This window comes from Salvelinus alpinus, chromosome 1, assembly GCF_045679555.1.
Source record: "Salvelinus alpinus chromosome 1, SLU_Salpinus.1, whole genome shotgun sequence".
Lineage (NCBI taxonomy): Eukaryota > Metazoa > Chordata > Actinopteri > Salmoniformes > Salmonidae > Salvelinus > Salvelinus alpinus.
The window spans coordinates 116,421,225-116,483,724 of record NC_092086.1 but is presented as its reverse complement, the minus strand read 5'-3'; the positions used below and the strand labels follow the sequence as shown (position 1 = coordinate 116,483,724).

Below are 62,500 nucleotides of genomic sequence, written 5' to 3'. Positions count from 1 at the left end.
AGTACTGGAGACGTGGCCCGAGGCATCGACTACCTGGCTCAGAAACAGGTCAGTACTGGAGACGTGGCCCGAGGCATCGACTACCTGGCTCAGAAACAGGTCAGTACTGGAGACGTAGCCCGAGGCATCGACTACCTGGCTCAGAAACAGGTCAGTACTGGAGACGTGGCCCGAGGCACTGACTACCTGGTTTAGAAACAGGTCAGTACTGAAGACGTGGCCCGAGGTATAGACCAAACTGATCTGGGACCAGACTAGGTACATCTCAAACTGATCTGGGACCAGACTAGGTACAGCCCAAACTGATCTGGGACCAGACTAGGTACAGCCCAAACTAATCTGGGCCCAGACTAGGTACAGACCAAACTAATCTGGGACCAGACTAGGTACAGCCCAAACTGATCTGGGACCAGACTAGGTACAGCCCAAACTGATCTGGGACCAGACTAGGTACAGCCCAAACTGATCTGGGACCAGACTAGGTACAGCCCAAACTAATCTGGGCCCAGACTAGGTACAGCCCAAACTAATCTGGGCCCAGACTAGGTACAGCCCAAACTAATCTGGGCCCAGACTAGGTACAGACCAAACTAATCTGGGACCAGACTAGGTACAGCCCAAACTGATCTGGGACCAGACTAGGTACAGCCCAAACTGATCTGGGACCAGACTAGGTACAGCCCAAACTAATCTGGGACCAGGCTAAATCAGTGCCTTTTTTATGTTTCAGATCCCAGAGACAAGAGAGTGTGCTTTTAGTCATAACATCCCATAAACGTAGCACATACTGTAGGATTTATTCTTGTGAGTTGTATATGCTGACCAGATCTCTTGTGATTTCTAGTTTATCCACAGAGACCTGGCAGCCAGAAACATCCTGGTAGGAGAGAACTTTGTGGCCAAGATAGCCGACTTCGGTCTGTCCAGAGGTCAGGAGGTCTATGTGAAGAAGACGATGGTAAGAGTCTCTGAAGCTGAAAAAACTTAATGTCGACATAAATCACAAGGGTTTTATACTATGAAATCATATGATCCTCTCAGGCCGCTGTGTGAACAAACAGAAGCCTACCTTCCAGTTGGGGAGAGGCACACGCCAGGGCTGCCCACTATTACCACTCTTATTAGCTTTAGTTAAGTTTAGTTTATTAATTCGACCATTTAAAAAAAACAAGCACACAAAACTTAAAAGCCGTACATGCACATTAATAAAATCATGGAGGCTAACACACAATACAGTCTGGGTCTTATTTCCATCGTGGTCCTCTTGAGACAAGATGGCTGGATAAGATCCAACACAGTTAAACACGGTGTGGCAGTGAAATACTAAAACAAAAACAGAGAAGAAGAACATCTCTCTCATCATTCCAGTTACATCAAAGGGGTTATTCATATGGGCACAGAGGACATCAAACATATTTTTACTTTATTAAAATTATTATTAATTATTATATTATTATTATTATTACTTTATTGGTGCTAAATCTTTATTGACAAAGACATCTTTACTGTGTGTGACTCACAGGGACGATTACCTGTCAGGTGGATGGCCATAGAATCACTGAACTACAGTGTCTACACCACCAACAGTGACGTGTAAGTACTGCATCTTTCAAACGACAAGTTTTTTTTATTTTTTTTATGGAAGTGGAATGTTCTAGAAGGGTCCAGACACCTTTTTTGTGATTTCACTAGTTTTTGTGAAACTTACCCTAAACAGCAAATCACTTCCTCATCCTTGTTGTGTAGTATGGGGGCCCCTGAAAAATCATCAACGAAGGCTCCCAAAAACACCCAAAAAACATCCTTTTAGAAACGGCAAAGCTCTCAGAACAGTGATGCAGGTCTTCGTTAATTAAGCTGTTTCATACCGAATACGTTAAAACTGTTTCATACCGAATACGTTAAGCTGTTTCATACCGAATACGTTAAAACTGTTTCATACCGAATACGTTAAAACTGTTTCATACCGAATACGTTAAAACTGTTTCATACCGAATACGTTAAAACTGTTTCATACCGAATACGTTAAAACTGTTTCATACCGAATACGTTAAAACTGTTTCATACCGAATACGTTAAAACTGTTTCATACCGAATACGTTAAAACTGTTTCATACCGAATACGTTAAAACTGTTTCATACCGAATACGTTAAAACTGTTTCATACCGAATACGTTAAAACTGTTTCATACCGAATACGTTAAGCTGTTTCATACCGAATACGTTAAAACTGTTTCATACAGAACTTTATATTCCAGTTCCAAAATAATGAAACTATCATCTAAACACTGGTAGTGACAGCTGCACAATGAACTTTAAAATACAGTTACACTATATGGACTGACTGTGTACACTGATTTCATCTCTATCACCTCTCTCTCTCCTCTCTCTCTCTCTCTCTCTCTCTCTCTCTCTCTCTCTCTCTCTCTCTCGCTCTCTCGCTCTCTCGCTCTCTCGCTCTCTCGCTCTCTCTCTCTCTCTCTCTCTCTCTCTCTCTCTCTCTCTCTCTCTCTCTCTCTCTCTCTCTCTCTCTCTCTCTCTCTCTCTCTCTCTCTCGCTCTCTCTCTCTCTCTCTCTCTCTCGCTCTCTCTCTCTCTCGCTCTCTCTCTCTCTCGCTCTCTCTCTCTCTCTCTCTCTCTCTCTCTCTCTCTCTCTCTCTCTCTCTCTCTCTCTCTCTCTCTTCCCCTTCTCTCTCTCTCTCTCTCTCTCTCTCTCTCTCTCTCTCTCTCTCCTCTCTCTCTCTCTCTCTCTCTCTCTCCTCTCTCTCTCTCTTCCCCTTCTCTCTCTCTCCTCTCTCTCTCTCTTCCCCTTCTCTCTCTCTCCTCTCTCTCTCTCTTCCCCTTCTCTCTCTCTCTCTCCTCTCTCTCTCTTCCCCTTCTCTCTCCAGATGGTCTTATGGTGTACTTCTCTGGGAGATCGTCAGTTTAGGTTTGTATTCAGGATAATTAGGTTTGTATCCAGGATGATTAGGTTTGTTTTCAGAGTAATTAGGTTTGTATTCAGGATAATTAGGTTTGTATCCAGGATAATTAGTTTTAAATCCAGGATAATTAGGTTTGTATCCAGGATAATTAAGTTTGTATCCAGGATAATTAAGTTTGTATCCAGGATAATTAGGTTTGTATCCAGGATAATTAGGTTTGTATCCAGGATAATTAAGTTTGTATCCAGGATAATTAGGTTTGTATTCAGGATAATTAGGTTTGTATCCAGGATAATTAGTTTTAAATCCAGGATAATTAGGTTTGTATCCAGGATAATTAAGTTTGTATCCAGGATAATTAGGTTTTTATTCAGGATAATTAGGTTTGTATCCAGGATAATTAGGTTTAAATCCAGGATAATTAGGTTTAAATCCAGGATAATTAGGTTTGTATCCAGGATAATTAGGTTTGTATCCAGGATAATTAGGTTTGTTTTCAGGGTAATTAGGTTTGTTTTCAGGGTAATTAGATTTGTTTTCAGGATAATTAGGTTTGTATCCAGGATAATTAGGTTTGTATCCAGGATAATTAGGTTTGTATCCAGGATGATTAGGTTTGTATCCAGGATAATTAGGTTTGTTTTCAGAGTAATTAGGTTTGTATCCAGGATGATTAGGTTTGTATCCAGGATAATTAGGTTTGTTTTCAGGGTAACTAGGTTTGTTTTCAGGGTAACTAGGTTTGTTTTCAGGGTAACTAGGTTTGTTTTCAGGGTAACTAGGTTTGTTTTCAGGATAACTAGGTTTGTATCCAGGATAATTAGGTTTGTTTTCAGGATAATTAGGTTTGTTTTCAGGATAACTAGGTTTTTATTCAGGATAATTAGGTTTGTATCCAGGATAATTAGGTTTGTTTTCAGGATAATTAGGTTTGTTTTCAGGATAATTAGGTTTGTTTTCAGGGTAACTAGGTTTGTTTTCGGGTAACTAGGTTTGTATTCAGGGTAACTAGGTTTGTATTCAGGGTAACTAGGTTTGTTTTCAGGGTAACTAGGTTTGTTTTCAGGATAACTAGGTTTGTTTTCAGGGTAACTAGGTTTGTATCCAGGATAATTAGGTTTGTTTTCAGAATAATTAGGTTTGTTTTCAGGATAATTAGGTTTGTTTTCAGGGTAACTAGGTTTGTATTCAGGGTAACTAGGTTTGTTTTCAAGGTAACTAGGTTTGTATCCAGGATAATTAGGTTTTTATTCAGGATAATTAGGTTTGTATCCAGGATAATTAGGTTTGTATCCAGGATAATTAGGTTTAAATCCATGGTAACTAGGTTTGTATCCAGGATAATTAGGTTTGTATCCAGGATAATTAGGTTTAAATCCATGGTAACTAGGTTTGTATCCAGGATAATTAGGTTTAAATCCATGGTAACTAGGTTTGTATCCAGGATAATTAGGTTTAAATCCATGGTAACTAGGTTTGTATCCAGGATAAAAATCTACAATATTGACAATGGATTAGAAGTGCAGCCTGATACGTCCAGTGTGTGTACATGACTGTGTGTGCGTCTTATCATGTAGAGTGTATTTTGTGTTGACCTGTGTAATCAGGAGGTACTCCGTACTGTGGGATGACGTGTGCAGAGCTGTATGAAAAACTCCCTCAGAGCTACCGGCTGGAGAAACCACTCAACTGTGACGATGAGGTGTAAGTAGTCTGGAGATGGCAGTCTAATCAGGGCTCTGCTGAAGACTCTGACGGTGAACATCAGAGAATATAGAGACACACAGGATACAGAGACACACAGGATACAGAGACACACAGGATACAGAGACACACAGGATACAGAGACACACAGGATACAGAGATATACAGGATACAGAGATATACAGGAACAGAGATACACAGAATACAGAGACACACAGAGTAGAGACACACAGAATATAGAGACACACAGGATACAGAGATACACAGGAGATACCTAGGATAGGATAAAGTAATCCTTCTAACCCCGCCCCCCCCCCCTTAAAAGAGTTAGATGCACTATTGTAAAGTGGTTGTTCCACTGGATATCATAAGGTGAATGCACCAATTTGTAAGTCGCTCTGGATAAGAGCGTCTGCTAAATGACTTAAATGTAAATGTAATACAGGAACAGAGACACACAGAATATAGAGACACACAGGATACAGAGACACACAGGATACAGAGACACACAGAGTAGAGAGACACACAGAGTAGAGAGACACGCAGAATATAGAGACACACAGGATACAGAGACACACAGGATACAGAGACACACAGGATACAGAGACACACAGAGTAGAGACACGCAGAATACAGAGACACGCAGGATACAGAGACACGCATGAAGGAAACAGAATGATAAGGATACAGTTTTAAAAACATTTAAAAAATACGTTCAAATCAGATTCAAGTTTATTTGCGGTATGTATTAAAACCGTATACCACCCCTCTCCTGTGTTGTGTCCAGGTATGACCTTATGCGTCAGTGCTGGAGAGAAAAGCCCTACGAAAGACCATCGTTCCAACAGATACTGGTCTCTCTCAACAGGATGCTGGAGGAGAGGAAGGTAAAACACACTTTATTTTTTACTCATTCATCTACTCCGTCATTGGTTAAAAAAATAAAAAAAACACATAGGACATTCAGCAGAGGATTTGAAGTTACAGTAGGAAGTAGTAGCCACAACGTAGGTAACAAGGGATGACAGTAGCCCATTTCTCTATCAGTTAATTAAGTACATAACACTATTTCTCTTCCTGTTCCTGTTTCCTGTTGTTTCTAGACATATGTCAACACCACCCTGTATGAGAAGTTCACCTATGCTGGTATCGATTGCTCTGCAGAAGAAGCTGGATAACCTTGTGCTCAGCCAAAAACTACAGTACAAGTATTCCACTATCACCGAGTTGTACGGAGAATTATAAAGTTACATGGTTTAAGAAATCCTCTTACAAGGGATTCACAGACTAGTATTTTGCGCATATTGTGTATTCCAAGTTATGTGCTAACTTTGTCCAATCATAAAACTGACTTTCAAAACGGTAATCATTGTTGTTAAGATGTTTTGTTGTTGTTGTTGATTCTTCTGTTCTGATGAACCGTCCACCCTATTCCCCATACCGTATAGTGCACTACCTAGGGGCCCTGGTCAAAAGTAGTGCACTGGAAAGGGAATAGTGCCATTTGGGACCCAGACTATGATAGTCGCCGGCTGACCGATAACAACAGTGTAACTGTTGACCTTACAGATGTAGGATCTTAATTTGAGCGAGTTTGCTACGGCTGGAAAATAATCCTGCAGCAACAGGAAATGTGAATTATTACGTGGGTTATAATACATTTTTCATGAGGGCAAATCAAGTCTCACATTTTAAAGTGGAAATTAAAAAATGTAGAAGCCTTTTTAAACCTTGAATATACACTACAAGGTTGCATTTCCAGCTGTGGAGGAAAATTCCCAACAACAAAAAAGTGATCAAATGAAGATCCTTCATCTGTATAGTGTAACATACACGGCAGCCTGCTGTAATATCAGATGTAAATGTCTTTAAGAAACCATTACTTAGAAAGAAAATGGTATCCTTAAAATTAAAACGTTTTGTGATTAAAATCTTATCTGTGATGTATGACTTGTGTGATACTTTTTTAAAAACAAATTACAAAAGAGATGAGTGCAACAAAGCATACCACCGAATAATAAAGCAGTACACTATTATTTCATGGCACAAGTCAGTAATACTGGAGTTAGTCTGTCCTTCTTTCTATCCATTTTATATCCAGATAGTTCAGGATAGGTCAGTGTTCCTGGGTTGAGTGTCCAGTAGAAATCCAGTCTGTATCTGTCTGTTACCCCCACGGTCTCCTCGCAGGGTTTTCTGTCTGCTACAGGACTGTCCCTAGTCTCTGGGTCACTCTGTGGTCTGATTCCACAGGGCTGTTCCTAGTCTCTGGGTCACTGTGGTCTGAGTCCACAGGGCTGTCTCTGGTCCACAGGGCTGTCCCTAGTCTCTGGGTCACTCTGTGGTCTGAGTCCACAGGACTGTCCCTAGTCTCTGGGTCACTCTGTGGTCTGAGTCCACAGGGCTGTCCCTTGTCTCTGGTCCACAGGGCTGTCCCTTGTCTCTGGTCCACAGGGCTGTCACTAGTCTCTGGTCCACAGGGCTGTCACTAGTCTCTGGTCCACAGGGCTGTCACTAGTCTCTGGACCACAGGGCTGTCTCTGGTCCACAGGGCTGTTCCTAGTCTCTGGTCCACAGGGCTGTCACTAGTCTCTGGACCACAGGGCTGTCTCTGGTCCACAGGGCTGTCACTAGTCTCTGGACCACAGGGCTGTCTCTGGTCCACAGGGCTGTCACTAGTCTCTGGTCCACAGGGCTGTCACTAGTCTCTGGTCCACAGGGCTGTCTCTAGTCTCTGGTCCACAGGGCTGTCACTAGTCTCTGGTCCACAGGGCTGTCACTAGTCTCTGGTCCACAGGGCTGTCACTAGTCTCTGGTCCACAGGGCTGTTCCTAGTCTCTGGTCCACAAGGCTGTCACTAGTCTCTGGACCACAGGGCTGTCACTAGTCTCTGGATCACTCTAAGGTCCGGGTCCACAGGACTGTCTCAGGTCCACAGGGCTGTCTCTGGTCCACAGGGCTGTCTCTGGTCCACAGGGCTGTCCCTCACAGATCTCCCTCTGGGCAGAGACAATACACACCTCATATACCCTGAATGATGCGAAAGCTGCCGCCACGATACACGATCCTCCCAGGATATACCACCAGTTGAAGAAGCCGAAGGACACGCCCTTCACGATGCAATACAGGCCGAAACACACCAGGAAGATCATCGACAAAATCTGAACACACACCGGCGGGCTGCTGGCCTCCTCACCCATGGAGGAAACGTCTAGGCTGTACCACCGACTGGTAGGCTGTACCACCGACTGGTAGGCTGTACAACCGACTGGTAGGCTGAGCTGCAAGAGATGGGTCTCTCATGGGACAAGGGGCGCAAGCTGTGGCCCAAAGACAAGACTCCCGGTGGCAGAAGATTGTCGCAGCGTTAGCTACGAGGAATAAGTCAATTATGTACCAACTGACACGCCAGCATTAAACCTCCTCTTCGGTTAGACAGACTCAGACAGAGACACACAATCACGTAGCTCCACTGAGGTGAGAGGTACTGTAGAGGTGGGCTGTGAGTGCCTGGTCAGCTTTATATATTAGCCTACTGTTGTACATGGATCTGATTGATTAGACAAACACCTCTTTTTAATTAGCTGTGGTGAGGATCAACCTTGACTTTAATCCATGTTGAGAACCTCTGAGGTGAATTAAAAAAACACACTGGTGGATTTAAAGCACTGTGAGTGGCTGTCCATGGAGAGAACATTGAGGTGTTAGCATGTTAGCCTCTGTGCTATTTATCACCCATCTAATCACAGTGAGGTGTTAGCATGTTAGCCTCTGTGCTATTTATCACCCGTCTAATCACAGTGAGGGTGTTAGTATGTTAGCCTCTGTGCTATTTATCACCCATCTAACCACAGTGAGGGTTAGCATGTTAGCCTCTGTGCTATCTATTATCAATCTAATCACAGTGAGGGTTAGCACAGAGGCTAACATGCTATCTATTATCCATCTAATCACGGTGAGGGTTAGCATGTTAGCCTCTGTGCTTTTTAACACCCATCTGATCACAGTGAGGTATTAGCATGTTAGCCTCTGTGCTATTTATCACCCATCTAACCACAGTGAGGGTTAGCATGTTAGCCTCTGTGCTTTCTATCACCCATCTAATCACAGTGAGGGTTAGCATGTTAGCCTCTGTGCTTTCTATCACCCATTAGCATGTTAGCCTCTGTGCTATCTATTATCAATCTAATCACAGTGAGGGTTAGCACAGAGGCTAACATGCTATCTATTATCCATCTAATCACGGTGGGGGTTAGCATGTTAGCCTCTGTGCTATCTATAATCCATTTAATCACAGATAGTGTATAAGTAAACTAAGCTAAACTAATGAGCTCAGAATAAGAGATTGAACTGCTGTGTTTCTCTCAACAACAGATGAGTCCATTCTGTATCGCAAACAACACCAGTAAGCATGTACTGTATAAAATCGCCTTGTGAAAAGATAATAAACTTTTTTTCTGGAAGGAATCAAAATACACTTTATTGTTTCTGGTGTAGTAATGTTTACATGGAATCATAAACAGTCAAACTAAATGTTAAAAATAATTGTAAATAAGTGTCAGTGTCTAGTTGATGATATATTATCATCACTTTGTAGGTCAGACGCTTTGTGTTGGTTATTATTGTAAACTGAACAGGCAAGTTACAGACTGATGATTGAATAACAAACTTGATTGTAGTTTTGCTAAAGTATCATAAATACATATTCACTAGGCTAAGGATGCCAGCATAACAAGTTAATTTACATAGAAAGAAGTCCTCATGGTGAAGTAATGAAAAACAAGATCATGATGGATGAACACCTGAAAGGACCAATAAAACTACACCAGGATCATGACGGACACCTGAAAGGACCAATGAAACTACACCAGGATCATGACGGACACCTGAAAGGACCAATGAAACTACACCAGGATCATGACGGACACCTGAAAGGACCAATGAAACTACAAAAAGAAACGGCAATATCACATTTACATAAGTATTCAGACCCTTTACTTAGTACTTCGTTGAAGCACCTTTGGCTGTAATGACATCATCGAGTCTTCTTGGGTTTGACGCTACAAACTTGGCACACCTGTATTTGGGGAGTTTCTCCCATTCTTCTCTGCAGATTCTCTCAAACTCTGTCAGGTTATATGGGGAGCTATTTTCAGGTCTTTCCAGAGATGTTCGATCGGGCTCAAGTCCGGGCCCTGGCTGGGCCACTTAAGCACATTCAGAGACTTGTCCCGAAGCCACTCCTGCGTTGTCTTGGTTGTGTGCTTAGGGTCGTTGTTCTGTTGGAAGGTGAACCTTCGTCCCAGTCTGAGGTCCTGAGAGCTCTGGAGCAGGTTTACATCAAGGATCTCTATACTCTGCTCTATTCATCTTTCCCTCGATCCTGACTAGTCTCCCTGTCCCTGCCACTGAAAAACATCCCCACAGCATGATGCTGCCACCACCATGCTTCACCGTAGGGATGGTGCCAGGTTTCCTCCAGATAATCTTGTTTCTCATGGTCTGAGAGTCTTTAGGTGCCTTTGGGAAAACTTCAAGCAGGCTTGGAGGAACTCTGAAGCGCTGTCTGAGTGACCATCGGGTTCTTGGTCACCTCCCTAACCAAGGCCCTTCTCCCCCGATTGCCCAGCTTGGCCGGGCGGCCAGTTCTAGGAAGAGTCTTGGTGGATCCAAAACTTCTTCCATTTTAGAATGATGGAGGCCACTGTTTTCTTGGGGATCTTCAAAGCTACAGAAAATGTTTGGTACCCTTCCCCAGATCTGTGCCTCGACACAATCCGTTATTGGAGCTCTAAAGACAATTCCTTCGACCTCATGGCTTGGTTTTTGCTCTGACATCTACTGTCAACTGTGGGACCTTATATAGACAGGTGTGTGCCTTTCCAAATCATGTCCAATCAATTGAATTTACCACAGCTGGACTCCAATCACATTGTAGAAACATCTCAAGGATGACAAATGTAAACAGGATGCACCTGAGCTCAATTTCAAGTCTTATAGCAAAGGGTCTGAATACATATGTAAATAAGGTATTTCTGTTTTTCTAAAAACCTGTTTTTGCTTTGTCATTATGGGGTATTGTGTGTAGATTGGGAAAAAATGTATGTAATCAATTTTAGAATAAGGCTGTAACATAACAAAATGTAGAAAAAGTCAAGGGGTCTGAATACTTTCCGAATGCACTGTATAGTGCACTGCCTTTGCCCATAGCCCATAGGGCCCTGGTCAACAGTAGTGCACTATATAAGGAATAGGATGCCATTCCTACGTTTTGATTTGACAGTCAGCCAGCCAGCTTGCCAGTTAATCAGTCAGTCATCCAGCTGGCCAGTGAAACAGTCAGCCAGCCAGCTGGCCAGTGAAACAGTCATCCAGCTGGCCAGTGAAACAGTCAGTCATCCAGCTGGCCATTGAAACAGTCAGCCAGCCAGCTGGCCAGTTAATCAGTCAGTCATCCAGCTGGCCAGTGAAACAGTCAGCCAGCCAGCTGGCCAGTGAAACAGTCAGCTAGCCAGCTGGCCAGTTAATCAGTCAGTCATCCAGCTGGCCAGTGAAACAGTCAGCCAGCCAGCTGGCCAGTGAAACATTCAGACAGCCAGCTGGCCAGTTAATCAGTCAGTCATCCAGCTGGCCAGTGAAACAGTCAGCCAGCTGGCCAGTGAAACAGTCAGCCAGCCAGCTGGCCAGTTAATCAGTCAGTCATCCAGCTGGCCAGTGAAACAGTCAGCCAGCCAGCTGGCCAGTGAAACATTCAGACAGCCAGCTGGCCAGTTAATCAGTCAGTCATCCAGCTGGCCAGTGAAACAGTCAGCCAGCTGGCCAGTGAAACAGTCAGCCAGCCAGCTGGCCAGTTAATCAGTCAGTCATCCAGCTGGCCAGTGAAACATTCAGACAGCCAGCTGGCCAGTTAATCAGTCAGCCAGCCAGTTAATTAGTTAGTCATCCAACTGGCCAGTGAAACAGTCAGTCAGTAAGTGGTCCTAGTAGTCATACTCTCATATAGAACATAATCAACTCATGCAAACATGAGTTAATCAGCTCCTCCTCTGTGATCTGGTGTTATAGAGAGAGTTGTTTAACATGACAGACTACAGCAGAGTCTAGTAGTCTCTGCTACAGTGTTGATCGTACAAATAGTAGTAGTCTGTCTTCGCTACAGTGCGCATCCAGCCAGGCAGGCGTATCTGCAGGTAACAGGTTCTTCTCCGGGCTACCAGACGCACAGTGATGATGTCATAAAGCTTCAGAGGCATCTCTGCTGCTCACGGGACCCCTCCCACAGCGTAGCCATGGTAACCTCCTGCCAGACCATCTGCAGCATCGGTGGTTCTGCTACAACACCTCAGTGACACATCCCAGACGTCATATCTTTCTGGAAGAGATAAATAAGTTACTAGAGACTGATTCAACATTCAATTCATTTGTTTTCAACAACACCGTTCGATAGCATTTCATGACAACTGTCCGGGTGAGTCCCTGTATCGGCGGAGAGAAGGAGTTTGGCCCAGTGACAGGCTGGCAAACTGACCTTGGTGAGAGAGCCATCACTACTCTCAAGGTCAACGTGCTAACACACCTAGCCTGATGGCCTGCTAATACACACTGGCTGTCAGCCTATTAGGCACAAGGTCAATCTGATAGCACACCCATAGGACTCACAGCTAGGCAACAGCCTTCCTTCCATCGACCAGGGCCAGTAGAAGGGTAACACCAATACCTCCAGTCGTCTTGGTCCTTATTTCTGCTTCATGTGTGCTGCTGTATTTGTTTATTTTCTGTTGCCTATGAGATCTATACTACACTATACTCCCCCATCACTCCTCTTGTCCTAATCTCTCTCCTGAGCCACCATAAGGCCAAATGAGAAGGACTCACAGGAGCTGGCAGAAGACATCTGTCTGTCCCTGCCGTGTACTGCCGACCAGAACCAGACTGATCCCATCTCCCTGTTCCACTGTATGGAGTCTGATAGAGGCCTGATTACATCTCCCTGTTCCACTGTATGGAGGCTGATAGAGGCCTGATCCCATCTCCCTGTTCCACTGTATGGAGGCTGATAGAGGCCTGATTACATCTCCCTGTTCCACTGTATGGAGGCTGATAGAGGCCTGATCCCATCTCCCTGTTCCACTGTATGGAGGCTGATAGAGGCCTGATTACATCTCCCTGTTCCACTGTATGGAGGCTGATAGAGGCCTGATCCCATCTCCCTGTTCCACTGTATGGAGGCTGATAGAGGCCTGATCCCATCTCCCTGTTCCACTGTATGGAGGGTGATAGATGCCTGATTACATCTCCCTGTTCCACTGTATGGAGGCTGATAGAGGCCTGATTACATCTCCCTGTTCCACTGTATGGAGGGTGACAGAGGCCTGATTACATCTCCCTGTTCCACTGTATGGAGGCTGATTACATCTCCCTGTTCCACTGTATGGAGTCTGATAGAGGCCTGATTACATCTCCCTGTTCCACTGTATGGAGGCTGATAGAGGCCTGATTACATCTCCCTGTTCCACTGTATGGAGGCTGATAGAGGCCTGATTACATCTCCCTGTTCCACTGTATGGAGGCTGATAGAGGCCTGATTACATCTCTCTGTTCCACTGTATGGAGGCTGATAGAGGCCTGATTACATCTCTCTGTTCCACTGTATGGAGGCTGATAGAGGCCTGATTATATCTCCCTGTTCCACTGTATAGAGGCTGATTATATCTCCCTGTTCCACTGTATGGAGGCTGATAGAGGCCTGATCCCATCTCCCTGTTCCACTGTATGGAGGCTGATAGAGGCTGATTACATCTCCCTGTTCCACTGTATGGAGGCTGCACATGTTGAAGAAAACATAGAACATCTATTATAATGCTGCTTTACACCAGTCCAGTCAGCCTCTAGTTGACACCAGTCCAGTCAGCCTCTAGTTGACACCAGTCCAGTCAGCCTCTAGGTGACACCAGTCCAGTCAGCCTCTAGGTGACACCAGTCAGTCAGCCTCTAGTTGACACCAGTCCAGTCAGCCTCTAGGTGACACCAGTCCAGTCAGCCTCTAGGTGACACCAGTCCAGTCAGCCTCTAGGTGACACCAGTCCAGTCAGCCTCTAGTTGACACCAGTCAGTCAGCCTCTAGGTGACACCAGTCCAGTCAGCCTCTAGTTGACACCAGTCCAGTCAGCCTTTAGGTGACACCAGTCCAGTCAGCCTCTAGGTGACACCAGTCCAGTCAGCCTCTAGTTGACACCAGTCAGTCAGCCTCTAGGTGACACCAGTCCAGTCAGCCTCTAGGTGACACCAGTCCAGTCAGCCTCTAGTTGACACCAGTCAGTCAGCCTCTAGGTGACACCAGTCCAGTCAGTCTCTAGTTGACACCAGTCCAGTCAGCCTTTAGGTGACACCAGTCCAGTCAGCCTTTAGGTGACACCAGTCCAGTCAGCCTCTAGGTGACACCAGTCCAGTCAGCCTCTAGGTGACACCAGTCCAGTCAGCCTCTAGGTGACACCAGTCCAGTCAGCCTCTAGGTGACACCAGTCCAGTCAGCCTCTAGGTGACACCAGTCAGTCAGCCTCTAGTTGACACCAGTCCAGTCAGCCTCTAGGTGACACCAGTCCAGTCAGCCTCTAGGTGACACCAGTCCATTCAGCCTCTAGGGGACACCAGTCCAGTCAGCCTCTAGGTGACACCAGTCCCGCCAGCCTCTATAATAACCATAGGTGACACCAGTCCAGTCAGCCTCTAGGTGACACCAGTCCCGTCAGCCTCTAGGGGACACCAGTCCAGTCAGCCTCTATAATAGAGACCTACCGGGTGACCAGACTCTTTTAACAAACCCCTAGTCTCGTGTGTATATCTGAGAGGATTATTACTCACCAGCCCTGGTCTAAAGTAGTACACTATATAAGGAATAGGGTTCTATAGGGCTCTGGTCTAAAGTAGTGCACTATATAGGGAATAGGGTTCCATAGGGCTCTGGTCTAAAGTAGTGCACTATGTAGGGAATAGGGTTCCATAGGGCTCTGGTCTAAAGTAGTGCACTATATAGGGAATAGGGTTCCATATGGCTCTGGTCTAAAGTAGTACACTATATAGGGAATAGGAGGCCATTTGAGACACTTCTGTCTTGACTCACCAGTGGCTCCAGCTCCTTGCGGTCTATGAGGTTGAGCTCTGTGCTGAAGTAGTAGAAGTGCTTGTAGCAGGTGTTAACATGGGCCTCAGCTCCCATCTGGATCATACGGTCAAAATGGTGGATGTAGACGTGGACAAACACCCGGAACAGACGGCAGATGATCTTCTTACAGATCTGGGTAAAATTCTTGGGGAAGGGGATACCTGTGGGGAAAGAGAAAGAGAGCGAGAAGGGGCGAGAGGGAGGGAGAGAGAGAGGGAGAGAGAGAGGGATGGAGAGAGGGATGGAGAGAGGGAGAGAGAGGAAGAGGGAAAGGGAGGGAGAGAGAGAGGAAGAGAGAGAGAGAGAGAGAGAGAGAGAGAGAGAGAGAGAGAGAGAGAGAGAGGGAAAGAGAGGGAGAGAGAGGAAGAGAGAGGGAAAGAGAGGGAGAGAGAGAGAGGGAGGGTGAGAGAGAGGGAGAGAGAGGAAGAGAGAGGGAAAGAGAGGGAGAGAGAGAGAGAGAGAGAGAGAGGGAGGGTGAGAGAGAGGGAGAGAGAGGGACAGAGAGAGGGAGAGAGAGGGAGAGAGAGAGAGAGAGAGAGAGAGAGAGAGAGAGAGAGAGAGAGAGAGAGAGAGAGAGAGAGAGAGAGAGAGAGAGAGAGAGAGAGAGAGAGAGAGAGAGAGAGAGAGAGAGAGAGAGAGAGAGAGAGAGAAAAAAGAGCCGTTAAATTCTACAACCACCTAAAAGGAAGCGATTCCCAAACCTTCCATAACAAAGCCATCACCTACAGAGAGATGAAACTGGAGAAGAGTCCCCTAAGCAAGCTGGTCCTGGGGCTCTGTTCACAAACACAAACACACCCCACAGAGCCCCAGGACAACAGCACAATTAGACCCAACCAAATCATGAGAAAACAGAAAGATAATTACTTGACACATTGGAAAGAATTAACAAAAAAACAGAGCAAACTAGAATGCTATTTGGCCCTAAACAGAGAGTACACAGTGGCAGAATACCTGACCACTGTGACTGACCCAAACTTAAGGAAAGCTTTGACTATGTACAGACTCAGTGAGCATAGCCTTGCTATTGAGAAAGGCCGCCGTAGGCAGACATGGCTCTCAAGAGAAGACAGGCTATGTGCTCACTGCCCACAAAATGAGGTGGAAACTGAGCTGCACTTCCTAACCTCCTGCCCAATGTATGACCATATTAGAGAGACATATTTCCCTCAGATTACACAGATCCACAAAGAATTCGAAAACAAATCCAATTTTGATAAACTCCCATATCTACTGGGTGAAATTCCACAGTGTGCCATCACAGCAGCAAGATTTGTGACCTGTTGCCACAAGAAAAGGGCAACCAGTGAAGAACAAACACCATTGTAAATACAACCCATATTTATGCTTATTTATTTTAACTTGTGTGCTTTAACCATTTGTACATTGTTACAACACTGTATATATATAATATGACATTTGTAATGTCTTTTTTTGTTTTGAAACTTCTGTATGTGTAATGTTTACTGTTAATTTGTATTGTTTATTTCACTTTTGTATATTATCTACCTCACTTGCTTTGGCAATGTTAACACATGTTTCCCATGTCAATAAAGCCCCTTGAATTGAATTGAATTGAGAGAGAGAGAGAGAGAGAGAGAGAGAGAGAGAGGGTGAGAGAGAGAGAGGGAGAGAGAGGGAGGGGGAGAGAGAGGGAGAGGGAGAGAGAGGGAGAGAGGGACGGAGAGAGGGAGAGAGAGGGAGAGAGAGGGAGAGGGAGGGAGAGAGAGAGAGAGAGAGAGAGACCACTATTATGTATTGATTTTTACCTTTGCCTTTTTTTTCTTTACAAAAAAAAACTCTTTATGCGATGCGCAATGCAGAGAACACCAATAGAAGAAATATAATTTAATTCACAGTGAATTATTGTAATGTTTGTTTATGTGTCAATTATGGGTTGACAACCGGCAAGTTGACACAAACATTAAAGAAATGTAATTCATTTGACAGGCAGGCAGGTGGCAGCAGAGAGCCAACAGAGACCAACCCTGCAGTATGAACACAAACAAAGTCTGTTTACCCTGCAGTATGGACACAAACAAAGTCTGTTTACCCTGCAGTATGAACATAAATAGAGTCTGTTTACCCTGCAGTATGAACACAGAGTCTGTTACCCTGCAGTATGGACACGAACAGAGTCTGTTTACCCTGCAGTATGAACACAAACAAAGTCTGTTTACCCTGCAGTATGGACACAAACAGAGTCTGTTTACCCTGCAGTATGAACACAAACAGAGTCTGTTTACCCTGCAGTATGGACACAAACAGAGTCTGTTTACCCTGCAGTATGGACACAAACAGAGTCTGTTTACCCTGCAGTATGGACACAAATAGTCTGTTTACCCTGCAGTATGAACATAAATAGAGTCTGTTTACCCTGCAGTATGAACACAGAGTCTGTTACCCTGCAGTATGGACACGAACAGAGTCTGTTTACCCTGCAGTATGAACACAAACAAAGTCTGTTTACCCTGCAGTATGGACACAAACAGAGTCTGTTTACCCTGCAGTATGAACACAAACAGAGTCTGTTTACCCTGCAGTATGGACACAAACAGAGTCTGTTTACCCTGCAGTATGGACACAAACAGAGTCTGTTTACCCTGCAGTATGAACACAGACAGAGTCTGTTTACCCTGCAGTATGGACACGAACAGAGTCTGTTTACCCTGCAGTATGGACACAAACAGAGTCTGTTAGTGGCAACATGGATAATATTTCCTCACTGACATGCCACACAACCCGTATCCCACTCTGGTAATACAGGGAGGAGGTGAGGGCCCTCGGAGTGTGGTGTCAGGAAAATAACCTCACACTCAACGTCAACAAAACAAAGGAGATGATCGTGGACTTCAGGAAACAGCAGAGGGAGCACCCCCCTATCCACATAGACGGGACAGTAGTGGAGAGGGTAGTAAGTTTTAAGTTCCTCGGCGTACACATCACGGAGAAACTATCAGACTACAGGACAGACCAAGACAGAGCAAGAAAATACAACCAGACTATCAGACTACAGGACAGACCAGGACAATACAACCAGACTATCAGACTACAGGACAGACCAGGACAATACAACCAGACTATCAGACTACAGGACAGACCAGGACAGACCAGGACAATACAACCAGACTATCACACTACAGGACATACCAGGACAGACCAGGACAATACAGCCAGACTATCAGACTACAGGACAGACCAGGACAATACAACCAGACTATCAGACTACAGGACAGACCAGGACAGACCAGGACAATACAACCAGACTATCAGACTACAGGACAGACCAGGACAATACAACCAGACTATCAGACTACAGGACAGACCAGGACAGACCAGGACAATGCAACCAGACTATCACACTACAGGACAGACACTACGGGTTACTACCATCGGTCTCTCTCTGTTTGTCTGTCTGCATTTCTCTGTCTGTCTGTCTGTCTGTCTGCATTTCTCTGTCTGTCTGTCTGTCTGTCTGTCTGTCTGTCTGTCTGTCTGTCTGTCTGTCTGTCTGTCTGTCTGTCTGTCTGTCTGTCTGTCTGTCTGTCTGTCTGTCCCCAAATACAGGTGCCAAGCTTGTAGCATCATACCCAAGAAGACTTGAGGCTGTAATCGCTGCCAAAGTGCTTCAACAAAGTACTTAGTAAAGGGTCTGAATACATATGTTTGTATATATATTTTTATGCTGAAACAGGAAAGGGCCTTCCCAAACTGTTGCCACAAAGTTGGAAGCACAGAATCATCTAGAATGTCATTGTATGTTGTAGCGTTAAGATTTCCCTTCACTGGAACTAAGGGGCCCGAACCATGAAAAACAGCCCCAGACCATTACTCCTCCTCCACCAAACTTTACAGTTGGTACTATGCATCCGGGCAGGTAGTGTTCTCCTGCATCCACCAAACCCAGATTTGTCCATTGGACTGCCAAATGGTGAAGCGTGATTAATCACTCCAGAGAACACGTTTCCACGGCTCCAGAGTCCAATGGCGGCGAGCTTTACACCACTACGGCCGACGCTTGGCATTGCGCATGGTGATCTTAAGCTTGTGTGCAGCTGCTCGGCCATGGAAACCCATTTCATTATGCTCCAGACGAACAGCTCTTGTGATGACGTTACTTCCAGGGGCAGTTTGGAACTCGGTAGTTAGTGTTGCAACATGTCTTTAGAGAGAGAATGTCCTCTTATTCTCTAGTAACAGAGGAAGTCCTTAACACGTCTTTAGAGAGAGAATGGCTCTTGTTCAGAACGTACGCCCACTACATGAACCCAGCTAGCACCCTGTGTGTTTGTGTTGCAGTAGTCTGTTAGCCAGGTCAGATCTGATTAAGAGAGGATTGATCAAGGGGGTTTGTATTAATAATTAATTCATATAATTAATTATGGGCAGTAAACACACGTGTTTGTTTCAGTAAAGTTCAATCCTACTTCAGTAAAGTACAATCCTCTTTACGGACACCAGTAACAAGCAAAAAGGTTTCAGTTCCAGTTGGAGACTGTTCCTGACGGGGAACACTCTTATTACTTTTAAACAGGGACCACAATGGAATAAAGTCCTCAACTTGATTGTCAAATGCCTGTCATTTTAACATCTATGTACTGTGTATATATACAGTTTATGTATTTTTTTTTCTCTTATCTGACACACATAGATGTTTTAAAGTCCATCAAACGCAATCAGTCATACAGACCCACAGAGAACCACAGCAGTGACTTTTCCATCAACATTTCCTGCCTATAGGGACCATCAATCATTTGAATGTGTGCCTCGTGCATGACAGGAGATGCTATCATTCAGAGCCTGAATGATCTGAGTTTTAGACTGATGGAGCTCAGTCCTCACTATGTGCCACTCTCATGTCAAAGTCATATAGGATCTCTGGTCTAAAGTAGTGCACTATATAGGGAATAGGGTTTGGGACCCATCCTCAGTCTCCCTAACCCAGTCACTCCGCTCCCCCGGGTCTGGTGAAACAGGATTATACGGGAATCTCACAATCCAGGAAAAGATTACTCCATTATTGCACAAAAGTATTATGTTAAAGTTGAACCAGTAAGAATTCAACCATTCACGTCTACAACAGAGAAGCTGAATATATAACAGAGAAGCTGAATATACAACAGAGAAGCTGAATATATAACAGAGAAGCTGAATATATACATACAGTGGGGAGAACAAGTATTTGATACACTGCCGATTTTGCAGGTTTTCCTACTTACAAAGCATGTAGAGGTCTGTCATTTTTATCATAGGTACACTTCAACTGTGAGAGACGGAATCTAAAACAAAAATCCAGAAAATCACATTGTATGATTTTTAAGTAATTAATTTGCATTTTATTGCATGACATAAGTATTTGATCACCTACCAACCAGTAAGAATTCCGGCTCTCACAGACCTGTTAGTTTTTCTTTAAGAAGCCCTCCTGTTCTCCACTCATTACCTGTATTAACTGCACCTGTTTGAACTCGTTACCTGTATAAAAGACACCTGTCCACACACTCAATCAAACAGACTCCAACCTCTCCACAATGGCCAAGACCAGAGAGCTGTGTAAGGACATCAGGGATAAATTGTAGACCTGTACAAGGCTGGGATGGGCTACAGGACAATAGCCAAGCAGCTTGGTGAGAAGGCAACAACTGTTGGCACAATTATTAGAAAATGGAAGAAGTTCAAGATGACGGTCAATCACCCTCGGTCTGGGGCTCCATGCAAGATCTCACCTCGTGGGGCATCAATGATCATGAGGAATGTGAGGGATCAGCCCAGAACTACACGGCAGGACCTGGTCAATGACCTGAAGAGAGCTGGGACCACAGTCTCAAAGAAAACCATTAGTAACACACTACGCCGTCATGGATTAAAATCCTGCAGCGCACGCAAGGTCCCCCTGCTCAAGCCAGCGCATGTCCAGGCCCGTCTGAAGTTTACCAATGACCATCTGGATGATCCAGAGGAGGAATGGGAGAAGGTCATGTGGTCTGATGAGACAAAAATAGAGCTTTTTGCTCTAAACTCCACTCGCCGTGTTTGGAGGAATAGAAGGATGAGTACAACCCCAAGAACACCATCCCAACCGTGAAGCATGGAGGTGGAAACATCATTCTTTGGGGATGCTTTTCTGCAAAGGGGACAGGACGACTGCACCGTATTGAAGGGAGGATGGATGGGGCCATGTATCGCGAGATCTTGACCAACAACCTCCTTCCCTCAGTAAGAGCATTGAAGATGGGTCGTGGCTGGGTCTTCCAGCATGACAACGACCCGAAACACACAGCCAGGGCAACTAAGGAGTGGCTCCGTAAGAAGCATCTCAAGGTCCTGGAGTGGCCTAGCCAGTCTCCAGACCTGAACCCAATAGAAAATCTTTGGAGGGAGCCGAAAGTCCGTATTGCCCAGCGACAGCCCCGAAACCTGAAGGATCTGGAGAAGGTCTGTATGGAGGAGTGGGCCAAAATCCCTGCTGCAGTGTGTGCAAACCTGGTCAAGAACTACAGGAAACGTATGATCTCTGTAATTGCAAACTAAGGTTTCTGTACCAAATATTCAGTTCTGCTTTTCTGATGTATCAAATACTTATGTCATGCAATAAAATGCAAATTAATTAATTAAAAATCATACAATGTGATTTTCAGGATTTTTGTTTTAGATTCCTTCTCTCACAGTTGAAGTGTACCTATGATAAAAATTACAGACCTCTACATGCTTTGTAAGTAGGAAAACCTGCAAAATTGTCAGTGTATCAAATACTTGTTCTCCCCACTGTATATGCAAACAGTAAAGCCAACTTTAATCAGGGTAAATGTGAAGCCAGTCTATGTTGCTTATTTATATATTAAATCTGTTCAAAATCTCTTGACTGAAATCAAACAACATGAATCACCATGAGTTTGATTCAAACAGTAAACTCCCTGAACATAGAGTACAGTTTACAACAGACATCCACCATTAGATACATAGAACACTGTCATCATCAATCTATCACATCAAAGACAGTCACAGAGACAGCATGACGCTGGGTAACCTTTAACCCTAACCTGAAAGTGACACCACAGAGATGACAGAGCGAGTCAGAGAGACACTGTCTCTGAAAACATAACATCACCTTAAAGGTGAAAGGTCAGCTACCTGCACCATGACCCTGGGTAATCCTAACCCTAACCTGACACTGACCCCACAGCCATGACAGAGACAAATAACAGTGGCCTGGCACACTGCAGCTGCTGCTGCTGGGTTAGTAACAGACAACAGGGCCATACATACCATGACTACCCTAACCCTAACCCTGACTACCCTAACCCTGACTACCCTAACCCTAACCCTAACTATCCTAACCCTAACTACCCTAACCCTAACCCTGACTACCCTAACCCTGACTACCCTAACCCTAACTACCCTAACCCTAACTACCCTAACCCTAACCCTGACTACCCTAACCCTGACAACCCTAACCCTGACTACCCTAACCCTAACCCTGACTACCCTAACCCTGACTACCCTAACCCTAACCCTGACTACCCTAACCCTGACTACCCTAACCCTGACTACCCTAACCCTAACCCTAACTATCCTAACCCTAACTACCCTAACCCTAACCCTGACTACCCTAACCCTGACTACCCTAACCCTAACTACCCTAACCCTGACTACCCTAACCCTAACCCTAACCCTAACTATCCTAACCCTAACTACCCTAACCCTAACCCTGACTACCCTAACCCTGACTACCCTAACCCTAACTACCCTAACCCTGACTACCCTAACCCTAACTACCCTAACCCTAACTACCCTAACCCTGACTACCCTAACCCTAACTACCCTAACCCTGACTACCCTAACCCTAACCCTGACTACCCTAACCCTAACTACCCTAACCCTGACTACCCTAACCCTGACTACCCTAACCCTGACTACCCTAACCCTAACCTATAACTATCCTAACCCTAACTACCCTAACCCTAACCCTAACCCTGACTACCCTAACCCTGACTACCCTAACCCTGACTACCCTAACCCTAACCCTGACTACCCTAACCCTGACTACCCTAACCCTAACTACCCTAACCCTGACTACCCTAACCCTAACCCTAACTATCCTAACCCTAACTACCCTAACCCTAACCCTGACTACCCTAACCCTGACTACCCTAACCCTAACTACCCTAACCCTGACTACCCTAACCCTAACTGCCCTAACCCTAACTACCCTAACCCTGACTACCCTAACCCTAACTACCCTAACCCTGACTACCCTAACCCTAACCCTGACTACCCTAACCCTAACTACCCTAACCCTGACTACCCTAACCCTGACTACCCTAACCCTGACTACCCTAACCCTAACCTATAACTATCCTAACCCTAACTACCCTAACCCTAACCCTAACCCTGACTACCCTAACCCTGACTACCCTAACCCTGACTACCCTAACCCTAACCCTGACTACCCTAACCCTGACTACACTAACCCTGACTACCCTAACCCTGACTACCCTAACCCTGACTACCCTAACCCTGACTACCCTAACCCTGACTACCCTAACCCTAACCCTGACTACCCTAACCCTGACTACCCTAACCCTAACTACACTAACCCTAACCCTGACTACCCTAACCCTAACCCTGACTACCCTAACCCTGACTACACTAACCCTGACTACCCCAACCCTGACTACCCTAACCCTAACTACCCTAACCCTGACTACCCTAACCCTGACTACCCTAACCCTGACTACCCTAACCCTGACTACCCTAACCCTAACCCTGACTACCCTAACCCTAACTACCCTAACCCTGACTACAACACCTGGCTCAAAACAAGGCTCCTACACCTGGCTCAAAACAAGGCTACTACACCTGGCTCAAAACAAGGCTACAACACCTGGCTCAAAACAAGGCTACAACACCTGGCTCAAAACAAGGCTCCTACACCTGGCTCAAAACAAGGCTACTACACCTGGCTCAAAACAAGGCTACAACACCTGGCTCAAAACAAGGCTACAACATCTGTCTCACTCTCGCCATGGTGATACAGTACAGTAAAAACATCCTGTTAAAACAAACACGGTTTGTTAAGTCCTTGGAGTGTTGGTTGGAAAGTACTGGGTGGATACAGTGCTCCCCTCTTCCCCTGGTTCATTAGTGTTTAATAAAGCATGGGACTGCTCCACAACACACCCCATGGACACACACACACACACACACACACACACACACACACACACACACACACACACACACACACACACACACACACACACACACACACACACACACACACACACACACACACACACACACACACACACACACACACACACACACACGTGTGTGGTGACAGGTTTGAACATGCTCCAGGGTGAATTATTGATGTCTAGCTGAGGGCACAGTGGAACCTAAAAAGAGACGGATGAAAAAGAGAGAGGGAGGAGAGAGAGAGAGAGAGAGAGGGAGGAGATAGGGAGGATACAGAGAGAGAGAGGGAGGAGAGAGAGAGAGGGAGGAGATAGGGAGGATACAGAGAGAGAGAGGGAGGAGAGAGAGGAGAGAGAGAGAGGGAGGAGATAGGGAGGATACAGAGAGAGAGACAGAGGGGAGAGAGGGAGGATACAGAGAGAGAGAGGGAGGAGAGAGAGGAGAGAGAGAGAGGGAGGAGATAGGGAGGATACAGAGAGAGAGAGGGAGGAGAGAGAGGAGAGAGAGAGAGGGAGGAGATAGGGAGAGAGACAAAGGGGAGAGAGGGAGGATACAGAGAGAGAGAGGGAGGAGAGAGAGGAGAGAGAGAGAGGGAGGAGATAGGGAGGATACAGAGAGAGAGAGGGAGGAGAGAGAGGAGAGAGAGAGAGGGAGGAGATAGGGAGGATACAGAGAGAGAGACAGAGGGGAGAGAGGGAGGATACAGAGAGAGAGAGGGAGGAGAGAGAGGAGAGAGAGAGGGAGGAGATAGGGAGGATACAGAGAGAGAGAGGGAGGAGAGAGAGGAGAGAGAGAGAGGGAGGAGATAGGGAGGATACAGAGAGAGAGACAGAGGGGAGAGAGGGAGGATACAGAGAGAGAGAGGGAGGAGAGAGAGGAGAGAGAGAGAGGGAGGAGATAGGGAGGATACAGAGAGAGAGACAGAGGGGAGAGAGGGAGGATACAGAGAGAGAGACAGAGGAGAGAGAGGAGAGAGAGAGAGGGAGGAGAGAGAGAGGGAGGATACAGAGAGAGAGAGGGAGGAGAGAGAGGAGAGAGAGAGAGGGAGGATACAGAGAGAGAGAGGGAGGAGAGAGAGAGAGAGAGAGGGAGGATACAGAGAGAGAGAGAGAGGAGAGAGAGAGAGAGAGAGAGAGAGAGAGAGAGAGAGAGAGAGAGAGAGAGAGAGAGAGAGGATAGAGAGACAGGGAGGGAAGATAGAGGGAGAGGGAGGGAAGATAGAGAGAGAGGGAGGAAGGATAGAGAGAGAGAGAGAGAGAGAGAGAGAGAGAGAGAGAGAGAGAGAGAGAGAGAGAGAGAGAGAGAGAGAGGATAGATAGAGAGAGAGAGGAGAAAGATATGGAGACAAGATAGAGAAGGAGGATAGATAGAGATACAAGAAAAAGAAAGGAGAGAACTCTCACAGTCGCTATGCGGTGACTCGTGTGCCTACAGGCTGCCGGCCATGGAACGAAGGTAATCATTCTAGATATCATGGTGGCACCGTGGTGGGAACAGGCTAGGGACTCGTTCCAAATGGCACCCTATTCCCTATTTAGTGCACTTCTTCTGACCAGAGCCCTATGGGCCCCCTACGGGCCCTGGTTAAAAGTAGTGCACTACAAATGGAATAAGGTGCCAATTGGGCGGCTCAGAGCTTAGGCAGATCAGATGTATCTGCATTATTCAAAGGCTGAACTGAGGACGATACTGCTGTACTCTGACACCCATCACCTGTTACCAAACTGAAACCCATCACCTGTTACTATACTGACACCCATCATCTGTTACCAGACTGACACCCATCACCTGTTACTATACTGACACCCATCACCTGTTACCAGACTGACACCCATCACCTGTTACTATACTGACACCCATCACCTGTTACCAGACTGACACCCATCACCTGTTACCAGACTGACACCCATCACCTGTTACTATACTGACACCCATCACCTGTTACCAGACTGACACCCATCACCTGTTACTATACTGACACCCATCATCTGTTACCAGACTGACACCCATCACCTGTTACTATACTGACACCCATCACCTGTTACCAGACTGACACCCATCACCTGTTACTATACTGACACCCATCACCTGTTACCAGACTGACACCCATCACCTGTTACCAGACTGACACCCATCACCTGTTACTATACTGACACCCATCACCTGTTACCAGACTGACACCCATCACCTGTTACTATACTGACACCCATCATCTGTTACTATACTGACACCCATCACCTGTTACTATACTGACACCCATCACCTGTTACCAGACTGACACCCATCACCTGTTACTATACTGACACCCATCACCTGTTACTATACTGACACCCATCACCTGTTACTATACTGACACCCATCACCTGTTACTATACTGACACCCATCACCTGTTACTATACTGACACCCATCACCTGTTACTATACTGACACCCATCACCTGTTACTATACTGACACCCATCACCTGTTACTATACTGACACCCATCACCTGTTACCAGACTGACACCCATCACCTGTTACTATACTGACACCCATCACCTGTTACTATACTGACACCCATCACCTGTTACCAGACTGACACCCATCACCTGTTACTATACTGACACCCATCACCTGCTACTATACTGACACCCATCATCTGTTACCAGACTGACACCCATCATCAGTTACCAGACTGACACCCATCACCTGTTACCAGACTGACACCCATCACCTGTTACTATACTGACACCCATCACCTGTTACCAGACTGACACCCATCATCAGTTACCAGACTGACACCCATCACCTGTTACTATACTGACACCCATCACCTGTTACTATACTGACATCCATCACCTGTTACTATACTGACACCCATCACCTGTTACTATACTGACACCCATCACCTGTTACTATACTGACACCCATCACCTGTTACTATACTGACACCCATCACCTGTTACTATACTGACACCCATCACCTGTTACTATACTGACACCCATCACCTGTTACTATACTGACACCCATCACCTGTTACTATACTGACACCCATCACCTGTTACTATACTGACACCCATCACCTGTTACTACAGGGAAACAGCACCTCTCTGTCTCAGTATGTGTAGACATTTACATTTACATTTTTAGTCATTTAGCAGACGCTCTTATCCAGAGCGACTTACAGTAGAGGGCATACATTTTATTACATTTTTACATACTGAGACAAGGATATCCCTACCGGCCAAACCCTCCCTACCGGCCAAACCCTTCCTAACCCGGACGACACTATGCCAATTGTGCGTCGCCCCACGGATCTCCCGGTTGCGGCCGGCTGCGACAGAGCCTGGGCGCGAACCCAGCCCAGCCTGGGCGCGAACCCAGAGACTCTGGTGGCGCAGCTAGCATTGCGATGCAGTGCCCTAGACCACTGCACCACCCGGACCATGTATCTGATGCTGTCTGGACAGTGAAACAGCACCTCTCTGTCTCAGTATGTGTAGACCATGTATCTGATGCTGTCTGGACCAAAAGAGTATGGCATGTTGCGACCGTAGCGTTTGATTGATTGATGCCAGAAAGCATTTGGCTTCATTTGATGAAAAAAAGTATAAAATAATTAGCCAATGAGTGTTGAGCATGTTGCATGTAGCATGTTACAGTACACGCAATATTTGCTTTGTGGACAATCACCTGAACAGATGTTGTTCTCCGGTTTTGGGATAAAACAAAGGTGTGGTTGAATTTATTCTGCCACTGTGTGACTGTTGTCTTTTTGTTGTCACGGGGCCTTATTGTATTGACTTGATGAGGACATTTTATCATAAATAGATGCTCAAAATTGGTAGTTGCTTGTAGGACCTTAACATAACACTTATCAAAGCCTTGCTGGGTATGTTGAAGTATAGTGCTCCTTTTCATCACAGAGGTGTATGTACCAACGGGTTATAGAGCAAACAACACAAATATCACAACATTGGTTATTATATGTATTTTTTTTTACTGGCTTTGTTTGCTCAGTGATATTACCGACACACTGCTACCAGTTCCTAAACAAAGACTGTCTGGGTCTGTTGAGTGTGGCTGATGTACATATAGTTACAGCAGACCCAGAGTACTCACCGATGCTGGTGGGGAAGATATCCTCATTGTTGATCTGTACCTCGATCCAGTCCATCAGTAGGTTCATGTACTTGGGAGCAGGTAGAGCCGTTGGTTTCTTATACTTGTGATCGTCCTGCCATCGGTACTCATACCTAGGACCACCGGACATGACCGGACAACTCTTCTCCGTGCAGAACTCGCACACCGTCCCGTAGATGAGGTTAATCCGGTTGAAGAAGTCCACTACGTGCATGGCCACCCAGTCGTTCAGATCCTCCCCGTGAGGCAGTGCAACCGCCGCCCTCAGGTCAACCCCGGAGCTCAGCGACACCTGGGCCTTCTTATGCAGCTCGAAGCGCTGCGTCCCCGGCTCAAACTTACGCTTGGGCCGGAAGGTCTTGTCCTTGTTGAAGACCTGCTTCAGGGCGATGGACATGTTGCCAGGGACGGGGACCAGTGGGGCTAAGACTGGGGCGAGGGGGGAGAGGAGGTTCAGGGACGAGGACCGGGGGAGCAGAGAGGAGGGGAAAAGCTGGGATTTGTCAACCGGCCGAGTGAGGGTTCGGGACCCAAGGGAGGAGCCAACGGTACCAATAGTCGGTTCTGGAGGAGCAGGAAGTACAGGAGGAGAAGCAGCAACGGCAGGTTGAGATGAGGAAGAGGGATACAGCAGGGTAACGTTTACTGTTTGGAGTGCCGCATCAGGACATCTTTTTCTGTGAGAAACAAAGAAGAGAAAGACGTGTATTAGACATTACTTTTACATTTGACATTATAGTCATTTAGTAGACGCTCTTATCCCCACTTGTATTGTTTGTTTGCTTAAAACTTGAAATGACAGAGATCATGATTGAGCGTTGAACAAGGTGTTGAATAAGGTGTTGAATAAGGTGTGGAACAGGGTGATGAACAAGGTGTTGAACAGGGTGTTGAATAAGGTGTTGAACAAGGTGTTGAATAAGGTGTTGAACAGGGTGATGAACAAGGTGATGAACAAGGTGTTGAACAGGGTGTTGAACAAGGTGTTGAACAAGGTGTTGAAGAAGGTGTTGAACAGGGTGTTGAACAAGGTGTTGAACAAGGTGTTGAAGAAGGTGTTGACAAGGTATTTACAAGGTGTTGAATAAGGTGTTGAACAAGGTGTTGAACAAGGTGTTGAACAAGGTGTTGAATAAGGTGTTGAACAAGGTGTTGACAAGGTATTTACAAGGTGTTGAATAAGGTGTTGAACAAGGTGTTTAACAAGGTGTTGAATAAGGTGTTGAACAAGGTGTTGACAAGGTATTTACAAGGTGTTGAATAAGGTGTTGAACAAGGTGTTGAACAAGGTGTTGAACAAGGTGTTGACAAGGTATTTACAAGGTGTTGAATAAGGTGTTGAACAAGGTGTTGAACAAGGTGTTGAATAAGGTGTTGAACAAGGTGTTGAACAAGGTGTTGAATAAGGTGTTGAATAAGGTGTTGAACAAGGTGTTGAACAAGGTGTTGAATAAGGTGTTGAACAGGGTGTTGAACAAGGTGTTGAACAAGGTGTTGACAAGGTGTTGAACAAGGTGTTGAACAAGGTGTTGACAGACAGGGTGTTGAACAGGGTGTTGAACAGGGTGTTGAACAAGGTGTTGACAGGGTGTTGACAGGGTGTTGAACATGGTGTTGAACAAGGTGTTGACAGGGTATTGAACAAGGTGTTGAACAAGGTGTTGACAGGGTATTGAACAAGGTGTTGAACAAGGTGTTGACAAACAGGGTGTTGAACAGGGTGTTGAACAGGGTGATGAATAAGTTGTTGACAGACAGGGTGTTGAACAGGGTGTTGAACAGGGTGTTGACAGGGTGTTGACCAGGGTGTTGAACAGGGTGTTGAACAGGGTGTTGAACAAGGTGTTGAACAAGGTGTTGACAGACAGGGTGTTGAACAGGGTGTTGACAGGGTATTGATAGGGTGTTGAACAAGGTGTTGAACAGGGTGTTGAACAAGGTGTTGACAGACAGGGTGTTGAACAGGGTGTTGAACAGGGTGTTGAACAAGGTGTTGACAGACAGGGTGTTGAACAAGGTGTTGACAGACAGGGTGTTGAACAAGGTGTTGAACAAGGTGTTGAACAAGGTGTTGAACAAGGTGTTGAACAAGGTGTTGACAGACAGGGTGTTGACAGGGTTTTGAACAATGTGTTGAATAAGGTGTTGAACAAGGTGTTGAATAAGGTGTTGAACAAGGTGTTGAATAAGGTATTGAACAAGGTGTTGAACAAGGTGTTGAACAAGGTGTTGAATAAGGTGTTGAACAAGGTGTTGAACAAGGTGTTGAATAAGGTGTTGAATACGGTGTTGAATACGGTGTTGAACAAGGTGTTGAACAAGGTGTTCAACAAGGTGTTGAACAGGGTGTTGAAGAAGGTGTTGAACAAGGTGTTGACGGGTCCCTAGCTGGAACAGCCTCTCTTCCTCACAGAGCCACTCATTGCGCTGCTGGGTTAGAGTTAGGACACGTGGCAACAAGATCTGAGCTCAGATATCGATCAGTGGAAATCGATAAATAGTTTAACCATCCGCACACAGTGCAGTTCTGTTCTGTGGTGCAGACCTGTTTAGTCCACAGACAGAGACAGAGACAGAGACAGAGACAGAGACAGAGACAGAGACAGAGATTAGCTTCAAGCTCTGCTTTACACATTCCACACACTGATACAACGCCAGAGTGATCCTATCAGGGTCATGACTCAAATGAAAGTAATGGAACCACACACATTTTAACAAACGATCCTGTCTAAACACGAAATCATGAAGTATCTTTGTATCAATTTAGCAAGGACACTCCCTGTTCTTCCCGCAGTCAGTGGGATTACGAGTTTAGATCAGAGAGAGATATAGCTGGTTGTGACTGTGAGGCTACGTGTCTTTTGAAATCAGGGGGTTTAAATACATCCAAAGTCATAATATTAGCATATAGAACAGAATACAAACATAAAAACATGTTTTTGCTCAGGGGTGTGGCCCTTTGTTTCCAATGAGGATATTTATGGACAATATTTCTGTCCATTTAAAGGGGACCCCCTTTTTGGCTCAATGGAAGGTAAACATTCTGTATAGCCTCTAAAATGACAACATTTCATTGGTGTCCCAAGACCTCCCTTCTTCCAATAAACAATGCTTATTGTTTTTAGAGGCTGCTGCCCTGTATACATAGACATGGAATCACACTTTAATAATGTTACTCCACCCTGCACCTTAGAGACTGCTGCCCCATATACATAGACATGGAATCACTGGTCACTTTAATAATGTTACTCCACCCTGCACCTTAGAGGCTGCTGCCCTCTATACATAGACATGGAATCACTGGTCACTTTAATAATGTTACTCAACCCTCCACTTTAGAGGCTGCTGCCCTCTATACATAGACATGGAATCACTGGTCACTTTAATAATGTTACTCCACCCTGCACCTTAGAGGCTGCTGCCCTCTATACATAGACATGGAATCACTGGTCACTTTAATAATGTTACTCCACCCTGCACCTTAGAGGCTGCTGCCCTCTATACATAGACATGGAATCACTGGCCACTTTAATAATGTTACTCCACCCTCCACCTTAGAGGCTGCTGCCCTCTATACATAGACATGGAATCACTGGTCACTTTAATAATGTTACTCCACCCTGCACCTTAGAGGCTGCTGCCCTCTATACATAGACATGGAATCACTGGTCACTTTAATAATGTTACTCCACCCTGCACCTTAGAGGCTGCTGCCCTCTATACATAGACATGGAATCACTGGCCACTTTAATAATGTTACTCCACCCTCCACCTTAGAGGCTGCTGCCCCATATACATAGACATGGAATCACTGGTCACTTTAATAATGTTACTCCACCCTGCACCTTAGAGGCTGCTGCCCTCTATACATAGACATGGAATCACTGGCCACTTTAATAATGTTACTCCACCCTCCACCTTAGAGGCTGCTGCCCTCTATACATAGACATGGAATCACTGGTCACTTTAATAATGTTACTCCACCCTGCACCTTAGAGGCTGCTGCCCTCTATACATAGACATGGAATCACTGGTCACTTTAATAATGTTTACATACTGTTTTACTCATCTCATATGTATATATACTGTTTTCTATTCTACTGTATTCTAATCAATGCCACTCCGACATTGCTCGTTCCTAATATTTATATATTTCTTAATTCCATTATTTTACTTTTAGATGTGTGTGTGTTGTTGTGAACTGTTAGATATTACTGATCTGTTGGAGCTAGAAACACAAGCGTTTCACTACACCCGCAATAACATCTACTAAATATGTGTATGTGATCAATAACATCTGCTAAATATGTATATGTGATCTATAACATCTGCTAAATATGTGTATGTGATCAATAACATCTGCTAAATATGTATATGTGATCTATAACATCTGCTAAATATGTGTATGTGATCAATAACATCTGCTAAATATGTGTATGTGATCAATAACATCTGCTAAATATGTGTATGTGATCAATAACATCTGCTAAATATGTGTATGCTACCAATACAATTTGATTTGGACTGTATCAATGTACTTGTTACAGCCTGACACAGATTACAAGAGTTGAATCTGATTCCAAAAATCCAATACGGATCACATCATTCCCACCACGCGGTTTAATTTGAGGTTATGTCATATCCATGGTACTTTTAAAGCCATGCCAAGCGGATTATACTACCCCTGTAAACAGCCTGCTTATGAGCATACGACTTCATCCCAAATGGCACCCTAATTCCCTACGTGGTGCACTACTTTTGACCAGGGCCCATAGGGTTCTGGTTAAAAGTAGTGCACTAGGGAATAGGGTGCCATTTGGGATGTAGCCCATATGGGAAGCTGAATAATCCTTCACCGGCATGTTAGGTATTACAATAATATAAGAATACATACAATTTTGGTTTAAAAGCTTTCAGTATCCAGTTGAAGCAGGAATCTTGGCATGTTCTCTGCTTTTCCATAATATCCAAAACAACAACATGCCTGGCTAAGGAGATCGTTCTTGCTACTTTCACATCATATTCACGTATGATTTGTAAATTCAGAGTAGAGTGCCAGACTGCCCGGGAAAGAACACAGCCTGTAATCAGTCCTACTACGTCAGTAGTGGAAGATGTGATGTGAAACTCAATCAATGGGGCCTATTGTCTTCTTCAGGAGAAATGTTGCCTGACCAGATCTGAACCTGTCTGAGGTTTAGGTTCACTACTTCCCTCTTGTCTTGTCAGTGATCAATAGGTTCACTACTTCCCTCTTGTCTTGTCAGTGGTCAATAGGTTCACTACTTCCCTCTTGTCTTGTCAGCGGTCAATAGGTTCACTACTTCCCTCTTGTCTTGTCAGTGGTCAACAGGTTCACTACTTCCCTCTTGTCTTGTCAGCGGTCAATAGGTTCACTACTTCCTTCTTGTCTTGTCAGCGGTCAACAGGTTCACTACTTCCCTCTTGTCTTGTCAGTGGTCAACAGGTTCACTACTTCCCTCTTGTCTTGACAGTGGTCAACAGGTTCACTACTTCCCTCTTGTCTTGTCAGCGGTCAATAGGTTCACTACTTCCCTCTTGTCTTGTCAGCGGTCAATAGGTTCACTACTTCCCTCTTGTCTTGTCAGCGGTCAACAGGTTCACTACTTCCTTCTTGTCTTGTCAGCGGTCAACAGGTTCACTACTTCCCTCTTGTCTTGTCAGTGGTCAACAGGTTCACTACTTCCCTCTTGTCTTGACAGTGGTCAACAGGTTCACTACTTCCCTTGTCTTGTCAGTGGTCAACAGGTTCACTACTTCCCTCTTGTCTTGTCAGTGGTCAACAGGTTCACTACTTCCCTCTTGTCTTGTCAGCGGTCAATAGGTTCACTACTTCCCTCTTGTCTTGTCAGCGGTCAACAGGTTCACTACTTCCTTCTTGTCTTGTCAGCGGTCAACAGGTTCACTACTTCCCTCTTGTCTTGTCAGTGGTCAACAGGTTCACTACTTCCCTCTTGTCTTGACAGTGGTCAACAGGTTCACTACTTCCCTTGTCTTGACAGTGGTCAACAGGTTCACTACTTCCCTCTTGTCTTGTCAGTGGTCAACAGGTTCACTACTTCCCTCTTGTCTTGTCAGTGGTCAACAGGTTCACTACTTCCCTCTTGTCTTGTCAGTGGTCAACAGGTTCACTACTTCCCTTGTCTTGACAGTAGTCAATTGTCACTGTAGCAATTAGGGACAAGATTACAGTCCCCTAATTACTTCATAATGAATTGGTCTGTTTGGTCCCACAAGCTCTTTATCTAGCTGGAGCATCTCTGTCTGTCTGATGTACTGTCTGTCTGGTCTGTCTGTGTACTGTCTGGTCTGTCTGGTGTACTGTCTGTCTGGTGTACTGTCCTGTCTGTCTGGTCTACTGTCCTGTCTGGTGTACTGTCTGTCTGGTCTGTCTGGTGTACTGTCTGTCAGGTCTGTCTGTGTACTGTCTGGTCTGTCTACTGTCCTGTCTGTCTGGTGTACTGTCTGTCTGGTCTACTGTTCTGTCTGGTCTACTGTCCTGTCTGTCTACTGTCCTGTCTGTCTGGTCTACTGTCCTGTCTGTCTGGTCTACTGTCCTGTCTGGTCTACTGTCCTGTCTGTCTACTGTCCTGTCTGTCTGGTCTACGGTCCTGTCTGTCTGGTCTACTGTCCTGGCTGTCTGGTCAACTGTCCTGTCTGTCTGGTCTACTGTCCTGTCTGTCTGGTCGACTGTCTGTCTGGTCTACTGTCCTGTCGGTCTGGCAGAGCAGAGGGCTTCACCAGTTCCTAGCAGAGCAGAGGGCCTCACCAGTTCCTAGCAGAGCAGAGGGCCTCACCAGTTCCTAGCAGAGCAGAGGGCCTCACCAGTTCCTAGCAGAGTAGAGGGCCTCACCAGTTCCTAGCAGAGCAGAGGGCCTCACCAGTTCCTAGCAGAGCAGAGGGCCTCACCAGTTCCTAGCAGAGCAGAGGGCCTCACCAGTTCCTAGCAGAGCAGAGGGCCTCACCAGTTCCTAGCGGAGCAGAGGGCCTCACCAGTTCCTAGCAGAGCAGAGTGCTTCACCCGTTCCTAGCAGAGCAGAGGGCCTCACCAGTTCCTAGCAGAGCAGAGGGCCTCACCAGTTCCTAGCAGAGCAGAGGGCCTCACCAGTTCCTAGCAGAGCAGAGGGCTTCACCAGTTCCTAGCAGAGTAGAGGGCTTCACCAGTTCCTAGCAGAGCAGAGGGCCTCACCAGTTCCTAGCAGAGTAGAGGGCTTCACCAGTTCCTAGCAGAGTAGAGGGCTTCACCAGTTCCTAGCGGAACAGAGGGCCTCACCAGTTCCTAGCAGAGTAGAGGGCTTCACCAGTTCCTAGCGGAACAGAGGGCCTCACCAGCTCCTAGCAGATCAGAGGGCTTCACCAGTTCCTAGCGGAGCAGAGGGCTTCACCAGTTCCTAGCAGAGCAGAGGGCCTCAAATTCTAACGCATGTCCCTGTAATTCTACACATTTTGCAATAGGGTGGAGGCAAATGTTTGCAGTTTTTAATTGGATAACTGATGATCAATGATCAATTACCAATCTAAAACAATGTTCCTGACATGAGATAATTGAGTGTCTGCTGAAAAAGTCACCTTGTGTATTCTACTATTCTAACTGTCAACAGGAAGTTGAGACCCCGACTGAGTTCCCAAAAAGAAATAAAATATACAGTATATATATATTTTTTTATTGGTCCGAGGGCCTAAACCAGTTGCCCATCCCTGTCATAGACGGACAAGAGTAATATGAGACGAAAGGCAAGTTCCTAACTGGTTCAGGAAGCCAAGCTAGAGCTCTGAGACAGTCACAGAGATGGGGGGGAGACGTTTGGACCAAAAGAGACTTTAAGAAAATATGCAGATTTTCCTCTAACACTAAACATAGTAAATATGTATTTTTAAAGTTATAAAGAAGGTGAAATCTTATAGTTAGTCCTTTTATAATTGGATTTAACTGTATTTAGAGAGCATATCAGTCATTTCAAGCCTTATTCAAACAGTTTTGTTGAACAGGAAATACATCATATTAATATTTGTACTGTGTACTGGAGCTTGTCTCCTTAAAAGTGACGACACAATGTTGAACTATTATTACCAGAAAGGTGAGATTTGAACCTTTCTTTGAGTAAGCAGCAGTACTAGTTATTGAGTAAGCAGCAGTACTAGTTATTGAGTAAGCAGCAGTACTAGTTATTGAGTAAGCAGCAGTACTAGTTATTGTTTATGGCCCTCTCATAATAAATAATTACTTTTGGGGATTACTTAGATTACATGTTCTTTTACATTTAGTTACATTTAACTGGATAACATAAAAAAGAAAGACCAATTGTTTCCACGTTTACATTACGTCATATAATGTAAAGTGTTAAGTCAGGTCACTCACATTCTCATGAGTACTCTGAGTACTGACAGATCAATAACTACTTGTTCTCATGAGTACTCTGAGTACTGACAGATCAATAACTTCTTGTTCTCATGAGTACTCTGAGTACTAACAGATCAAGAGCTTCTTGTTCTCATGAGTACTATGAGTACTGACAGATAGAGAGCTTCTTGTTCTCATGAGTACTCTGAGTACTGACAGATCAATAACTTCTTGTTCTCATGAGTACTCTGAGTACTAACAGATCAAGAGCTTCTTGTTCTCATGAGTACTATGAGTACTGACAGATAGAGAGCTTCTTGTTCTCATGAGTACTATGAGTACTGACAGATCAAGAGCTTCTTGTTCTCATGAGTACTATGAGTACTGACAGATAGAGAGCTTCTTGTTCTCATGAGTACTATGAGTACTGACAGATAGAGAGCGTATTGTTCTCATGAGTATTCTGAGTACTGACAGATCAATAACTTATTGTTCTCATGAGTACTATGAGTACTGACAGATAAATAACTTCTTGTTCTCATGAGTACTCTGAGTACTGACAGATAGAGAGCTTCTTGTTCTCATGAGTATTCTGAGTACTGACAGATGGAGCGCTTCTTGTTCTCATGAGTACTATGAGTACTAACAGATCAAGAGCTTCTTGTTCTCATGAGTACTATGAGTACTGACAGATAGAGAGCTTCTTGTTCTCATGAGTACTATGAGTACTGACAGATCAAGAGCTTCTTGTTCTCATGAGTACTATGAGTACTGACAGATAGAGAGCTTCTTGTTCTCATGAGTACTATGAGTACTGACAGATAGAGCGCTTCTTGTTCTCATGAGTACTATGACTTCTTCGCTAATCTTTCTAAGAGGAAATAAACATTTTTTTTGATACAGCAAAGCAAGATCTGAAGATAACGCCACCATTGTAATGGCAAACTCTTCCTCCTTCACCTTTCACCAGTCCTGAGCAACTTGAAAGACAACATTTCAGAAGCCCCGTCATGGCTTTGGAAATGTAGATGAATGACCTCATCGCCTGTCCAGCCAGAAGCTGATAGAGTCACTTTAAGGACAGAGTGACAGACAGACAGACAGACGTTTCTCTGTGAGTGTAGTGTGTAGGCCATCTGATCATTATCACATCAATAAAGAACAATGTGCCTTTCCAAGGTAACTCTAGGTCAATTCTAACATTCAAGATTGTTCAATCATTCTGATTGATTTATTAGGCTAATCAATGCTACTGATCGTGATCAATGACGACACGTGATGGAACTGTTGCAGACAGTAAACGTGACTCACACACACACACACACACACACACACACACACACACACACACACACACACACACACACACACACACACACACACACACACACACACACACACACACACACACACACACTGTAATTCCCGAGGTGCAGCTAAGAAGACAGAATAATGTGTGCTGAACTAGAGAAGGAAATGGGAGCTGAGCAGCTCTTTCTGTGGAGCCAGAATCTGTTCAATCATTAATGACCATGGCAGAGATGTTGTTATGGGTTTATGACCATGGCAGAGATGTTGTTATGGGTTTATGACCATGGTAGAGATGCTGTTATGGGTTTATGACCATGGTAGAGATGCTGTTATGGGTTTATGACCATGGTAGAGATGCTGTTATGGTTTTATGACCATGGTAGAGATGCTGTTATGGGTTTATGACCAAGGCAGAGATGCTGTTATGGGTTTATGACCATGGCAGAGATGCTGTTATGGGTTTATGACCATGGCAGAGATGCTGTTATGGGTTTATGACCAAGGTAGAGATGCTGTTATGGGTTTTTGACCATGGCAGAGATGCTGTTATGGGTTTATGACCATGGTAGAGATGCTGTTATGGGTTTATGACCATGGCAGAGATGTTGTTATGGGTTTATGACCATGGTAGAGATGCTGTTATGGGTTTATGACCATGGTAGAGATGCTGTTATGGGTTTATGACCATGGTCGAGATGCTGTTATGGGTTTATGACCATGGCAGAGATGCTGTTATGGGTTTATGACCATGGTAGAGATGCTGTTATGGTTTTATGACCATGGTAGAGATGCTGTTATGGGTTTATGACCAAGGCAGAGATGCTGTTATGGGTTTATGACCATGGCAGAGATGCTGTTATGGGTTTATGACCATGGCAGAGATGCTGTTATGGGTTTATGACCAAGGTAGAGATGCTGTTATGGGTTTATGACCATGGCAGAGATGCTGTTATGGGTTTATGACCATGGTAGAGATGCTGTTATGGGTTTATGACCATGGTAGAGATGCTGTTATGGGTTTATGGCCATGGTAGAGATGCTGTTATGGGTTTATGACTGTGGTAGAGATGCTGTTATGGGTTTATGACCATGGTAGAGATGCTGTTATGGGTTTATGACCATGGTAGAGATGCTGTTATGGGTTTATGACCATGGCAGAGATGCTGTTATGGGTTTATGACCATGGTAGAGATGCTGTTATGGGTTTATGACCATGGTAGAGATGCTGTTATGGGTTTATGACCATGGTAGCGATGCTGTTATGGGTTTATGACCATGGTAGAGATGCTGTTATGGGTTTATGACCATGGTAGCGATGCTGTTATGGGTTTATGACCATGGCAGAGATGCTGTTATGGGTTTATGACCATGGTAGAGATGCTGTTATGGGTTTATGACCATGGTAGAGATGCTGCCATGGTTTATGACCATGGCCGAGATGCTGTTATGGGTTTATGACCATGGTAGAGATGCTGTTATGGGTTTATGACCATGGTAGAGATGCTGTTATGGGTTTATGCCCATGGCAGAGATGCTGTTATGGGTTTATGACCATGGTAGAGATGCTGTTATGGGTTTATGACCATGGCAGAGATGCTGTTATGGGTTTATGACCATGGTAGAGATGCTGTTATGGGTTTATGACCATGGCAGAGATGCTGTTATGGGTTTATGACCATGGTAGAGATGCTGTTATGGGTTTATGACCATGGCAGAGATGCTGTTATGGGTTTATGACCATGGTAGAGATTTTGTTATGGGTTTATGACCATGGTAGAGATGTTGTTATGGGTTTATGACCATGGTAGAGATGCTGTTATGGGTTTATGGCCATGGTAGAGATGCTGTTATGGGTTTATGACTGTGGTAGAGATGCTGTTATGGGTTTATGACCATGGTAGAGAGGCTGTTATGGGTTTAACGCGGCTTTCTGTCCTTAAATAAAATGATATTCCAACATACACCGTTTCCCCTGTACAGTACAGCATTAACAGTCTGGAAATAGTGTGTTTAGCTAACTGTGTGTTTAGCTAACTGTGTGTTTAGTTAACTGTGTGTTTAGCTAACTCTGTGTTTAGCTACCTGCGTGTTTAGCTAACTGTGTGTTTAGCTAACTGTGTGTTTATTAACTGTGTGTTTAGTTAATTGTGTGTTTAGTTAACTGTGTGTTTAGCTAACTGCGTGTTTAGCTAACTGCGTGTTTAGCTAACTGTGTGTTTAGCTAACTGTGTGTTTAGCTAACTGCGTGTTTAGCTAACTGTGTGTTTAGCTAACTGTGTGTTTAGCTAACTGTGTGTTTAGCTAACTGCGTGTTTAGCTAACTGTGTGTTTAGCTAACTGTGTGTTTAGCTAACTGTGTGTTTAGCTAACTGCGTGTTTAGCTAACTGTGTGTTTAGCTAACTGTGTGTTTAGCTAACTGTGTGTTTAGCTAACTGTGTGTTTAGCTAATTGTGTGTTTAGTTAACTGTGTGTTTAGCTAACTGTGTGTTTAGCTAACTGCGTGTTTAGCTAACTGCGTGTTTAGCTAACTGCGTGTTTAGCTAACTGTGTGTTTAGTTAACTCTGTGTTTAGCTAACTTTGTGTTTAGCTAACTGTGTGTTTAGCTAACTGTGTGTTTATTAACTGTGTGTTTAGTTAACTGTGTGTTTAGTTAACTGTGTGTTTAGCTAACTGTGTGTTTAGTTAACTGTGTGTTTAGCTAACTGTGTGTTTAGCTAACTGTGTGTTTAGTTAACTGTGTGTTTAGCTAACTGTGTGTTTAGCTAACTGTGTGTTTAGTTAACTGTGTGTTTAGCTAACTGTGTGTTTAGCTAACTGTGTGTTTAGCTAACTGTGTGTTTAGTTAACTGTGTGTTTAGTTAACTGTGTGTTTAGCTAACTGTGTGGAATGATGTGTGTTTAGCGATCTACAGTGGAATGATGTTATATACTGTCTATAAACACGTAGGTGATAGGCCCTAGACCTATCTACAGTGGAATGATGTTATACACTGTCTATAAACACGTAGGTGATAGGCCCTAGACCTATCTACAGTGGAATGATGTTATATACTGTCTATAAACATGTAGGTGATAGGCCCTAGACCTATCTACAGTAGAAGGATGTTATAGACTGTCTATAAACATGTAGGTGATAGGCCCTAGACCTATCTACAGTAGAAGGATGTTATAGACTGTCTATAAACATGTAGGTGATAGGCCCTAGACCTATCTACAGTAGAAGGATGTTACAGACTGTCTATAAACATGTAGGTGATAGGCCCTAGACCTATCTACAGTAGAAGGATGTTATAGACTGTCTATAAACATGTAGGTGATAGGCCCTAGACCTATCTACAGTAGAAGGATGTTATAGACTGTCTATAAACATGTAGGTGATAGGCCCTAGACCTATCTACAGTAGAAGGATGTTACAGACTGTCTATAAACATGTAGGTGATAGGCCCTAGACCTATCTACAGTATAAGGATGTTATAGACTGTCTATAAACATGTAGGTGATAGGCCCTAGACCTATCTACAGTGGAATGATGTTATACACTGTCTATAAACACGTAGGTGATAGGTCCTAGACCTATCTACAGTGGAATGATGGTATATGCTGTCTATAAACATGTAGGTGATAGGCCCTAGACCTATCTACAGTGGAATGATGTTATATACTGTCTATAAACACGTAGGTGATAGGCCCTAGACCTATCTACAGTAGAAGGATGTTATATACTGTCTATAAACATGTAGGTGATAGGCCCTAGACCTATCTACAGTAGAAGGATGTTATATACTGTCTATAAACATGTAGGTGATAGGCCCTAGACCTATCTACAGTAGAAGGATGTTATATACTGTCTATAAACATGTAGGTGATAGGCCCTAGACCTATCTACAGTAGAAGGATGTTATATACTGTCTATAAACATGTAGGTGATAGGCCCTAGACCTATCTACAGTAGAAGGATGTTATATACTGTCTATAAACATGTAGGTGATAGGCCCTAGACCTATCTACAGTAGAAGGATGTTATATACTGTCTATAAACATGTAGGTTACAGGTCTAGGGCCTGTCTACAGTGGAAGGAGGTTAACTAACAGGAGGGATATTCCATAAATACCAGATACAGATGTACTGTAGCAGTAGTAAAACACAAATCACACAGACAGTTCCTAAATACAGCTTGAAGCAGATAGTAACTAAGAGTTAAATCAATCTGAGTGGACGGGGAAGACAGACAGACAGACGGACGGAGAGAGAGAGAGAGAGAGAGAGAGAGAGAGAGAGAGAGAGAGAGAGAGAGAGAGAGAGAGAGAGAGAGAGAGAGAGAGAGAGAGAGAGAGAGAGGCAGACAGACAGACAGAGAGACAGACAGACAGACAGAGAAACAGAGAGAGAGACAGAGAGAGAGACCGATAGAGTGGCCTGAGGCTAAACCACACGACCAACAACATTGGAAACTTTATGGAACACAAAGCCTTCACTCTCTGATGCTGGAATATCCAAGGTCTGAGGTGCTCCATCTGGTCTCCAGTGTTATTATTGTAGGAATCCAGGTTACAATTGTATTCACACATTATTTGCTTTTCTCACAGATTGCAACAACACTAATTAATGTCTGTTTGTTTTTGTAGATAGAGCAAGATTACATCTGACAATGCAAACTGTGTTTAAATGGCATGGCATATACAGACAGAATGACCAGTATACTGAAGAACACGCCCCTATGTGAACCAAGGCCATGATTTCATGGATCATCGTCTGATGATGAGGGCAGAGTCCAATCACTCAATACCTCAACCTAATCCTGTGGGTTTTATAAATGGCCACCAACTCACTGGTATTTCAGAGCTGTAAAGAGAAGCCAAAGAGGGTTCTGGAAACATTCCAGAACCATCAACAGCAAATGGTGTGGAAGTCTAGACCTATTGTTCAACAGTCAGTCAGACTGATGATGAAATGCCGACTCTTCTACCCCGAGAAGAGTTTTCATCTGTTATCGTGACTGTTGTAAACATTTTATCTCAGGACAACAACAACCAACAAGCAGACAATGAACAAACTGTACCAGGATATAAACAAGCAGGAAAACCAACAAGCAGACAATGAACAAACTGTACCAGGATATAAACAAGCAGGAAAACCAACAAGCAGACAATGAACAAACTGTACCAGGATATAAACAAGCAGGAAACCCATGGATCAGGAGGCTGCTGTTCTTGTTGCCGGGGATTTTAATTCCGCATCACTAAGACAGAATACAAAAATATTCCAAAACATGCATCCTTTAAGAGCAGCGACATCCCTGGGTCGCTCCTCTTTTCAGTTCGCTGCAGCTAGCGACTGGAACGGGCTGCAACAAACACTCAAACTGGACAGTTTTATCTTTAATCTCTTCATTTAAAGACTCAGTTGTGGCTGCTTTGCATGAGGCATTGTTGTCTCTACCTTCTTGCCCTTTGTGCTGTTGTCTGTGCCCAATAATGTTTGTACCATGTTTTGGGCTGCTACCATGTTGTGATGCTACCATGTTGTTGTCATGTTGTGTTTCTACCATGCTGTGTTGTCATGTGTTGCTGCCTTGCTATGTCTTAGGTCTCTTTTTATGTAGTGTTGTGTTGTCTCTCTTGTCGTGATGTGTGTTTTGTCCTATATTTTATAAAAACAATTATTTTTCCTTCCAGCCCCTGTCACTGCAGGAGGCCTTTTGCATTTTGGTAGGCCGTAATTGTAAATAAGAATTTGTTCTTAACTGACTTGCCTAGTTAAATTTAGCCACGGAAAAAGTCAGCAACCTTCCTGCTAGCCATGATTGGCTGAGATAATGAGTGGGTTGGACATGCCGAGAGATGAGTTCTGATTGGTCTGCCATGTAGCAGGCTTCTGTCTATAACATGAGCTGGTCAGTATGTGTTGATAATACTTTCTAATACAGATTTTTTGAAAGAAATCACACAGTAGAACTGCATCAGTGTTGCTCTCCACTTTCTGGAGGACCGAGTTTTGAAATCAGTGGAATTATGATAGCTATGGAGATGGAGAAGGTTCTGGCATTTTGATTGCAAATATGCAGACAGAGTCAAAAAGAGAACACACCGAAGGTGTTAAGCTTGTCCAGAAGCAAGACGTTGGTGTCCGCGACATGGCTAGTTTTTCCTTTTGTAGTCCGTGATTGTCTGTACGTCATGTATCGGAGCCGTTGAATTGCGACTCCACTTTGTCTCTATACTGACATTTTGCCTGTTTGATTGACTTGCGGAGGGAATAACTACACTGTTTGTATTCTACCATATTCCCAGTCGCCTTGCCATGGTTAAATGCGGTGGTTTGAGCTTTTCAGTTTAGCGCGAATGCTGCCATCTATCCACGGTTTCTGGTTTGGGTAGGTTTTAAATAGTCACAGTGGGTACACCATCTCCTATACACTTCCTGATAAACTCAGTCACCGTATCAGTGTATTTGTCAATGTTATTCTCGGAGGCTACCCAGAACATATCCCAGTCCCCGTGATCAAAACAATCTTGAAGTGTGGATTCTGATTGGTCAGACCAGCGATGAATAGTCCTTAGCACGGGCACTTCCTGTTTGAGTTTCTGCCTATAGGAAGGGAGGAGCAAAATGGAGTTGTGGTCAGATTTGCTGAAAGGAGGTCCTTGTAGTTGAAGAAGTTGGAGTCACAGTGATTGAGTGTTTTACCAGCGGGAGTACTACAGTCGATGTGGCCTTGTAGGCATCCCAGAAGTTGGAGTCACAGTGATCGAGTGTTTTAGCAGCGAGAAAGGGGAGGAGCAGTGTTTTAGCAGCGAGAATGGGGAGGAACAGTGTTTTAGCAGCGAGAAAGGGGAGGAGCAGTGTTTTAGCAGCGAGAAAGGGGAGGAACAGTATTTTAGCAGCGAGAAAGGGGAGGAGCAGTGTTTTAGCAGCGAGAAAGGGGAGGAACAGTATTTTAGCAGCGAGAAAGGGGAGGAGCAGTGTTTTAGCAGCGAGAAAGGGGAGGAGCAGTGTTTTAGCAGCGAGAAAGGGGAGTAGCAGTGTTTTAGCAGCGAGAAAGGGGAGGAGCAGTGTTTTACTACAGTCAATGTGTTGATAGAACTTCGGTAGCGTTTTCCTCGAATTTGCTTGTTAAAATCCCCAGCTACAATACATGTTGCCTCAGGATATGTGGTTTCCAGGTTGCATAAAGTCAGTGACTTTGAGGGCCATCGTGGTATCGGCTTGAGGGGGGGTATACACGGCCGTGACTATAACCGAAGAAAATTAACGTCGGGAGATAATCTGCTCGGCATTTGATTTTGAGGTATTCTAGGTTGAGTGAACAAAAGGACTTGAGTTCCTGTATGTTATCACAATTACGCCACAAGTCTTTAATTATGAAACATACACCCCCGCCCTTCTTTTTCCCAGAGAGATGTTTATTCCTGTCTGCGCGATGAACTGAGAACCCAACTGGCTGTACGGACTCAGCCAGTATATCCCGAGAGAGCCATGTTTATGTGAAACAGAGTATGTTACAATCCCTGATGTCTCTCTGGAAAACAAAACTCACCCTGAGCTCATCAACTTCATTATCCAGAGACTGAACATTAGCGAGTAATATACTAGGAAGCGGTGGGTGGTGTGCGCGCCTCCTAAGTCGGACTAGAAGACTACTCCGAGTACCTCTCCTCCGCCAGCGTTGTTTTGGGTCGGCCTCTGGAATCAGTCCTATTGCCCTGGGGGGTGCGAACAAAGGATCTGCTTCGGGAAAGTCGTATTCCTGGTCGTAGTGCTGGTGAGTTACCACCGCTCTGATATCCAATAGTTCTTCCCGGGCTAATAATGTAAGAAATAATACATAAAAAAAAAAATACTGCAAAGTTTCCTAAGAGCTAGAAGCGAGGCAGCCCTCTCTGTCGGCACCATTTTTTTCAGCCTATCAGAAGCTGGCATCAACCCATCCAGATCAAGATCACCCAAAAATGTATAATTCAGATTTATTTAAAAATGTATAATTCAGTTCCGTAACTCCGCCGATAGCGTCGACGAGCTAACCACCTCGGTCACCTGATTCATCAGGAAAATGCATCGCCAACGTTGTCTTCACAGCGAAGGTTCTCTGCTTCCCCAATCAAAAGCCCTGGTTAAACACTGAGTTGTGCGCTAAGCTAAAGAACAGAGCTACCGCTCACAGGGCTATCGCAGCCAATCCCGAGGCTTCAGCTGAGGACACGAACGCGTACAGGAAGTCCTGCTATGACCTCCTCAGAGCCATCAAACAGCCAAAATAACAATATCGGAGCAAGGTGGAATCCTATTAACACGTCTCCGACCCACAACGGATGTGGCAGGGGCTACAGTGCATTACGGACAACATAGGAAGCCCTAGCCATGATCTGCCCAACGATGCCTCTCTACCAGCCCAACTAAATGCCTTTTATGCACGCTTTCACAAAAACAACACAGAGCCCTGCAGGCACCCCACTAATCATGAAGAATGAGTGATCCCTCTTTCTCCGAGGCTAACGTGAGTAAGGTTTTTAAACAGGTCAACACTCGTAAGACCGCTTGGCCAGATGGTTTCCCAGGGCGTGTCATCAGGGCATGTGCAGACCAGCTGGCAGGCATCTTCACTGACATTTCCATCCTCTCCCTCTCCCTCTCCCAGTCTCAAATCCCCACATGTTTCAAGTTGACTATGATCATTCCTGTCCCCAAAAATTCTAAGGTATCCTGCCACAATGACTACCGCCCTGTAGCTCTCACATCTGTAATCATGAAGTGCTTTGACAGGCTGGTCATGGCTCACATCACCTCCATCGTCCCAGACCAACTCCAATTTTAATAATGCCCCAACAGATCCACAGACAACGCAATCTCAGTTGTACTTCACACTGTTCTCTACCCACATAGAAAAGAGCTATATCTATGTGAGGATGCTGTTCATTGACTACAGCTCAGCGTTCAACACCATAGTGCCCTCAAAGCTCATCACTAAGCTAAGGACCCTGGGACTAAACACCTCCCTCTGCAACTGGATCCTGGACTTCCTGACGGGCCGCCCCCAGGTGGTGAGGGTAGGCAACAACACCTTTGCCAAGCTGACCTGCTCTCGACTGGAAGGACCTACAGAGGGTGGTGCGGACGGCCCAGTGCATCACTGGGCGTGAGCTAACAGCCATCCAGGACGTACACGCCAGGCGGTGTCTGAGAGAGGCCCAAAAGACTCTAGCCACCTCAGACGTGGACTGGTCTCCATGCTCCCGTCCGGCAGGCGGTACCGGTGCATCAAGGCTCAGACCAACAGACTCCTAAACAGCTTCATTCATTTCTATTACCATTAGTATTTATCTATTTATCCACTGGTCAATATTACACCTGCTTACCTGTATATATTACCAATAGTATTTATATATTCCTGCTACCAGTCACCTTTCAGCCCTGTCTACCTGTATATATTACCATTAGTATTTATATATTCCTGCTACCAGTCACCTTTCAGCCCTGTCTACCTGTATATATTACCATTAGTATTTATATATTCCTGCTACCAGTCACCTTTCAGCCCTGTCTACCTGTATATATTACCATCAGTATTTATATATTCCTGCTACCAGTCACCTTTCAGCCCTGTCTACCTGTATATACTGTATTACCATACTACCTGTACTGTATATCTGCCTATCACACACACACACACACATACACACACACTTCACAGTACTTGTGCGATGTGCCAAATATAACTTGAAAAACTTAAAGTAACAGTCTCCTGATTCTACAGTATATGACATGGACCACTATAGAGTAGACCTTTGTGTATAAAGATAAGAGTCCAGCTGTGTGAGGATGACAGTGTGTTTTTGTTTACGGTCCCCAACAGTTGGCCCTTTAGGAGTAGCATCTGGAAGCCACCATCACGGGAAAAATAAAAGTGCTGAAGAGAGCAGGATTTTAAAAAACCTGAGTCAAAACTCGTGAAGCCGTGTGTGCTTCCCTCAAAACGTCAGCCATGTAAAAAATGACAAACAAACTCTGCCTTGGTCCCAGTGGATGACTGCACGTCGTTTGAGTAGGGGAATACAATGTGTAAAGCAGGTTTACTACTGTACCGTTTCCTTCCCATTAATGACTTATAGCGACGCTATAGCAACCCTTATGAATATCTATGATACATATCGAATACGACACTGTTTAACTTGCTCTTAAACGCTAGTAAAACTAGCATTAGCATTCTCTTCAACCGATCGCTGCCCGGCACCTGCCCGCCCGTCCAGCATCACTACTCTGGACGGTTCTGACTTCTGAATATGTGGACAACTACAAATACCTAGGTGTCTGGTTAGACTGTAAACTCTCCTTCCAGACTCACATTAAGCATCTACAATCCAAAATTAAATCTAGAATCGGCTTCCTATTTCGCAACAAAGACTCCTTTACTCATGCCGCCAAACATACCCTCGTAAAACTGACTATCCTACCGATCCTTGACTTCGGCGATGTCATTTACATCGCCTCCAACACTCTCCTCAGCAAATTGGATGCAGTCTATCACAGTGCCATCCGTTTTGTCACCAAAGCCCCATATACTACCCACCACTGTGACCTGTATGCTCTCGTCGGCTGCCCCTCGCTTCATATTCGTCGCCAAACCCACTGGCTCCAGGTCATCTATAAGTCTTTGCTAGGTAAAGCCCCGCCTTATCTCAGCTCACTGGTCACCATATCAACACCCACCCGTAGCACGCGCTTCAGCAGGTATATTTCACTGGTCACCCCCAAAGCCAACTCCTCAGTTGGCCGCCTTTCCTTCCAGTTCTCTGCTGCCAATGACTGGAACGAACTGCAAAAAATCACTGAAGCTCGAGACATATCTCCCTCACTAACTTTGAACATCAGCTGTCAGAGCAGCTCACAGATCACTGCACCTGTACACAGCCCATCTGTAAATAGCTCACCCAACTACCTCATCCCCATATTGTTATTTATTTTTTTGCTCCTTTGCACCCCAGTATCTCTACGTGCACATTCATCTTCTGCACATCTATCACTCCAGTGTTTAATTGCTAAATTGTCATTATTTCGCCAACATGGCCTATTTATTGACTAATCCCTAATCTGACTACATTTGTACACACTGAATATAGACTTTTTCTATTGTGTTATTGACTGTACGTTTGTTTATTCCATGTGTAACTCTGTGTTGTTGTTTTGTCGCACTGCTTTGCTTTATCTTTGGCCAGGTCGCAGTTGTAAATGAGAACTTGTTCTCAACTGGCCTACCTGGTTAAATAAAGGTGCATTTTTTTTTTTTTATCTATAAAAAGGTGAGATAATAATATATCTAGACGTTTGAATCCCTCATATACAGTATCATACAGAGTCCATGTTCAGTTCAGTCAATGTTTAACCCGGTAACTCTGTGCTTGGCAAACACTTCTGTAACCAAATCACACTCACACATTCCTTTCCTCTGAGACCGTGCACACACAACCTATTCAAACAAATCACCTCCGGTGGGAATGGGATGAAAGGTAATTAACTCAGTGACCAAGTTTTGACACACCTTAAAGTACCAGTATATTATGGTCACCCTTTAAACACCTTAAAACTACCAGTATATTATGGTCACCCTTCTTGTACTCACCCCCTTTGCTATGAAGCCCCTAAATAAGATCTGGTGAAACCAATTACCTTCAGAAGTCACAAAATTTGTTAGATTGCACACAGGTGGACTTTATTTAAGTGTCACATGATCTGTCACATGATCTCAGTATATATACACCTGTTCTGAAAGGCCCCAGAGTCTGCAACACCACTAAACAAGGGGCACCACCAAGCAAGCGGCACCATGAAGACCAAGGAGCGCTCCAAACTGGTCAGGGACAAAGTTGTGGAGAAGTATAGATCAGGGTTGGGTTATATAAAATATTAAATCCATGATTAAAAAAATTACAGAATATTGCACCACAACAAACCTGCAAAGAGAGGGCTGCCCACCAAAACTCACGGACCAGGCAAGGAGGGCATTAATCAGAGAGGAAACAAAGAGACCAAAGATAACCCTGAAGGAGCTGCAAAGTTCCACAGCGGAGATTGGAGTATCTGTCAATAGGACCACTTTGAGCCGTACACTCCACAGAGCTGGGCTTTACGGAAGAGTGGCCAGAAAAAAAGCCATTGCTTGTAGAAAAAAAATAAGCAAACACGTTTGGTGTTCGCAAAAAGCCATGTGGGAGACTCCCCAAATATATGGAAGAAGGTACTCTAGTCAGATGATACTAAAATTGAGGTTTTTGGCCATCAAGGAATAGGCCATATCTGGCGCAAACCCAACACCTCTCATCACCCCAAGAACACCATCCCCACAGGGAAGCATGGTGGTGGCAGCATCATGCTGTGGGGATGTTTTTCACCGGCAGGGACTGGGAAACTGGTCAGAATTGAAGAAATGGTGGATGGCGCTAAATACAGGGAAATTCTTGAGGGAAACCTATTTCAGTCTTCCAGAGATTTGAGACTGAGACGGAGGTTCACCTTCCAGCAGGACAATGACTGGACCAAGCTATTGGACCAGGTCTCTCTTGGAAAAGAGATGTTATCTCAATGAGAAAAACCTGTATAAATAAAGGTAAAAAAAAAAAAGTTTTTTAAATGACCCTAAGCATACTGCTAAAGCAACACTTGAGTGGTTTAAGGGGAAACATTTAAATGTCTTGGAATGGCCTAGTCAAAGCCCAGACCTCAATCCAATTGAGAATCTGTGGTATAACGTAAAGATTGCTGTCCACCAGCGGAACCCATCCAACTTGAAGGAGCTGGAGCAGTTTTGCCTTGAAGAATGGGCTTAAATCCCAGTGACTAGATGTGCCAAGCTTATAGAGACATACCCCAAGAGACTTGCAGCTGTATTTGCTGCAAAAGGCGGCTCTACAAAGTATTGACTTGGGGGGGGTGAATAGTTATGCACGCTCAAGTATTCTGTTTTTTTGTCTTATGTCTTGTTTGTTTTACAAGAAAAAATATTTTGCATCTTCAAAGTGGTAGGTATGTTGTGTAAATCTAATGATACAATCCTCCAAAAAAAATCTAATCTAATTCCAGATTGTAAGGCAACAAAATAGGAAAAATACCAAGGAGGGAGAATATTTTCGCAAGCCACTGAAAACATATGAAATCATCACATGTTCTGGCTAAATGACTATCACCCTGTAGCTCTCACATGTATAATTATCAAGTGCTTTGAGAGGCTGGTCATGGCTCACATCAACACCATCATCCCAGACTCCCTGGACCCACTCCCATTCACATACCACCCCAACAGATCCACAGATGACGCAATCTCAATATCACTTCACACTGCCCTCTCCCATCTGGACAAGAAGGTAAATAACTATGTGAGAATGCTGTACATGGACTATAGCTCAGTGTTCAATACCATAGTCCTCTCCAAGCTCATCACCAATCACCAAGCTAGGGACCCAGGGATTGAACCCCTCCCTCTGAAACTGGATCCTGGACTTCCTGACGGGCCAGCCCCAGGTGCTGAGGGTAGGCAACAACACTTCCACCACTCTGACCCTCAACACGGGGACCCCTCAGGTGCGTGCTTAGTCTTCTCTTGTACTCCCTGTTCACCCACGACTGTGTGGCCAAGCACAACTCCAACACCATCATCAAGATTTGGCATAGTCCCTTGGATCCTCAAAAAGTTTTACAGCTGCACCATCGAGAGCATCTTGACTGGCTGCATCACCACTTGGTATAGCAAATGCACCGCCCTTGAACACAAAGCGATACAGAGGGTGGTGCGGACAGTCCAGTACATCACTGGGGCCGAGCTTCCTGCCATCCAGGACCTTTATATCAGGCGTGTCAGAGGAAGGCCCGAAAAATTGCCACAGACTCCAGCCACCCAAGCCATAGACTGTTCACTCTGCTACTGTCTGGCAAACGGTACTGGAGCATCGACTCTCAGAGAGGCTCCGAGACAGCTTCTACCCCCACTAAATAGTTTTGTCCCCTCACCAATCTACATACAATAACCCATAATGACAAAGCAAAAACACTTATTAACTCAAGACATTTTAGCTTTTAATGTTTTATACATTTTTAATTACACTTTGACATTATGGTCTACTCTGTGTAGGCCAGTGACGTAAAATCTCAATGTAACACAACAAAATGTAGAAGAAGTCAAGGGGTGTGAATATATTACTGTAGGTACTGAAGGTACTGTATAGGCCCTAGATATAGTAGGTCTATAGGCGGGTATAAACCAGTTCCCAGCTGTTCTGCGCACACTAAAATCTCAACATTTCCATTTCATGGTACAAAGGGTGTTTTAATAATTGGAAAGACTGTAGTGGAAGAATTAGTGAAGGTGATACTTGTGACTGGCGACTTGCAGGCGCTTAGACCCAGCGTGATGACTCAATCACCATTTACAACATTGTCTGGATGGCTGACCATCTGTGGACTATCACAAGGTTCAAACACACCTTATCTCTCGTGGAAGAGACGTCCCTACAGAAGTCCTGGGGTCACTGACGCCAGGAGAGGTGTGAAGAGTAATGAAACCTGAATCAACTAAAAAAAAATTTTTTTTATTTTTTATTTAACCTTTATTTAACCAGGTAGGCTAGTTGAGAACAAGTTCTCATTTACAACTGCAACCTGGCCAAGATAAAGCAAAGCAGTGTGACAAAAACAACAACACAGAGTTACACATAAACAAACGTACAGTCAATAACACAAAATAAAATAAAAATAGAAAAATATTTTTACAGTATGTGCAAATGTAGAACAGTAGGGAGGTAGGCAATAAATAGGCCATGGAGGCGAAAATAATTACAATTTAGCATTAATACTGGAGTGATAGATGTGCAGATGATGATGTGCAAGTAGAGATACTGGGGTGCAAAAGAGCAAGAGGATAAGTAATAATATAGGGATGAGGTAGTTGGGTGTGCTATTTACAGATGGGCTGTGTACAGGTACAGTGATTGGTAAATTAATGTTACCGTGTGAATGAAATTGTCATATTTCATAAAGAGCTAGGAATTTTGTATGTTTTATTGTACTGTAAGTACAATGGATTTATTGTTACAGGGAAACTGTTATTTTGTTCATTGGACGGCGGATAGTTGAAAGAGGAGCGACACAGAGGTGAGCTCCTATCATTTAAATTGAGTTGATTAGATAAGAGTCTGGCTGTGTTTCCCTGGCGATTGTTTTTACTAGCAAAGTGCTAAGAAATGTTAATTCAGGTTGGGGGATGAGTTCCTGCTTGAATTTGGTTAGAAGGACAGTGAATTTGGTTAAAAGGACAGTGAATTTGGTTAAAAGGACAGTGAATTTGGTTAGTAGGACAGTGAATTTGTTTAAAAGGACAGTGAATTTGTTTATACTTTGCTACCTCCTATATCACACACAGTCTTAAGGCATCAGCTTCAGTTCGGCGGGCTAGGCTCCCTAAAAAAGACCTTCGCTTGAAAAATAAGAAATATCAAGGTGTGAAATATTATTAACTTAATATATAATAACGTGAAAAGGATTTTCTCCGTGAGCCAGCCATTCCCCAGCCAATCGGACGGAAGAGGCGCCGACAAAGGAGTTCGCTTCTGCTGCAGTTTTCTCTGTAAAATAGAATGTGTTTTGGCAGTGCTCTGGTCTTCCACAAGCCACTTCTTCTGATGTCCATCCTAACCCACAAGCCACTTCTTCTGATATCCATCCTAACCCACAAGCCACTTCTTCTGATGTCCATCCTAACCCACAAGCCACTTCTTCTGATGTCCATCCTAACCCACAAGCCACTTCTTCTGATATCCATCCTAACCCACAAGCCACTTCTTCTGATGTCCATCCTAACCCACAAGCCACTTCTTCTGATGTCCATCCTAACCCACAAGCCACTTCTTCTGATGTCCATCCTAACCCACAGGCCACTTCTTCTGATGTCCATCCTAACCCACAGGCCACTTCTTCTGATGTCCATCCTAACCCACAAGCCACTTCTTCTGATGTCCATCCTAACCCACAAGCCACTTCTTCTGATGTCCATCCTAACCCACAAGCCACTTCTTCTGATGTCCATCCTAACCCACAAGCCACTTCTTCTGATATCCATCATAACCCTAACCCACAAGCCACTTCTTCTGATATCCATCATAACCCACAAGCCACTTCTTCTGATGTCCATCCTAACCCACAAGCCACTTCTTCTGATATCCATCCTAACCCTAACCCACAGGCCACTTCTTCTGATATCCACTCCATCCTAACCCACAAGCCACTTCTTCTGATATCCACTCCAGCCCTAACCCACAAGCCATTTCTTCTGATATCCACTCCAGCCCTAACCCACAAGCCATTTCTTCTGATATCCACTCCAGCCCTAACCCACAAGCCATTTCTTCTGATATCCCTCCCCTAACCCATAAGCCCTGAGTGAATGAAGCCCTAACCCGGAAGCTTATAATAAATCCGCTATGCCCTCAGACGAACCATCAAACAAGCAAAGCGTCAATACAGGATTAAGATTGAATCCTACTACACCGGCTCTGACACTCGTTGGATGTGGCAGGGCTTGAAAACTATTACAGACTACAAAAGGAAACCCAGCAGCGAACTGCCCAGTGACGCGAGCCTACCAGACAAGCTAAATGCCTTTTATGGTCGCGTTGAGGCAAGCAACACTGAAGCATGCATGAGAGCACCAGCTGTTCTGGACGACTGTGTGATAAAGCTCTCGGTAGCCGATGTGAACAAACCTTTAAACAGGAAAACATTCACAAAGCCCCGGGGCCAGACGGATTACCAGGACGTGTACTCAAAGCATGCGTGGACCAACTGGCAAGTGTCTTCACTGACATTTTCAACCTCTCCCTGACCGAGTCTGTAATACCTACATGTTTCAAGCAGACCACCATAGTCCCTGTGCCCAAGGAAGTGAAGGTAACCTGCCTAAATGATTACCGCCCCGTAGCACTCACGTCGGTAGCCATGAAGTGCTTTGAAAGGCTGGTCATGGCTCACATCAACAGCATTCTCCCGGATACCCTAGATCCACTCCAATTCGCATACCGCCCAAACAGATCCACAGCTGACGCAATCTCAATCGCACTCCCACCTGGACAAAAGGAACACCTATGTGGGAATGCTGTTCATAGACTACAGCTCAGCGTTCAACACCATAGTGCCCACAAAGCTCATCACTAAGCTAAGGACCATGGGACTAAACACCTCCCTCTGCAACTGGATCCTGGACTTCCTGACGGGCCAGCCCCAGGTGCTGAGGGTAGGCAATAACACTTCCGCCACTCTGACCCTCAACACGGGGACTCCTCAGGTGCGTGCTTCGTCTTGTCTTGTACTCCCTGTTCACCCACGACTGTGTGGCCAGGCACGACTCCAACACCATCATTAAGTTTGCAGGCGACACAACAGTGGTAGAACTGATCACCGACAACGATGAGACAGCCTATAGGGAGGAGGGCAGAGACCTGGCAATGAGGTCTCTGGACAGGTCAACAACCTCTCCCTCAATGTGAGCAAGACAAGCTGATTATGGACTACAGGAAAAGGCGGGCCGAAGAGGCTCCATTAACATCAATGGGGCTGTGGTGGAGCCGGTCGAGAGTTTCAAGCTCCTTGGTCGGAGGCCAAGGCGCTACAGAGGGTAGTGCGAACGGCCCAGTACATCACTGGGGCCGAGCTTCCTGCCATCCAGGACCTATATACTACACGGTGTCAGAGGAAAGCCCAAAAAATTGTCAGACACTCCAGTCACCCAAGTCATAGACTGTTCTCTCTGCTACCACACGGCAAGCGGTACAGAGGCACCAATTCTAGGACCAAAAGCCTCTTTAACAGCTTCTACCCCCAAGCCATAAGACTGCTGAACAATTAACCAAATGGCCACCGGATTATTTACATTGACACCCCCACCCCATTTGTTTTTTACACTGCTGCTACTCTCTGTTTATTATCTATGCATAGTCACTTCACCCCTACCTACATGTACAAATTACCTCTAACCTGTACCCCCGCACATTGACTCGGTACCAGTACCCCCAGTATATAGCCTTGTTATTGTTATTTTATTGTGTTACTTTTTATTATTTTTTACTTTAGTTTATTTGTTAAATATTTTCTTAACTCTTTCTTGAACTGCACTGTTGGTTAAGGGCTTGTAAGTAAGTATTTTACGGTAAGGTTAGGATTCCTGGTTTTCACCCAGGCGGCTCGGGTTCGACTCCCGGTATGGGAATGACTGTTTGGATCGAATCCCCGAGCTGACAAGGTAAAAATCTGTCGTTCTGCCCCTGAACAAGTCAGTTAACCCACTGTTCCCCGGGTAGGCCGTAATTGTAAATAAGAATTTGTTTTTAACTGACTTGCCTAGTTAAATAAAGGTAAAATAAATACATTTAAAAAGGTCTACACATGTTGTATTCGGCGCATGTGACAAATAAAGTCACATCTTCTGATATCCCCTCCAGCCCTAACCCATAAAACAACTTAATTGGTCTTTATTATACTATTCATTACAGTAGAGTACAGTAGAGTACAGTACAATACAGTACAGTACAAGCCAATTATCGTATATTGTACTGTACTCTACAATACTGAACACTGCAGGCTATTTTACCCCCGAACTGAAGTGGTAGTGTCTACTGCACTGAACTCTACTGTACTCTACTCCACTGTACTCTACTGTACTCTACTCCACTGTACTCTACTGTACTCTACTCCACTGTACTCTACTGTACTCTACTCCACTGAACTCTACTGTACTCTACTCCACTGTACTCTACTGTACTCTACTCCACTGTACTCTACTGTACTCTACTCCACTGAACTCTACTGTACTCTACTCCACTGAACTCTACTGTACTCTACTCCACTGTACTCTACTGTACTCTACTCCACTGTACTCTACTGTACTCTACTGCACTGAACTCTACTGTACTCTACTCCACTGTACTCTACTGTACTCTACTCCACTGAACTCTACTGTACTCTACTCCACTGAACTCTACTGTACTCTACTCCACTGTACTCTACTGTACTCTACTCCACTGTACTCTACTCTGCTTGCGCTGTGATGTCCAAACATGTAAAACATGTGCAGAATGACATTCATATCCATAATTATGCATTTCTGTGTAGTACAGAACAGGGATCCATTATTTAAATACCGGAATTCCATTACCTGGTGTAAATCCACTTCACTTACTGTACTTCAATAACCAAAATAGATGTTCTCTATATGGTGAACAGTAGTCTACCTATAATAATGGACCGTAAAATTGCTCTGTCAGACCGGGCTTTACCAGAACCCACGCCCCGTAGCTATGCAAGTTGCAAAGGTGTCCATCACAGGGGTTCGAGAGCAGCCAGTGAGCCCGACCCGGACGTGCAATCCTTCTCCACGCAAGATAATAAACCTTACGAGGCTACTTCATTGGACGTGTACATAAAACATCATACCGTTATGAACAGATTAGTAAATGACTGGCTGTTAGACTGTCTATGCAAGGTGTTGGCATACGCAGGGGATTGAGGATAACATTGTAGCCTGTAAGGTCTGATGCACGCAACTCCATGTCTTCGCAGTCTGTGACATAACCAAGAGTTAACTCCATTCGGTGTCCTGACAACGCACCACGTCCGTTATAATGGTAGCCTATCGCATTGCTTTGGGAAGCGCTGGTTGTGTGTGTGTGACTTCGCCTCCAACGACCACATTAAAATGTCCCACTTTATTGTATAGTGTAGGCAAGGCTATTTTACCCCCGAACTGAAGTGGTAGCGTCCACTTCAACCACAAATTTAGAAATCACCCCGTTTCCCCAGCCATTTCAATGTTTACCCCCCCCCCCCCCCCTCCCCCAACGAATAAAGATCAATTGCAAAATTGGAAAAACGATTTCAAAATCTACAATTTACAGTGTAGAAAATGTGTAAAATGTAAAACAGTTTTCTATTCAATTTAAACGAGTGGATCAGAATGAAGAACTTGAGAAATTGAAACTAATATTCTGTTATTCAATTTGAACAAGCGTATTAGATCATTAGACTGATAAGTGTTAACACGGACACCTACTGAAAGGCCAAAATTACCGAAAAGATAACTAGCAAACAGTTATGAAAGTTGAAACATTGTTAGATCAAAGGTCAAACTTTCGATGCAGCAAAGTAACGCTATGCTTGGATGACCAGGGTATAAACACGTACATATAAGAAGATCCTTTAAAGTGCTATTTAAAAACATTTAACATGAACTTATAAACATGTAACATGCCTATTTTTTTTTGTGCGTATCGTTCTTACCTGAACATTAGTTATCTGTATCCAACCATTGCGCTCTCCTGCCGTCCTTTGACTAGAATTCACACACACAAATTCCTCAGTCCCGCTACTGCTGTTCCACAGCGAGAGGAAAGCCCAAGTGAGATTAAAGAGACAATAGAAACGCCTCTAGCTGCGGGATGACCGGGGATGTTCTCTTGATAAATACTAAGCATTCAAAATGTAATGACTACTTTTGGGTGTCAGAGATAATGTATGGAGTAAAAAGTACATTACTTTCATTAAGAATATAGTGAGGCAAAAGTAGTCAAAAATATAGATAAAGTTTCAGATACCCCCCCCCCCAAAAAAAAAACTACTTAAAAGTTATTTTACTTTAAATAGTTTACACCACTGGTGTCAGTCCCATTGATGAGATTAAACGATTTTGTGTTTCAAAGCGAGAGTAGCCCAAAGGCTGGTAGATGGCGATATTGAGTCGTTTCCACTTTACCGTCCAAACACATTGTATGCAGCCTGCAATATACTCATATCCTTCCGTGGACCGGCTATAACTAAAACATACTCCATTCAGGCTGCAAAAGCCGTTGATTTCCTCCTTAACTAGATTTATTGTCGAGAAGGAGGGGGGGGGGATATGTGTACTTTCTTTATGAAACACAATTTTCCTAATGCCTAGGAATGGGAATGCTAGTCCCATATGTTGCATGTTGTGGTTCAGTCAATCAGATTGCAGAAGTCTGTTTACTGAATGGAGGGCGCAACATCAGGAAGTAGCATTAGCCACTAGCATGGTGGTGTAAAATGGCGTCTCATAAACAAAGTAAGCATATTTTCAGAAGAAATCAGCTCCTCGCCAATACATCTAGTTAAGTAGGAGATCAACGCCTTTGCAGCCCCTGAATGGAGAAGGTTTTAGGTACGAATAGGTCCATGGGGATATGAGTGCATTGTCAGCTTGCACACAATGCATTTGGATGGTAAAATGAAACCATCAATATCGCCATCTGCCGGCCTTTAGGCTAAAGGGAGAACGGCCTACAGCTTCCCCTTTGAATTGCAGTATGGGCTGTTGGAAATAAAGTGAGGAGATATATTTATTACAGCCTAATCTTGGGATCAAATCTCTCAGAAGGGTCTTGTTACAAAGGAGCCTACATACACTGTAGTGGTTCCCAAACTGTGGAGCCGGCAGCGGGGACCTGCAGAACTCAGTCCGCCTTTAAAATTATGCCCTGCACAAGGTGCAATTTCTATATTGGGTAGTGAATCATCAGTTCCTCTTGTCATGTCAGACATTTCATACCTTAGAGAGATATTTATAACTTGTCAGAAATGTCCAGATCAACTAGCCCATGTCAGCTAACATGTTTTTAGCCCATAGATATTGTTGTAATTTTTTTTGTCACTCAAATATCACATGAATACACATTAGAGGTGACAAAATATATAGAATTCTAAGAAAAGTAGCTTTTTTTTATTTTTTTATTTGCACCTCATGATAACGTGTAGAATTTCAGGAAATCAACTTTAAACCTGCAAAACTCTCTCCACCAACAACAAGAGGAGTGTGCACAGGTTTGTGTCATGAACAGCGATTGTTCCCATAGAAACAGACGTGTTGCGTGCGTGCGGAAGGGGGTGGGACATGTGATGTTGGCCAACGCTGGGAAAGGGTCCCCGTGTGAAAAAGTTTGGAAACACCTGCTGTAAAGCACTTATTTTCTGACAACACTGCCATCTAGTGGGGATGTAAGGAAATACGGTACTATATGACGTTGCCCGTCTATTCTAGTGATGTAAAAATGATTGTTGTTTTAAAATCAGTTACTTTATTCTCTGATTAATTGAAATTGGGCTTAATCCATATAGAAGGTATGTGAAATTTGAACAGTAGAAACCAATTAACTGGAATAGGACGGTTAACCTAGAGCCTACTATACTAGCCCACTATACTAGCCCACTATAACCCACCTTAATAACTCGACACCTACAAACCAGCCCATGGTGGTGAATTTGAAGTAGTAGACTCCTCTCATTGGTGCTGTGAAGATACCTGTATCAGAGGAGAAACAGAGCTGTGAGGTCTACTACACCTGTTGTATTCAGCATTTCACTGTAAGGTCTACCTACACCTGTTGTATTCAGCATTTCACTGTGAGGTCTACTACACCTGTTGTATTCAGCATTTCACTGTAAGGTCTACTACACCTGTTGTATTCAGCATTTCACTGTGAGGTCTACCTACACCTGTTGTATTCAGCATTTCACTGTGAGGTCTACTACACCTGTTGTATTCAGCATTTCACTGTAAGGTCTACTACACCTGTTGTATTCAGCATTTCACTGTAAGGTCTACTACACCTGTTGTATTCAGCATTTCACTGTAAGGTCTACTACACCTGTTGTATTCAGCATTTCACTCTAAGGTCTACTACACCTGTTGTATTGCACGTGACAAATAAACTTTGATTTGATTTGATCAACACTGTCGCTCCCATAGACACTGGGAGCAGCCTGTTAGTATTGTTTGGCTCGGTGCCTGTTGCTGGACCCTGTGGACATGTGTGTTTATACTACATTTATAATAATAGTGAAATGCTTATTTAAATATACTGAACATAAATATAACTGCAACGTACAACAATTTCAACAACTTTACTGAGTTACAGTTCATATAAGAAAATCAGTCAATTTAAAATAAATTTATTAGGCCCCTTAATCTATGGAATTCACATGACTGGGCATGGGCGCAGGCTCAGCCTGGCACACCCACTGGGGAGCCAGGCCGAGGCAATCAGAATCAGTTTTCCCCACAGAAGGGCTTTATTACAGACATAAATACTCCTGTTTCATCAGGTGTCCTGCTGTGGCTGGTCTCAGACGATCCTGGAGGTGATCCAACAACGTCGGAGGCGATTTATGGTAAAGAAATGAACATTCAATTCTCTGGCAACAGCTCTGGTGGACATTCCTGCAGTCAGCATGACAACTGCTCGCTCCCTCAATTTGAGACATCTGTGGCATTGTGTTCTGTGACAAACTGTATATTTTAGAGTGGCCTTTTATTCTCCCCAGCACAAGGTGCACCTGTGTAATGATCATGCTGTTTAAACAGCTTCTTGATATGCCACACATGTCAGGTGGATGGATTATCTTGGCAAAGGAGAAATGTTCACTAACAGGAATGTAAACACATTTGTGCCCAACATTTTAGAGAAATAAGCTTTTTGTACGTATGGAACATTTCTGGGATCTTTTATTTCAGCTCATGAAACATGGGACCAACACTTTACATGTCGTGTTTATATTATATCCTGATAGTAGTGGTATCACAGACCATAGTGGTGCTAATAATTATAGTAGTGGTATCACAGACCATAGTGGTGCTAATTATTATAGTAGTGGTATCACAGACCATAGTGGTGCTAATCCTGATAGTAGTGGTATCACAGACCATAGTGGTGCTAATCCTGATAGTAGTGGTATCACAGACCATAGTGGTGCTACTCCTGATAGTAGTGGTATCACAGACCATAGTGGTGCTACTCCTGATAGTAGTGGTATCACAGACCATAGTGGTGCTAATTATTATAGTAGTGGTAGCACAGACCATAGTGGTGCTAATCCTGATAGTAGTGGTATCACAGACCATAGTGGTGCTAATCCTGATAGTAGTGGTATCACAGACCATAGTGGTGCTAATCCTGATAGTAGTGGTATCACAGACCATAGTGGTGCTAATCCTGATAGTAGTGGTATCATACATCTTAATCCTATCAGGATTAGCACCACTATGGTCTGTGATACCACTACTATAATAATTAGCACCACTATGGTCTGTGATACCACTACTATAATAATTAGCACCACTATGGTCTGTGATACTACTACTATCAGGATTAGCACCACTATGGTGTCACGATCATCGTAGTGAGGAGACCAAAGCGCAGCGTGATGTGAATACATCTTATTTAATGACAACGAAAGAACACCGAAACAAACTATTACAAACTATACAAAATAACAAACGACCGTGACGCTAAGATTAACGAGTGCAGACATGCAACATCAACATAGACAATCACCCACAAACCAAACTGGAAAATGGCAACCTAAATAGGATCCCCAATCAGAGACAACGATAAACAGCTGCCTCTGATTGGGAACCAATCCAGGCCACCATAGACCTACGTATACCTAGACTACACACACACACCTAGACATACAAAACCCTAGACTAGACAAAAACAACACATACCACCCTCGTCACACCCTGACCTAACCAAAATAATAAAGAAAACAAAGATATCTAAGGTCAGGGCGTGACATATGGTCTGTGATACCACTACTATAATAATTAGCACCACTATGGTCTGTAATACCACTACTATAAGGATCAGTAGCACTATGGTCTGTGATACCACT

General features: G+C 44.3%; 2 protein-coding genes across 6 annotated transcripts in view; one reads left to right on the top strand and one right to left on the bottom strand.

Moving 5' to 3' along the window:
* LOC139539473 (angiopoietin-1 receptor-like) overlaps window positions 1–6,570 on the top strand; it is a 65,197-nt gene extending 58,627 nt beyond the window's left edge. For both annotated transcript variants that reach the window (XM_071342463.1, XM_071342454.1), the window contains exons 21-26: window positions 845–958; window positions 1,523–1,593; window positions 2,888–2,928; window positions 4,531–4,627; window positions 5,415–5,514; window positions 5,731–6,570. In XM_071342463.1, coding sequence (XP_071198564.1) covers window positions 845–958; window positions 1,523–1,593; window positions 2,888–2,928; window positions 4,531–4,627; window positions 5,415–5,514; window positions 5,731–5,805 — 498 coding nt within the window. In that variant the 3' untranslated portion in view covers window positions 5,806–6,570. The remainder of the gene's footprint in view (window positions 1–844; window positions 959–1,522; window positions 1,594–2,887; window positions 2,929–4,530; window positions 4,628–5,414; window positions 5,515–5,730) is intronic.
* Window positions 6,571–9,077: 2,507 nt separating this feature from the next.
* On the bottom strand, window positions 9,078–58,227 carry LOC139539483 (MOB kinase activator 3B-like). Of its 4 annotated transcripts, none has more exons than XM_071342496.1 (4): window positions 58,094–58,227; window positions 28,090–28,787; window positions 14,748–14,950; window positions 9,078–11,999 (listed from the first exon to the last, which is right to left on the bottom strand). In XM_071342496.1, exons 1-4 carry the CDS (start codon window positions 58,099–58,101, stop codon window positions 11,970–11,972), a joined length of 939 nt encoding a protein of 312 aa, XP_071198597.1. In that variant the 5' UTR covers window positions 58,102–58,227; the 3' UTR covers window positions 9,078–11,969. The 4 variants fall into 4 exon arrangements, with proteins under 4 accessions (XP_071198597.1, XP_071198606.1, XP_071198588.1 ...); XM_071342505.1 differs by lacking the exon at window positions 58,094–58,227 and adding an exon at window positions 52,255–52,332; XM_071342487.1 differs by lacking the exon at window positions 58,094–58,227 and adding an exon at window positions 33,005–33,494 and having other exon boundaries at window positions 9,078–11,995.
* Between the last annotated feature and the right edge of the window lie 4,273 nt (window positions 58,228–62,500).

What these genes read in the sequence shown, in the direction of transcription:
- LOC139539483 (XM_071342478.1), bottom strand. Translation starts at nt 33,072, where the DNA reads ATGGAAAAGCAGAGAACATGCCAAGATTCCTGCTTCAACTGGATACTG. An exon ending in AAAGCTTTTAAACCAAAATT is followed by an intron (nt 28,788 to 33,004) that starts GTATGTATTCTT and finishes TGTTTCTCACAG; the next exon opens with AAAAAGATGTCCTGATGCGG. An exon ending in TATCTTCCCCACCAGCATCG is followed by an intron (nt 14,951 to 28,089) that starts GTGAGTACTCTG and finishes CTTTCCCCACAG; the next exon opens with GTATCCCCTTCCCCAAGAAT.